Below are 72,089 nucleotides of genomic sequence, written 5' to 3' on the forward strand. Positions count from 1 at the left end.
AAAGCCAGACTACGGTTTGCAACTGCACATGGGGACAAAGATTGTACTTTTTGGAGAAATGTCCTCTGGACTGATGAAATAAAAATATAACTGTTTGGCCATAATGACTATCGTTATGTTTGGAGGAAAAAGGAGGAGGCTTGCAAGCCGAAGAACGCCATCCCAACCGTGAAGCACAGGGGTGGCAGCATCATGTTGTGGGTGTACTTTGCTGCAGGAGGGACTGGTGCACTTCAAAAAATAGATGGCATCATGAGGAAGTCAAATTATGTGGATATATTGAAGAAACATTTCAAGACATCAGTCAGGAAGTTAAAGCTTGGTTGCAAATGGGTCTTCCAAATGGACAATGACCCCAAGCATACTTCCAAAGTTATGGCAAAATGGCGTAAGGACAACAAAGTCAAGGTATTGGAGTGGCCATCACAAAGCCCTGACCTCAACCCTATAGAAAACTTGTAGGCAGAACTGAAAAAGCATGTGTGACCATGGAGGCCTACAAACCTGACTCCGTTACACCAGCTCTGTCAGGAGGAATGGGCCAAAATTCACCCAACTTATTGTGGGAAGCTTGTGGAAGGCTACCCAAAACGTTTGACCCAAGTTAAACAAGTTAAAGGCAATGCTACCAAATACTAATTGAGTGTATGTAAACTTCTGACCCACTGGGAATGTGATGAAAGAAATAACAGCTGAAATAAATAATTCTATTTACTATTATGCTGATATTTCACATTCTTAAAATAAAGTGGTGACCCTAACTGACCTAAGACAGGGAATTTTTACTAGGATTAAATGTAAGGAATTGTGAAACTGAGTTTAAATGTATTTGGCTAAGGTGTATGTAAACTTCCGACTTCAACTGTATGTTTTTATACCTACAGGGGTCATAAAATTCAAAAACAGATAGCTAAATGATCCATGGTATGACCATCTTAAAACAATGCCATATATTAGCTTAGTAAAAAAACTCCCCCAGGCTTAGACTTTCAGAGGTGAAATACTAAAATGAAACAAAAATCTAAGCAAACCATTTGAAAAGTGAAGTAAGTTTGTAGTCTGAACTGAAGTATGAGTTGCTCGTTGTAGAAAACGGCTTGATTGTAATTTCTACAACCTTCCATTGGAGGTCGCTAATCATGAGAGACCTGGCGATAGTTCAATTGCTATGCCCATGATAGCTCAGTCTCGCGATTTTTGGAAGACTCCACGTTGCTGGGTTTACACTAGATAGCAAAGCCACATCGTCAAAATTGTCTACATCTTAATTTAAGGTTAGGATTAGCCATAAGGTTAACAGTGTGGTTAAGGTTAGGTTTAAAATCAAAATTTAAGAAGATACATTTTAGTTATAGGCGGGGTTTATGACTTTGTGGCTTTGGTAACTAGTGACGAACATGTTTCTGTTTCCTGTACAGAAACCCCATAAGCAAAGATAGTTCACTCATGCCGTTTACCATTGGAAAAAATAAATCAGTTCCGGTCTACTTAACTGGGTGTGTCTCCCACAGACACCAATACAATAGCAGCTGGGTCCATTAAACCAGAAGAAAAAAACTGCGAGTGGGGTGTCTCGCTTCCTTTTCAGTCTCTGCCGAAACCCTTCTCCGCAACCAAGCTTCACACCCGGCTGCATAGGGAAGGTCCACCGCTGCACCCCACCAAACCTTCGAAGGCCAACCATCCTCGGTCAGTGACCAGTCCTGTCAACCACCGCCGCTGTCCTTTCCGTGAGACCTGAGTGGCGAGGGCCGCTCCGATTTGAGGAACGCAGCACACGATTTTCGTAGGGGAGCTGGTTCTAGTTATCGCCTAGCAGCTAGCTTGCTAGCTAGGCTAGAATCGAAAGGAACAGTAACGTTAATGTGTTGTGTAAGAAATACTGCTAGTGTAACGTTACTGTTATAGCTAGTTTGTTTGTGAAATATTCTGTACTCGTTAACTAGCTAGTTAAGTTAGCTGTCTAAATAACGTTAGTCAAATGCACCTGACCTGATGGTGACGTGCATTAGGGATTGTCCTTAAACAGTTATCTGCCATGATCGCAAAGTAACGTTACTTAACTAACGTTAAGTCACAGACCACCAGCAACATTTACCCCTGTTGCTGTTTTAGAACAACTTTGAAATATCAGTTAATTCTTATACTGATTTGCTTTGGAAAGTCGTCCAGTGCACTGTCAAATATTTCGAAATGGCTCCGAAGAGAAGACCCGTTCCCCTAAATATCACGCCCATTGGAGAGGGGCAGTCCATCTCCACGACCATCGATGCTGCGTCCGAGTGAGTGTTCAAGGAGGGCTAAGGGCATGTACTGTACTGATATTAGGCAAATGTTGATTCCGGAAACTGTAGTTGCACAATTTAGTTCCAGGCCAAAACGAACCTACCTAACACTAGCCTAACGCACCTAATTCAAACCAATCATGGGCTCAGTGATCAGTCGTATCTGGTACTGCTCGGCTAGAACACAAATGTGTCCCCAGGAAAATGGTGAAGAATATGGTTATTTAATATTGATCTGTGCCATGCTCACTCCATGCATATCTCCTTCTTAGAGCCAATCTGGAGGCCTTACAGAAGAAGCTAGGTGAGCTAGATTTGGATGAACAGCAGAGGAAACGCCTGGAGGCTTTCCTCACCCAGAAAGCCCAAGTGGGCGAGCTGAAAGATGATGATTTCCACCCCATATGTGAGCTGGGCGCTGGCAACGGTGGAGTGGTCAACAAGGTCCGCCACAAACCCTCCAGACTGGTCATGGCCCGGAAGGTGAGTCTAACCTTGTATGTACTTTTGACATTTTTCTCCAAACCCAGAGTTTTAGCTCTACACTTCACTACACTACTGAGACATACAGCTGTTGAAAGAAACCAGGGCCACACAGAAGTCTAAGTTGGTTTATGACAGTGAAACTGATAGTTATTCTAGATGAGCAGTAGATTATTCGGATGTTTATCTGATCTCTCTTCTCCTCCACAGCTCATCCACCTGGAGATTAAGCCTGCCATCAGGAACCAGATCATCAGAGAGCTGCAGGTGCTCCATGAGTGTAACTCTCCCTACATCGTGGGCTTCTACGGGGCCTTCTACAGCGATGGAGAGATCAGTATCTGTATGGAGCACATGGTAAGAGTGAGCGAGACCGAGGTTTGAGTTGAGGGGGAGCGTCTGATTTACCTTAGTCATTGAACTAACATTATGCTGGAATGATGCAACTTGTTGGAAGACAATGGGGGGTCCATGGCAAAAAGGAAGATATGTGAATTCTCATTTTTGCTGAGAGTATGAACATTTGTGTGTGGTTTTGAGACGGCAATGGTGCTTATAGTTGGACCTGTGGTATAACACTAACAAACCAGTTGTAACTTTGTTTTAACAAATTGATGTGTTGCAGTGGTTGTTACGATATACCTTGTCATGCACCTGGAGCTATTGTGTATTACTGTATGACAAAACAATACAAAATGCAGACCGTGTACAGTAGCAGTGTGTGTCAGTAATTAAGCCGTGGCCTGTTGGGTACAGGATGGAGGCTCTCTGGATCAGGTACTGAAGGAAGCCAGGAGAATCCCTGAGGAGATCCTGGGCAAAGTCAGCATAGCAGTGAGTATTACACTACATAATAAAGATTTATTTGTGTATTATTTGTGCTTCATTCAGTGGTACTTGCGTTTATTTTGTAGATGTCTAGATTTATCTCCTTTTTAAAGCAAGTTTCCTGCAATTCTATATATTTTGCCATGGGGTGGAGAATTTTCGTTCTCAGTTTTATACCACATTTCCTGCAATTCTACACATATTGCCATAGGGTGGAGACAAATGTTTGCAGTTTTTAATATGATGACCGGAGTGACTAACAAAAGCAATGAGAGCCCCACGGTCGGTAATACAACCATGATTCCTACAAGTTTAGATGGCTGGCCATAACACAAATTACCAAACTAAAAAGGTTTAGCTGACACAGGCCAATTGAGTAGCTGACATAACAAGATATAAACTACTAATGCACAACCACATTTCGAAATTGCAACTTGTGGGGGAATTGATCCGCGGGCCAGTTGCCCATCTGTGCTCTAAACACAACAACTTCACAGTATGTCACAACTGTGATCAAATGCACTCTGCTCCCTTCCCATGTGGTTAAAGGCCCGATGCAATTATCAAATAATTTCTGGTTAACAATTACTACATTACTGTAATACATTTCCATAAAAATAGCTTTTTAGCAAGCAAACATTTAGCCTTTTATGCTGGCTTCGAAGCAAGCAACACTGAAGCATGCATGAGAGCACCAGCTGTTCCGGACGACTGTGTGATCATGCTCTCCGTAGCCGATGTGAGCAAGACTTTTAAAGAGGTCAACATTCACAAAGCCACAGGGCCAGACGGATTACCTGGACATGTACTCAAAGCATGCACGTACCAACTGGCAAGTGTCTTCACTGACATTTTCAACTTCTCCCTGACTGAGTCTGTAATACCTACATGTTTCAAACAGACCACCATAGTCCCTGTGCCCAAGAAAGCGAAGGTAACCTGCCTAAAGGATTTCCGTCCCGTAGCACTCACATCTGTAGCCATGAAGTGCTTTGAACGGCTGGTCATGGCTCACATCAACAACACCAACACCATGCCGGAAACCCTAGACCCACTCCAATTCGCATACCGCCCCAACAGATCCACAGATGGCGAAATCTCAATCGCACCCCACACTGCCCTTTCCCACCTGGACAAAAGGAACACTTACGTGAGAATGCTGTTCATTGACTACAGTTCAGCGTTCAACACCATAGTGCACACAAAGCTCATCACTAAGCTAAGGACCCTGGGACTAAACACCTCCCTCTGCAACTGGATCCTGGACTTCCTGACGGGCCACCCCCAGGTGCTAAGGGAGGCAACAACACATTTGCTACGCTGATCCTCAACACCTGGGACCCTCAGGGGTGTGTGCTTAGTCCCCTCCAAGCACAACTCCAACATCATCATTAAGTTTGCTGACGACACAACAGTGGTAGGCCTGATCACCGAAAATTATGAGACGGCCTATAGGGAGGAGGTCAGAAACCTGGAAGTGTGGTGCCAGGACACCATCCTCTCCCTCAATGTGAGCAAGACAACGGAGCTGATCGTGGATTATAGGAAAAGGAAGGCCGAACTGGCCCCCATTAACATCGACAGGGCTGAAGTGAAGCGGGTCGAGAGTTTCAAGTTTATTGATGTCCACATCACCAACAAACTATCATGGTCCGAACACATCAAGGCAGTTGTGAAGAGGGCACGACAACACCTTTTCCCCCTTATGAGACTGGAAAGATTTGGCATGGGTCCCCAGATCCTCAAAGTTATACAGCTTTACTGTCGAAAGCATCCTGACCGGTTGCATCACCGCCTGGTATGGCAACTGCTCGGCATCTGACCATAAGGCGCTGCAGAGAGTAGTGCGTATGGCCCAGTACATCACTGGGGCCAAGCTTCCTGACATCTAGGACCTATATACCAGGCGGTGTCAGAGGAAGGCCCTAAAAATGGTAAAAGTCTCCAGTCATCCAAGTCATAGACTGTTTTCTCTGCTACTGCATGGCAAGCGGTACCGGAGCTCCAAGTCTAGGACCAAAAGGCTCCTTAACAGCTTCTACCCCTAAGCCATAAGACTGCTGAACAATTAATCAAATGCCCCCCCCCCCCCTTTGGTTTTACATTGCTGCTACTCACTGTTTATTATATATGCATAGTCACTTTACAAATGACCTCGAATAAACTTTATCCCCGCACATTGACTCGGTACCGATACCCCCTGCATATAGCCTCTTTATTGTTATGTAATCTTCTTGTGTTACTTTTATGTTGGGATTTTTTTTTTCTCACTTTAGTTTATTTAGTAAATATTTTCTTAACTCTTTCTTGAACTGCATTGTTGGTTAAGGGCTTGTAAGTAAGCATTTCATGCTAAGGTCTACACCTGTTGTATTTGGCACATGTGACAAATAACATTTGATTTGATTTTGCTGGGAATGTCTGAGTGGCCTAAGTGAGGGGCCTAATGGGAGGGACATAACCTGAAAACTAGCTGTTATTGGCAGAGAGGTTTGGAACTCTCTTTGTGGTCTATGGTATTCTATTAATTTATAACACCAGGCAAACCAAAACTCCACCTTAACCCTGCTGATTAGGTCCTGTGTAAATTGTATTTTCAACCAGCAACTATCAGGAAATAGTACAATATGATAGGAAAAAACTGAATTTGGATTGCACTGGGCCTTTTGGAAGGAGTTTCTTATTGTTTCTCAATGGACTGCTTTTTCTCCTTTTATTATGATAATCAGGAGTCACAGGAAGCTCGACATGCAAGACCTCACTGTTCTCACCGTTCACACTGTGTGCGTGTGTTTTTGATGTGATATCCTGTATGGATGTATCTATGGACTCAGCTGGTCTTTGTATGATTTCAGGTCCAGGAAGTGTGGGTTATTATATGTTGTGTTAAATAAAATGTTTGCATCTCACTTTTAAAGGTACTCAGAGGACTTGCCTATCTGCGGGAAAAGCACCAGATCATGCACAGAGGTAAGCGACAGCTCTATATATAGAATGTGTGTGTTTTTGTGCATATTAACGATATGGTTTGAGACCCTGGATAGTGTTTGATTTGGATGGAATGAATTAATGTGATGTCTATAGTGTGTTTGGGTGCATCTGAAGCTGAGGAGTTCTGGTGTCTATTGTTCTGAAGTCGAGGACGGTGGTGAAGTGTTTTGAGCTGAGCGTTGTGGTGTACAGTTTAAAAAAAAAAAAATAAATTTAAGTTGAGGGCACTGGTGTATGGTGATGTATCGGGAGCTGATGGGGTGGGTTCTGGTGTATGGTGATGTATGTGGAGCCGATGGGGTGGGTTCTGGTGTATGGTGATGTATGTGGAGCTGATGGGGTGGGTTCTGGTGTATGGTGATGTATGTGGAGCTGATGGGGTGGGTTCTGGTGTATGGTGATGTATTTGGAGCCGATGGGGTGGGTTCTGGTGTATGGTGATGTATGTGGAGCTGATGGGGTGGGTTCTGGTGTATGGTGATGTATGTGGAGCCGATGGGGTGGGTTCTGGTGTGTTGGGGGTGTAGTTGGAGGCGGAGCTGAGCTCCATGGTGTATTGGGGTGTGGTGGTGTTAGGCAGCAGGGCTGAGACAGAGCTGTCTAGGAGCCCAGTCGGTAATTACACGCTCTCCGATGTGATTACATGGCAGCCACACCCTGCAGCCCCCTCCCTCTGTCTCTGTCACGCCACCTCTCATACTTGCCCCTCTGTCTCCTCTGAAGTGGGAGGGGTCACCACAGAGGATGGATAGCAGGTCTACTACACCCCATTATTGAGAGAATATTTCCAGACTAGCGGGATTGAGGAGGATTTGGCTTGTTTGTATGGTCTCAAATGTAAATGTTGCGGTCCATGCTAGCTAGCAGAATCAGTGGCTTTGTGAAATGTCAGTGGTGAGGTGTCTGGCATGGTAGAGGGAGAGGGACAAAGAGAAGTGGGGAAGGGGCTGCTGGGTCTGGGCCTCTGGCCCTCTCGCTCTCTGACAACTCCCCTCGCTCTCTGACAACTCAACTGTCCACCCTCCCTGCTCTGCCACGCAGACGTCAAGCCCTCCAACATCCTGGTGAACTCGCGCGGGGAGATCAAGCTGTGTGACTTTGGCGTGAGTGGCCAGCTCATCGACTCCATGGCCAACTCCTTCGTGGGAACGCGCTCCTACATGTCGGTGAGTCAGCTCTCCCTCCCCTGCCCAAGCCGCCTTGCCAAGAGCTGAGGCCGTACCCAGTAGAGGGCTGTGTCGCACGGAGGCAGCCGCTGCCAGCCCTGTCCCCTTCCCCCAGACACCTGGAGGGAGCGATGCACAGAGCTGCCCGCCCACTTGGCCCACTCTGGGTGTGACGTGCATGTGTTCCTCAACAGCCGGAGAGACTGCAGGGCACACACTACTCTGTGCAGTCAGACGTGTGGAGCATGGGCCTGTCCCTGGTGGAGCTGGCCATCGGCCGCTACCCCATCCCCCCGCCTGACGCCAAGGAGCTGGAAGCCATCTTTGGCCGGCCAGTACAGGATGGAGCTGAGGGGGAACCACAGGCCCCCTCCAACCGCCTCCCCAGACCACCAGGAGGACGACCAGTCAGCGGTTAGAACACACCTGCAGCCCTTTCTTCTCACACAATATTACAACACAGATTATATAACTGCTTTTCAAACACATTCATTTTTGCTTTTCAATAAAAGGTATTCTGGAAGCAAAAAAATAATAGTTACAAAAAAATGGTATGTTTTATTTACGATGTCTAAATACCTCTCCATATTGTCCTCTTCCTCAGGACATGGGATGGACAGTCGACCTGCCATGGCGATATTTGAGCTACTGGACTACATTGTCAATGAGGTCAGATGAACTGCTGACTCCACATTTATATTCTCCTTATTACATGTTCTCCTTGTCCGTGTGCTTGTCCGTGTGGTTATTTTAAATGACTTTTGTCTTGCGCACCTTCTCCTCATTCCCAGCCTCCTCCCAGGCTTCCACTCGGTGTCTTCACCAACGATTTCCAGGAGTTTGTAACAAAATGGTGAGCCCAAGCATTCATCATATAATAATACTGCCCATTATTACCTCAGGACCTTTTATTGTCAGCATTCAGACAGAATCCCCAGTTGGTTTACTATGATTGTTTGGTGGCTGTGTGTGGACTCTCCACATCTTGTGAATTATTGTATACACGAGGCATGGCCTAGAGCAATATGGAACAAACTTAGATTCAAAGGTCATTTTCTCACCTCTAGAGAATCACTTTATATTAGGTAAAGTCAGCAAAATGCTTATTGTGATTCCCTGTGCAACTAACCTACTCCAAGAACTTCTGGAGGGTTTAGAGAAAAACATATTTCATAGTGGAGAAAGCTTTTCTTTTATTTCTCTTTGCTGAGTTTTCTAATGATTTCTCGGGAGTCATAGAGATTATCAACTGTTTGTGTTAATAGTCTGATCAAGAATCCAGCGGAGAGAGCTGACCTGAAGATGCTGATGGTAAGTAGTTTTCAAATTGGCTCAGGGGTCCTATTAGCTTTCAGAAATCTGCATTTTGTTATATGCAGACATTCAAAAAAATATGCGTTATAAACCGCTTCACCTGCGTTTCATATTGAAAGTCAAGTCTTTTTTTCCCCCATTTTTTTTCTCAATAAAGTGATCAGGGGCTTGCAACTACAATCAGGGTTGGAGGGTAACGGATTACATGTAAGGGATAACAAAAACGGTAACTGTAAACCGTTACGTTACAAGCAAAAATATTGTAATCAGATTACAGATACTTTGGAGAAACTAGATCATTTCTTCGAGGATTACTTTTAAAATCAGAAAGATTTTTCTTTGCAAACCTTTCACACTTCTGTTTTCTCAATGACATTCAAATCAGCATTGAAAAAAGGCGCAAATTTAAGTTTATTCCACCTGAGTGTGTCTGACCACAAGTCAGAAAGTCAGAGAACACTGATGTCACACCAAATTGGTTTGATGGATTGCGGGAAAAGAGCAGGAATAGGCTTTTGTAGGCTACATTCCAAGCTATGTCTTCCAATGGTGTGACTGCTGTCGGCATCCAAAGATTATCCAACTTGAATAAACGCTTGGAGGTAAGGATGACAGCAGTGGTGTAGTCTACGGCGATACAGATATCACTTATTGTTATCTACATTTGAATCACACTGCTGCTCTCTCATTTAGCTATTTGCGCCTTACGGATTGTGGATGGCTGTTCACAAATCTAAATATGTATTTGAACCCAATAATGGTTGAATTCAAGAAGTTTAAGCTGCTTATCAATCATTGTTTTTTAAACCAGTGGACATTCTGTGAAAAATGCGCTCTTGCCACAGCTGCACAGTGCGGATCCCAGCCTATGGAATAAAAGTGGGGCTTTCATTGCTCAATCTAATTCATGCTGATAAAAAAATTTAATCCATTGGCCTAATGGACACATGTTCAAACTCACACACTTTTGATAGACTTAAAGGGGCAATCTGTAGTTGCTGCATCCATTTTTGGACTTGTAAATTATATATATATCCATCCATAGATTGATTCTTGAAGAATATAACTTATAAATGACAGTCCTTGCATCCTTAGCTCTGTCTATTAATTTGAGAGTGGTTACATTTCTCCAGGCCCATCCCTCAGCTTTTTAGCAAAACACCAACAAAAAGTTAAATAGGCCTATAGCAAATGCAGCATTCATTTTTCACATGTAAATACCACTTTTCAGTAATGTTCAAAGCATGCCATTCCATGAGCGCAGCATTTATTTTTCAACTCAAATCAATGAGCCCAATCAGTCCTCCATGACAACAAAATCATAAACAACAGAGTAGGGCTGGCTAATAAGTCTTTAGTTTTGGGTTTATGCTCAGGTAAAACTATTTGGCTAATCTATAATTCCATATTTCAAAGTCCTATTCTTGAAGATCAAGGGGTATAACATTTTTTGGAATGACTGGAATTCTGATGGATGGGTTTTTAATGTAAAGATATAATTTAATCGTATTATTATATGTAGTAGAAAGCGATAGGTTAGAAGAATCCTACATAACCAACCCATAAAGTAAAATTTAACATATGGCCAGCCTTGTAAACTTGAACATTGATTTATCCTGCAATAGATGTGTTTCAATTGGTAACATACATTTTTGTCTTCTAATTACTCTCTTAAGGGGAAAGTAATCTAAAAGTAATGGAATGTAATAAGATTATGTTACTGAGTTTGGGTAATCTAAAAGTTACGTTACTGATTACAATTGTGGATAGGTAACTGTAATGGATTACATTTAGAAAGTAACCTACAAAATACGCTAGTGCAACAGATTCGGCAGAAAATTGCTTCATTTTCATTAGATGACAACAGAAGTGCAATGCTATTTTGGCTAGGAGCCACACAAGAAAATTAGTTTACAATGAGTTTTTTAAATTTATTTTTAATTTAAAAAATGATACATGGCCAGCATATCTAATGTTTGTCATAGGACATTTAGCTGGCTACATTCTTTCTAATGTTTTGCTTTAAATTAATCTATAATTTTACCAGAGAAAAATACAAAGAGAAAAGTATTGGATAAAAGTAGCTTCACATCATTCAAAGCACTGTTAGCTGATGGAATGCCTGTGAGAGAATGCAGGGATTTGATTGGTCTGATGATGAGCGCAAAGATTTCTCATCCGGTGGAGAAGTGCAACTGAATCACAAAATGAATCTGAAGCCGAGCAGAAATTACAATAAGAAGCATTTCAGATCTACTTTGACAAAAGGCAGCAATATCTTTCTTATGCGTTTTATCTAAAATAATTGTGTGTGGGAAAAACGCCCAAATTCTGCATTAAAGCGACCACTGTGGCTATGTTACCTCTCTACTGTACATGCCCTTTCGATATTAGCCATCAACTAATTCTGATGTATTAACTAACTTGCGTTTGCTGTTTTGTTATTGTTTAGAACCACACGTTTATCAAGCGTGCTGAGGTGGAGGAGGTGGACTTTGCTGGCTGGATGTGTAAAACCATGGGCCTCAACCAACCCAGCACCCCAACCCGCATCACAGAATGAACAGCCCAACGCCAAACTGCTTCCCACATTAGGATCCATGGTGTCTCACTGTCACACACACACACTTTGGCACCCTTTTCGTCTTGCTCTTAAAAAAGGTTTCAGCACTCTCTCTAAAGTACACATATCATCAACAGGGCCAATTGACTCAATGTATGACCACAGATTCCCATACCAGTGGCAGGGTAGATCTACACACTAGTCATGATATTTTTCTCCAATCATCATATTAAAAAGAAGGTACAAGGCATGAAAGGGCTGCCAGGTTATAATTTAATGAATTGTCATTGATATCATCTTACCACATTTGTATTGATAAATTCTGTATTAATATTGGCAAGAGAGTTGTTAATGGTTTGTGCAACTGCATATTAGTGAAGGCTGTAGAGGGGCCATCTTTGACAAAGAAAAAGTGTCCATGACAGAAATCACTGGAGTCAAGTGCTTTGTATTCACAGGAGGACAGCAAACCAAAGAAGGTACTCATCGTGACTACTAATGTTTTGCATTTAATGCCTTATCAAAGTACTTCGTTTTGTACATTCATGACCAGTACAGTTTTGAGAAAGGAGTACTTTGAATGTTGACATTTTTATTTGACTATAATAGTAATTACGTAGTTATCAAATGTGCTCATTTTACAAAATGACATCATTTGCTATCTTATATATTTTCCAGACACTCGAGATCATGTTTTTTTTATTTTTTTTAAAACTTGTATCTGTATCAACTGCCTGAAACGCACATCTGTGTCAAGTCAGAATATGTCCAACACCTTGACTACAGACGCTCTGAAATGTTCAGATTTTTGCCAGTCGACTCTTTATTCCCCCAGTGTTTTTGGTTCTGCTCGCACTGTTCTGCTTTGCGTGAGTAAGTGTAACCTACACGCCAAGCTTTCTTTTGGTGAAGCCGTGGTTACTGGCTCTGGTGGGGGTTGGGGTAGCATGTATTCATTAGCCTGTCGTCTGTAAGAGCCCCTGTATATATAATCTGCTTCTGGCTGACCTTTACAATTTCCAATAGACTTGCATTTGTTGCTAACAAAGTTACGGCATTGTCGCCTGTATGTGTATAAAGCTATATAAACTTTACGCAAGTGCTATTTTGCAGTCTTAAGAAAAATATTTTGACTCGTTTAGACAGAAATTTAAGAAATTTCGTTTTATCTAAAGAAAATGTGTTGGATATTGTTATAATGTAAAAAATAAAACGTATTTGTGAATGTATATGGCAATTTTGTTTTCATGTGGGGAGAGTTTTGTGGTTAGTTATGGAACAAATGTTAAATAGTGCTTTCTATTGGGCGAACTGAATGGCTTTGCCCTCTTCCAGGAGCGTTCCTTTAGAAACAGGACACTACCAGATACTTACGGAGGAAAGACAGGAGGTAAGTGCCAAATGATGCTCTTGACCCAGGTTATGACATGCTACACATATCCAAGGAGTCTTCAACTCTCGAGTCATGTACTGTAGCTATAACACAGCTTCCCGTTAAACTATGCTTTGGATACTTATTTTAAAACCAAAACACTTTAGGAGATACATTCCGTATTGCTTTTAAGTGTTTGATTAATGTTTCGTCTTTGGCCTGAATTAAGTCAACCATGACTCAGCCACAAATGACAAAAGCAGATTCGCTGGTGGGTGTTTGTGGTGGGTGAGGCTCGTTTATATTGGACTGTATTGTAATAAAAATGGCTGACATCATCTGACCTGCCAACCAGAAGGGAAAATTAACCAGTCTGATGGTTCGCTAATTATTTAAGACTTGAAAACTGTATAGTTCAATCGTTCAGATGTACAATGTATTGGATGTTAAACTGCAGTACTGTCAGCATGGATTCATTTATTGATTTCTAGCTGTTTCTAGTGTAAATTGTTTACATTAATTGTCCCTATAGCAGGGGTATTCAAAAACCTAATGTTTTTCTGTTCTACCTGATAGTTGCACCCACCTGGTGTCCCAGGTCTAAATCTGTCCCTGATTTTAAAGGGGAACAAATCCAGTGGAACAGCTTCCGGGTCCAGAGTTGAGTTTGAGGGATGTATATATTTTATATATTCTGTGTTTTGTCTGATTGTGAACTACCTCTGCTACCTGCTGTAGTGCTGACACTGTCCTCTAGGCTGGGTGTGTTACTGCCTCCCCCATGCTGTCAGAGCATGCCTAGCCTAGTTCTTCTCACAGTGCCAAGCCATGCCACACAGTGTGGGGTGCAACAGATTCCAGTCAGACTGAGGAGACACCAGTCATGGCTAGCTGTTACATCACATTACATAAGGTAAGCCATTTCACTTCATACGTGATAACGTGTTCATACGCCGTGTGATGCTTGTTTAGAGTATGGAAGATCTCCATCCCACTCTGACTGACTGTCCAGGTGTGCAGTGTAGAACATTTTAAAGAGTGCGTAGGCATGTTAGAAATCAGTCAAAATGCATTGTCCTTATAAGAGATATAAAGCCGAACGATTTGATTTTGACTGGTGTCTTACACGCCACCTAAGAAGCGTTGGTAAAAGTGGGATTAGTATGACAAGAGGTGAGGCATGTTCTGTAGTCTTACCTGTAAAAGGTACAGGTATTCTAGTAGAACGTGGGGAGGGAGAGATTGAGAGTCTAGGGGGTTACTGGCAGCCCCTGTGTCCTGGAATGTACCAAGGCTCGTTTTTGGGGTGGGACACTATGACCTCAGGCTATGGGATGGGTGGGTGCGATTCGGTAGAAGAGAAAAGACTAAGGTAAGAACTACAATCAGTTCATGCCCAATTAATATGGACTCTGTTGTCAACTGTACCGACAGCAAGAGGATGAAGTCAAGTGCTCATTTTCAATTATGTCATTGATATGACAAATGTCCATTCTTGATCGCAGACCAATCGCTTTTATTTTTCTCCCCAGAGAGGAGAGCAAGAGAAACATCTAGTGGAATGCTGTTTCTTTAAGAGAGAGAGAGGGTGAGAGAGAGCGAGAAAGGGAGGGACCTCTTTGCCCTCCAGAAACCAGGAAGGGAATTGAGTTGATCTGCTGGCGCTTGGTTAGCGCATACGGGGCTTTGAGCAGCACGGCAGTTAGAGAGAGAGAGGGAGAGAGAGGAGGAGAGGAGGGCTGACCCATAACAAGCACCACCACGGCCATCGCAGGTGAGCTAAAAGCACCCCCGCTTACACCCCGCTGTCCGCCCAGGGCCTGTCGACCGGAGGGAGCAGGCACAGAAGGAGAGGAGAAAGGAATGAGGGAGGGGGACAGAGAGAGAGGAGAGAGCGAGAGGGAAGGGGAGGGGAGGGAGGGGGGGGGGTTGTCTCAGGCAGTAGTTATGGATATGTTTTTATTCCTTGTAAAATACTTATCTTATTCCTGCTTTTACCTTTTGGGGGATGATTCAGTTTTATTTGGTGTGTTTGAGGCATTAACTTTTCAGGCAGGTGGAAGCACTTAGAGGATGAGGTGGATGGGGTGTTCGGGGAGGGGGGGTCTGAACAAGAGGAAGGAGGAACCAAAAATAATTATGTTGAACAAGGTACGATGACAAGCAAATGACAACTTTTCAGAATTTGTCATTCACTAAGAAATCATGCTTGGAGGGAAAAGTTACGAGCAATGTGTTTACATATATTTTTGCTGGGTTGGTCCTTCTTTCCTCCTGGTTTGGAATTGATCAGAATAGAAATTTGTCTTTAATTTAGTCAGGCCTCTTGAAGTGTGTTTAAAACGTAGACAGAGTAGTCTCACTGAATACAGTGTTTGGCTGTGACGGTTCTGGCCGAGAGCCTTCTGTTAGTATGCAGCACGGCCCTGTTTGATGGCTGATCTGTACTTTTAATACCTGGCATCCTGCTAGCAACATACTGTAGTGTATAATTCTGCCCAGAGTGCTTACGTTGGAACAGGCTTGGAGCAGTGGGGGTGGCGAGGGACAGAAAGCTGGGACTCGTAGTTCACAGCAAGGGCTGTGTAGCAGGTCAAATAGCATTTAAGGACTCTACATCCCAGAGTGCCTTGCCCTTGGCCATACAGAAAAGGGAACAGCTGCCAGCCTATCCCAGCAAGGAGGTGTGGTGAGTGAGCGGCTGTCAAGCCAATCACAGATGAGGAAGATATGCAAGAGCAGTGGGCTGAAAATAGAGGGTGGGAGTAGGTGTCTGCTTGTGTGGAATCAGGCAAGGGCTTGCCTGTATGACTAGGGCCACTCGGAAGTTTCCTGTCTGCAAAAGCTCCAGTACTGAGGCAGCAGGCAGGGCCCTACCCAGACACGGAGACAGGAGAGCCGGACAGGGCCTGGGGAAGGGACACGTGCTTCTGCCCAGCTGGTAAGAGCTCAAACTGCACTCTCTCTCCCCTGACACCGAGGAAAGAGAAAGGAGGAGAGCTGAGGAAATAAATACCAGGTTCTCTCTCTTTCTCTCTCTCTCTCTCTGTCTCTGTCTCTGTGTGAGGGAGGGAGGGAGGGAGGGGGCTTCAGAGCTCCTGACCCACTTGCAGATAAAAAAAAAATATGGCAAATAGGGCACTGTTCAGAGCAGGTAGAGCACATCATGTTTAGAGAGACTGTTGTCTTAAAGATTTGGGAATACACACTGTGACATTTTAACACTGTACTTACTGGGTTGATTTAAAATGAGGATTTTTAATTTGATCATCTAAAATAGTGTGATTGTGCGTAATGTTAATGGTGTAATGTTAATGGTTATTAATGGTGTTATTAATGTAATAAGTGAGTCAGCTACAGATGATATCTCCCTCCTTACCCTCAGGCACAACTGTGACATGATGGAAGAAAATGTGACACCTCTTGTGGACAATTTCTCCTCATTAGTGAAGTGTAGAGAACGAACCGCCACTGGAAACTTTGCCCACTGCCCTTGGGAACTCCTGTATTCGTTTATTAACTTTCAGTTGTTCTTCTCCCCGGCTGCCCACACCCTCCTTCAGTTGTTCTTCTCCCCGGCTGCCCACACCCTCCTTCAGTTGTTCTTCTCCCCGGCTGCCCACACCCTCCTTCAGTTGTTCTTCTCCCCGGCTGCCCACACCCTCCTTCAGTTGTTCTTCTCCCCGGCTGCCCACACTCTAGTTCACCCTCCTTCAGTTGTTCTTCTCCCGGCTGCCCACACCCTCCTTCAGTTGTTCCTCCTTCAGTTGTTCTTCTCCCCGGCTGCCCACACCCTCCTTCAGTTGTTCTTCTCCCCGGCTGCCCACACCCTCCTTTTTGTCACTCTCTTCATCCCTCTCGCCTCAAGTAGCCCTCTTGGCATTGTGTGATTTCTGTCACAATGTATTTTAGCCTACAATGTCTCTCTGTCTGTCTGTCAGTTGGTGGTTTGTCAAAAGACGTTGCAGGAACCATAACATATTCTAATTCACAGATGCATATTTCTGGCAACCCATACTTGTTGGACTTGTTTTGAAGTGTGTGGGTAAGAGAGAGAGGAAGGGGCATATTGTATTGTAATAAAGACACCCACAACTGAGAGGTGTTTAGATGTATTCATCTCTCAAATGTCAAAGTGTTCTGATGTTACATTTGCTACCCCTGACTACCAATTGCAAAAGGCTGCACTTACTTTCAGCCTGAATAAATTCCACTAAGAGGTTAAATCGGGACGCTCCATGTTACCCACAATAGCATCCAGGGGAATTGCAGGGGACTTCAGTGGCTGTGGGTAGGCCCTAGACACCACCCATCAATTTGGCGGTGAGCATGTTGAATACAGTTTGATATTCTTGTATGTTGTGCACCATAATGCCCCAAACTAGCAGGTCCACAGCGACAGGAGGAGACAGGTTGCATGCATGCTTACTGACAGTCTTTGGAAGGCCTCATTTTGGGGTAATGTTGCTTTTGGGTGGTGCACTGAACTATAAGCTGCCCCATTATTAAGGGGGAACTCCCCTTGTCAGCAGCTAAATGTCCCACTGTTCCTGTCCCAAGTAGACAGACACACAGACATGGCTCTGTTTGTTGTGTTGTTGTTGTGGAGTCTGGGGGGAGTGATAGGGGCTGTCCTGGGCCTGCTGGGTTATGAAGCAGCTCACACAACCTGATCAAATTAGAGGCTCAGATGCAGCCCAGGGTAAGAGTAGCCCGTTGTGTTGTGAGTGGGACTTCACTTTTTACACTTTCCTTTATTCGCGGTGGGTTGTCTCCAAGATGTCACACATTTTTCTCTGAGTAATCTATTGTCTGAGAAATCCCATGTTGACCTTGGTACTACGTATGGAGAGAGGAGTGTTCGCTTAAGTCTCCTGTGATCAGAGGGTACCATATGACAATCTCATGGCTGGTGAGTTCCTGCCTCATTTCCAGACGTTGTTCTAGCCTTCTCAGCAGGCTGAAGGGGATGTGGGCGATGTGGTTGGCCAGCAGGGGCACAGCGCAGTGCAGTGTCTAGAAGAGAGAGAGAGAGAGAGAGAGAGGGATGGTCATCTGATAACAGAGCGGGTTCTGTTACACGCCTGTCACAGACACACAGGAAGTCCTCTGCACACAATGCACAGCCGCCTGCACAGAATGGCGCAGGGCGGAGGGGAGAAGGGCTACTGCTGCGGGGCCTGGCTCTACTATGGGTGTAGCTAACTGCCTACTAGGGGTGCAGCTGATTTTAGTGCTACTGTGAGTTTGGATCCACTACTTCCTGACTGACAGCATGGCAGCGTTAGGGAAGTATAGTTCCAGCAGTAAAAGAGGTTTTGTCTCTGTTTGAAACGGTGCTGCCAGATGTGCAAGTCTGTTTCTGGACCAGCTAGTTCAGGCTGGAGGAGGGAGGCATGGAAAGCCAAGTCGAGCCTTCACTTTGGTTTACTTTACTTTGCTAGGAGAAGGGGGATGGTACTGTAAACCCATACAGTAGTCAGTTATTGATTCTCAACAGTGGCTCTCCAGCTATCTCTTGATCTCTGGGGTAATGGTACCCTTAAAGAACTTAGACCTTTGATATGAAATCATAAAAATCTCCCACTTCCTCTTGCACTTAACCTTTATTGACAAATGGGATATAAGGACTTTATATAATAGTGTCTAAGCCCTCCTGCAGTGTGAAGGGTTAGTTTCTTACAGGGGCTAAGAAAAGGTTTGTCGAGTCTCTCAGACACTTTCCAAGCACATTACATTTACAGTATTCCTTGGGCTGTTGTCAAGGTTGTGAGTTTGTTTAAGATGGCCTCGCCCACTACCTTTCAGTCAGGGGCATTGTGTCTGATTCTTGGCAGCCGTCTGCCGTGTTTCAAGTTGAGCAGCACAGCCCCACCTCCAGTTTTATCAGTGGTTCGCCCTCTTCCTGCTCAGGACCTATCAGGTTTGTTATCCCGGGAATCCTGGCAGTAATGATTCACACAGCCACACTAGGCCAGGCTCAGCCTCAGTCAGAATCCTGTTCTTCTTGGAACTGGCCAGCCCCTGCCCCCCTCCTCCCCATAGTATTTCTGATTATCCTGTAATATCCTCTGTGACGTGACCTTGAACCCTGGTGACCCCGGTCCAGTGATTCCCTTTCTCTGGGCTCAATCAACAGGGGGCTGGTCTTAGCCTGTGACAGTCAGCCAGGGAAAGACAACCTGTTTGCACTCTGCTGTCTATATCACCCAGCCTATGCTTCTATGAGTTTTACTCTAGTCTACTGTAACTGTTCCAGTGTGGTTGGAGTTAAATTATTCACAGATATACCACTGATCCCCCACACACTCGCACTGCTTGTTCTGCTAAGGATGCTTGTTTTCTGGTCTCTGTTTTGCTCCCTTCAGCAGGGAAACAAAGAAGTGTGGGGTTGACTGCTCTTCAAAAGCATCATAGCAAAACACTCAGTTTCAGCGACTTTCATTTTGGTGATGTAAGGAACACCGGAGCTTGTCATGGGTAAGGTTGATAGTCATTTTACTCCAGGAATGAACGGTATGTGTCAGACAAAGACTGTAGCTTCTTTGATCCTGGTCCCAGTTGACCTGAGATTATATTTCCAGTATAAAGCACCACCCAGTGTATTACAGGTTTTATAACTACCAGTATAACCACAAGGTGTCACTGTATTGGTCATTAAATAACAAGGGTTCTATCTAGGACAGAAGCCCATTTATCACAGTCAGGTGTTAAAAGCCAAATAGACAAAGTTCAATAGAACTGAAACAAAGTCGATGTTCAGCTCAGAGTGTCTTGCATGGGATCGTCCCCGAAATCGAATCTTGATAGCTGTTCTCCACATTTGCTGGGGGGGGGGTTTGAGTGAGTGGGGGCAGGTAGGGGAGGGGTGGGGTGGTGGGATCTGCAGCAGTAAGTAGTGGTTTGACTTGCAAAGCAGCACCCTGTGCGTGCAGAGTAGGATCTAGTGAACTAGGCAGGCAACGCTGGGTCGGTGGTGGCCCTGGGAACTGAGACGCTGAGACGTTGGGGACACGGTGTGGCGCTGTGGCCGCTGTCACCCACAGCCATGAATAAGTGATAAGGAATGTTTCAAGCCAAGAGTAGGTGTCAGGATCAGGTTTGTTTGCACTGTTGTTTCCTCCTCTTTCTTTCTGTGGGGCTCTCTGTGGGTTCATCCTGGCCCCGGCCTCTTCTCCTCTCCCCAAAGCTCCTGTGTACAAGACAGGACACCTGCATGCCTCAATGGTGACTGGTCTGTATGAGGTAGCCTATGAGACTGTTTTTAACTCCTCTCAGCCTCCACAGATCTGCGTGTGACCCAGGGGCGGGCGTGTATGTCCTGAGGATAATGTGTAAGCAGGTTTGCACTAGGGGCCAGCCCAGCAGCTTGGTGCAGTAAGCAGCAGCATCAGTGAGAGCAGGTTGACTTGGCTGAGGTCTCTGTGGGCTCACCCAGGATCTATTTCCACACTGTGAAGGACATAACCGTTAACCCTGCGCTTGCCTTCTCCGACTCTCTCTCTCTCTCTCTCTCGCTCTCGCTCTTGCTCTCTCTCTGAGTCTCTGTCCTCGCTCCCCTCCCTCAGCATATTCAAATGAGAGGTGGAGGATAATCAAATGTTCCCACGTCAGACAGGGCAGTTTTATCAGAAAGACAATGGGAGAGGTTGTAGTGGCTGTGTGGTCAGGTGCATATAAAATAGTAGGGGGTTAAAGGAGGAAGAAAGTGCTCTAACTTGGCTTGAGCCGAAATGAAAGGACATTGTGTCATGAATAAAAGACACAAACTACTCCACATGGAACCAAGTGGGACAGTATTATTTCCATTTGAAAGCTTGTTTGTTTTAAGATTACCACAAGACAGATGTACCGGTTTACCATAGTAAAGTATTTAAATGTCAGACATTGAGGTGGCATGATTGACAGGTCTTGTTAAGGATTTTTCCTCTTTGTTGAAGGAGTGGAGTTAACATCAGAGAAAGTGCAATTAGGTTCCTAGCACTACCCAGAGTTGACTTTTCAGAAAGCGTTACCGGAGTATGACCTGTGGTTAGTGTTGCTGCGGTGCCAGATCTCTAGGTGTGGAGAGAGGCGTTGCTTTGTGAGGAGGTGTGGGAGAGAGCCGAGCAGGGGAGAGGAGAGGCAGCCAGGTTGAGCACGGCTAGTGTACATACCAAGAGCCTTAATCTGAAGGAATGTCATTTGAATGCGTTGCTCTTATAGAGAATAATCCCACTTGCCTCACCCCCTGCTGGGTCTCCCTGGCAGATGGAGAAGGGTGGGGGGGCTTTATTTAATGTGTGTGTTTGTCTGTGCTTGTAAGTGTGTTTGTAAATGGACAAATCAGGAAGGACTTGCGTTGCCGAGCCCCCCTCCCCCGGGCATTGCAAGCTGCAGTCGATCATTTTAATCTTCCCCCCCACACACACACACACGTGAGCGAGGGGACAGCCTTCCTGAAACTTGGCACACAGTAAAGGGTGGGGTAACCGGCTCAGACCGGATTGACAACCTCCCTTTTTAATACCGTTCCCTCGCAGCTTGTGCGTGTCCTCCTCCTCCAGTGAGGTTTTTCCACGGGGTCTGTAACCCCCTCCCCCCTCCTCCCCCTTTCCTAACTGACACAGAGCGACGCACAGGCTGCTGTACAGTCCCAGCCCTGCTCCTCCTCCCAGCATGCACTCTGATCCTCCCTGCTCTCCCTCAAACTGCCCTTCACTCTCTCTCATGGTAATAGGTTCAGCAGTGGGCCAATACATCCAGCATTACAGATACAGCATGGATGACAGATATTTCAACACTGACTATGTATGGGAAATGTTGGCCAAAAAGGATGTATGCCATAGCTATACTGTAGTTTCTATTAGATTGGTCTGTAAAGCCAGTATGTCGGCCAGTAGCTGTTTGTCAGTGAAATCAATGGTATCTGTAGTGTTTGTATGGTGGTGATGTTACAACATGGCTCACCTCCAGGCTCTTTAATGAACTCTGGGGCCTGGTGTTGTAGAGGACTGTAGTTTTGAAAATGTTCAGTTCTTTAGCTAAACTGGCCAATAGGAACTCTGACATGATTTAATAGTGATTGATCTACAGTATCAACTTTTATTCCACGTTGGTTCTAGGGCTGTGAAGATACCAGTATCGTAATGTTTTTTCTATGGCAAAAATGAAAACACGAAGAAGTTCACTCTTTGGTCCTTTTAAAAACCTTTTGTATGTAAAATATTGTGGGCTATAGCTTGGAAAATAATTCATCTGACTCTGGATGACAACCATAATGATGTTTGTTTCCAACATTAGGGACTTTTTCCTAAAAAAGTCCTTGCCATTACACTTACGAGTATCGCAATACTGGTATCGTCCCGGACCTAGTTAGTTCAACGTAATTGAATTGAAAGTACGTGGAAGAACCACTAATTCAACCTGTGTGTGCCCAGTGGATATTAATGGCACGCCACATTATTGTGGCATTAGTGAGCAAAATTTCAATCCAATATTATTTTCATGTATTTTCTCAGGTGCTGAAGCCTGTCGGAGCATTTTAAATTACTTTCTTACACAATTTCTAAATAACCAGCAGCCTTTACCCTCAGGCACTTCTTATATATCTGGGTGGATGGAAAATGACAGAGGAAATTCCACCTAGCCTACCACATGGTCAGGGCCGTGACCAGGGTTTTAGTGAGGTCGGGGAGTTTTTATAAAAAAACACATATTTTACCTTTATTTAACTAGGCAAGTCAGTTAAGAACACATTCTTGCTTTCAATGACGGCCTAGGAACAGTGGGTTAACTGCCTTGTTCAGGGGCAGAACGACAGATTTTTACCTTGTCAGCTCGGGGATTCGATCTAACAACCTTTCAGTTACTGGCCCAACACTCTAACCACTAGGCTACCTGCCGACCCAAAGTTGAAGATCATTTACTGCATTTCTATATAAGCAGAAAAAAAAGTTAAAATGCTGTTTAGAGAACAGCAAAAACAAGCTAGTGTAGGTTCATTCACGGCAGTCCATCTAGAAACATTTACATTTAAGTCATTTAGCAGACGCTCTTATCCACAGCCTATTAGCAGGGCAGGCATGGTGGGAGGAGCTATAGGAGGATGGACTCATTGTAAAGACTGGAATGGCATAGATGGAACGGTATCAAACATGGAAACCACATTTTAGACTCCGTTCCAATAATTACATTCCAGCCATCACAATGAGCCCGTCCCCTTATAGCTCCTCCCACCATAAATTAGCTATACAATTGTAATGTTATACCCCTGAAAGGGGGGAAATATGAGAACTGAATCACACTGACACCTAGCATCAGCAACTGTTCAGTCATTGCTTAAAATCATCAACTCTTTACATAGATATCTATTTTCTCAAATTACATAGCGTTCACATTTGTATTCCGAGCCATTACTAATCAAGCTTCGCCCAGACAGACATCAATGGAGCACATAGATGATTGTATTATCAATTATTAGAATATTATTTACGGGGCCTCCCAAGTGGCGGAGTGGTCTAAGGCTAGAGGCGTCGCTACAGACCCGGGTTCGATCCCAGACTGTGTCCCAGCCGGCATTGCCCGGGAGACTCATGAGGCGGCGCACAATTGTTAGGGGAGGGTTAAGCCGGCCGGGAGGTCCTTGTCCCATCGCAGTCTAGCGACTCCCTGTGGCGGGCCGGGTGCATGCACGCTGACTTCAGTTGCACAGTGTTTCCTCTGACACATTGGTGCGGCTGGCTTCTGGGTTAAGCGAACAGTGTGTCAAGAAGCAGTGCGGCTTGGCAGGGTCGTGTTTCAAAGGACGCATGGCTTTCGACCTTGGCCTCTCCCGAATCCATACGGGAGTTGCAGCGATTGGACAAGACTGTACCAATTGGATATCATGAAAAAGGGGTCAACAAATAGAATATTATTTACGATTCTGTATTAATAGCAGCAATGTGGTGGTAAAAAAAGGTGGGTAATGGGTAAACTATAAATTCCATGTGCTGCTAAAATGGCAAATCCGGGGGCGCAGGCGAACATAACAAGCAAACCACTGTTCATGATTCCATTCTTTCGCAAACAGGCAGGCGCGATTAGGACTCAGTCCGATGAAGAATATAAGCGTTCTGAGCTTTGAGCAATATTTAGATTGATTTCATTTATTGTGTACAAAATATATCCTTTTATTATTTGACTTTTTTTCAAATTAGAAAAAAATACAGTGGTCCGGACCTCGGTGTCCTCATATGTATGTAGTTATGGCCATGCACGTGGTGCTATTACCATATTGCTACTGTAATACCTACCAAATCCCTAGGACTTTGGGCTAGGAATTGAATTGGGCATCTGTGTATTGTGTTTTAAAGACTGAGAACTGATTCTCTCCTCCTCCTTTTCTCCCCCTCTTCTTCCTCCCTCAGACAGGCAGACGGATAGACGGCAGGACGGACACGCGGGCGGCGGCTGTGATTGGCGGCTCTGCGGCAGGCTGGTGGAAGATGTCGTTGGGAGCCGGCGGGAGGGGCGGGCGGCGGCTCAGGGGCACTGGGGGTGGAGGAGGAGGGAGAGGGGAGGCGGCGGAGGAGGGCCTGGTGGGCATCCCCTTCCCCGAGCACAGCGCAGACATCCTGGGCAGCCTGAACAAGCAGCGCGTCAGCGGCCTGCTGTGTGACGTGCTCCTGGTCAACCAGGAGAGGGAGTTCCCCGCCCACCGCTCGGTCCTGGCCTCCTGCAGCCCCTACTTCTACAAGCTATTCACCTCTGGTCCAACTGCCGACCAGCAGCACGTCTACTCCATCGACTTTGTGGCAGCCGAGGCCCTAGCCGCCCTGCTGGACTTTGCCTACACAGCCACGCTGACCGTCAGCCACAGCTCCGTGGGAGACATCCTGGCCGCTGCCCACCTGCTGGAGATCTCGCCCGTCCAGGAAGTCTGCACTCACCTGCTGGACACCAAAGTGCTCTCCCCGCCGGTAGGCTGGTCATCATGACAACGCTAACTTACCAATACTCCGTCAACAGTCTCTGTCTTACCATTACATCACAGGCCTCGCATCAAAATATGGTCACTTGACAAACGTTTTTATCCAAAGTTTCTGAAAGTAAAAATACATGTATTCAGTATGGCCTCTGTGGAAACCAGTCAAACCACTCTTGTTTTGAGTTGTTAAAACTATTGTGTTGCAAGTGCCATTCTGGAGCTCCATCCAAATGTGCCACCACAGACCACGTACCACACAACCTCATCGCGTCACGCTAACAAACTAGCACTCAGTCATCAGTGGTTGTCTGGCCATCACATCATGCTCTTTATTAGTGTCTCTCTCACACACTGCCAAACACACATCCACACCCTGGGGTCACAATAACACTGACCTCGAAACATTTACCCATGCTAAGCCAACACCAGTCTCTGAGTCTCAGGACAGGGTGCTCTTTCACAAGCTGCATTCTACAGACAAAACCTATCGCAGTTAAGCTACAACATTCACATGGCGGGGAGCGTGTAGAATAGCAGTAGCATGGCCACGTTCATAGTCGTGTATGTTTCTGTTGTGTGAATATGATATGCATGTGTCCACTCACATTCTATGAGACATTGTATGAGAGTAATGGAATCCTGTTTATTTTTTCGTAGGCGGGCAGTGAGCGAGGAGAAGAAGAGGAGGATGATGATGAGGAGGAGGAGGAGGGGAAAGGTGGAGGAGGAGAGGTGGAGCAGGGGAATCGACTGCGGGCCCAGGAGTATCTACAGTACTTCCAGAGAGGGGCCCACTGGAGCAGCAGCTGCAGCACACCAGAGCTCAGGGACATGCCCACACACCTGCACTTTAATCATGGCAATGGGGCCCAAAGCAACGGAGCCCCCGGGGGCCCCGAGAGTACTACTCTCCCCTGGACCTCGCCCTGACCCAGGCCCCCACACAGGACCCTGAAGATGAAGAGGAAGAGGATGAGGAGGACGAAGGGGAGGTGGAGCACTCTGAAAGTGGTGGGGACATGCTGGCCTGGGCCAGGGGTAACGGAGGGGAGCCAGGGGCCTCTTTCTATGCCCCAGCCCAGAACGGCCACTTTTACCTCCCAACGAAGCCCAAACTGGAGACGGAGGAAGAGGGGGAGGAAGAGGGGGGGCGGGATGGAGAGAGGGGCTCGGCCAGCGCCCTCCTGCAGAAGATGATGGACTCCATCGAGAGGCAGAAGGAGCGGGCCGCGGCCGGGGAGGAGCTGGGGGGAGGGAGAGGACCCGGACGTGGAGTTTTACTTGAATTACTTTAATAGCACGCAGCACGAGGATGCCGCTGCCGCCGTCTCACAGGGACTGCTGCCCCTCTGGACGGCACGGGGCGGTTCTAGCCGAGAGAGAGAGAGGGGGGGAGGAGAGAGGGGAGGAAAGGGAGGAGAAGAGAGAGGGGGCGGAGGGGAGAGGAAGATGCGCTCCAAGGCCTTCCAGAAGTGCCCCATCTGCTCCAAGGTCATCCAGGGAGCAGGCAAGCTACCCCGCCACATCCGCACGCACACGGGAGAGAAGCCCTATGAGTGCGCCATCTGCAAAGTGCGCTTCACCAGGTAATCCCCAATTAATGCACTGACCACCCCATGTCACATCTACTCATGGTGAGGAGGCGTGATGGAGCAAAAACAAGACCACTGTTGTCCCACAGCCAAGGACACTCTTACTTAGCATTAGCTATGTTAGCTCTCTGTCAATTAATTGATTTACTAATGTACTAATTAATGTACTATCCTGAAATTAAAGTGAGAAACATAGTAAACAAATATATTTTAATTTTATTTAACTAGGCAAGTCAGTTAAGAACAAATTCTTATTTTCAATGACAGCCTAGGAACAGTGGGTTAACCTCCTTGTTCAGGGGCAGAACGACAGATTTTTACCTTGTCAGCTCGGGGATTCGATCTTGCAACCTTTCGGTTACTAGTCCAATGCTCTAACCACTAGGCTGCCTGCCGCTCTAGATGTCCTCTACCTATGTGGTAATGTGAATCATTTTGCCAAGACCTTTCTGGAAAATGTTATTCAGAGATGAACATGTTTGATATTTCATCTAGTGGATGGAATCAGGGTGTCATAAAGACGTGTTTTATAAAGACATGGCTCATGGCAAAGTCCTGGAATGTTAACAGGTGGTATAAAAGAGGGTTGTGACACGTTATCTAGGAGGAAGCTGCTGTAAAGTGTTCTGTTCTGATACTGACGGGGATTACAAGCAGAGCAGTTCCCTATCTGTGCCAATGCCGGAATTTGAACTTGTGATCGCCGGTTTTGTTGATTATTGCCCACGACAAAACCGACTGGACCTCTCTCTCCCCTCCCAACCTACCAGCCCTCTCTCTCCCCTCCCAACCTACCAGCCCTCTCCCTCTCTCTCCCCTCCCAACCTACCAGCCCTCTCTCTCCCCTCCCAACCTACCAGCCCTCTCTCTCCCCTCCCGACCTACCAGCCCTCTCTCTCCCCTCCCGACCTACCAGCCCTCTCCCTCTCTCTCCCCTCCCGACCTACCAGCCCTCTCTCTCCCCTCCCGACCTACCAGCCCTCTCTCTCCCCTCCCAACCTACCAGCCCTCTCTCTCCCCTCCCAACCTACCAGCCCTCTCCCTCTCTCTCCCCTCCCAACCTACCAGCCCTCTCCCTCTCTCTCCCCTCCCAACCTACCAGCCCTCTCCCTCTCTCTCTCCTCCCAACCTACCAGCCCTCTCTCTCCCCTCCCAACCTACCAGCCCTCTCTCTCCCCTCCCAACCTACCAGCCCTCTCTCTCCCCTCCCAACCTACCAGCCCTCTCTCTCCCCTCCCGACCTACCAGCCCTCTCTCTCCCCTCCCGACCTACCAGCCCCTCTCTCTCCCCTCCCGACCTACCAGCCCTCTCTCCCCTCCCGACCTACCAGCCCTCTCTCCCCTCCCGACCTACCAGCCTTCTCTCTCCCCTCCCGACCTACCAGCCTTCTCTCTCCCCTCCCAACCTACCAGCCTTCTCTCTCCCCTCCCAACCTACCAGCCCTCTCCCTCTCTCTCCCCTCCCAACCTACCAGCCCTCTCCCTCTCTCTCCCCTCGCAACCTACCAGCCCTCTCCCTCTCTCTCCCCTCCCAACCTACCAGCCCTCTCCCTCTCTCTCCCCTCCCAACCTACCAGCCCTCTCCCTCTCTCTCCCCTCCCAACCTACCAGCCCTCTCTCTCCCCTCCCAACCTACCAGCCCCTCTCTCTCCCCTCCCAACCTACCAGCTCTCTCCCTCTCTCTCCCCTCCCAACCTACCAGCCCTCTCTCTCCTCTCCCAACCAACCAGCCTTCTCCCTCTCTCTCCCTCTCCCAGTCCTTAGCCAGCTAATGAAATCTGTCTGCTCACAGTCAGGCTGCCCAGCTAGTTACAGGCCAGGGTGGACTGCTAGACTAGCGCGCTGTGTCGCTGGTCTCCCTGTATTTTAAGAGCACTACCTCTTCCTTGAATCTATCCCCTTAATGAATGAATCAATGGACTTGCATTGGAAATAGATGCACACTGGAAATACCCAGGACTAGGGTTGCAAAGGGAGGGTATATTACTGGAAACGTTTGAAGTTTACCAGAAAGCTACCAGAATGTTGGTAACTTTCAAAAAATATATTGAATTTTATCAGATGACGTCAGTGGGCTTTTGGGGTACTTCAGATTATCTCTGGCCCTCTTGTGTGGCCTTATCACATGTAAAATATATTTAAAAAATAAATACAGAAGAATGACAAAGCTGTAATACATTATTCTGAATATAAACCATCACCTTAGTGAATTCCATTAGCATTTAATATGAGGGTTTCCACATGAAATATCCTTTATTTTATTTATATATATATATATATATATATACCCTTTGCGCAGGCGGGCGAGCCTGATCTAAATGTGCTTGCTTCTAAATGCAGCCTATCGGCAGTGAAGTGGGAAGCGGGTGTTGTAATCTTAATCCTATTTGATCAGGGTTACGAGTGTGCTGCTTTCGCACTATAATAAACCACTCCTGTCCTTTAAATATTTCACCCTGTGTCACTGTATGTGTGTAACCATGGTAGCAGTAGTGCCCCTATGTGGCTTGTGTGGGTGCTAAGTAGTTTTCTTAACTCCGGAGGTTTGTTTAGGTGCACTCTGGGTGCTAAAGGGCTGGATGGCAGAGAGACAGATATTATGACTGGGTGGGTGGGTAGGTGAGGGAAGCTGAAGGACTGATTAAAATCAAATGTTTAATTGTCACATGCGCTGAATACAACCGGTTTAGACTTTACTGTGAAATGCTTACAATGTTGTTCAAGAAATAGAGTTTAGAAACTAAAGTAAAAAATAAAACAAAAAGTAACACAAAATAACAATAACATGGCTATACGTATACAGGGTAACCGGTATCGCGTCAGTGTGTGGGGTATAGGTTAGTCGAGGTCATTTGTACATGTAGGTAGGGGTAAAGGGACTATGCATAGATAATAAACAGTGAGTAGCAACAGTGTGAAAACAAAGGGGGGGTCAATGTAAATAGTCTGTGTGGCCATTTGATTAATTGTTCAGTAGTCTTATGGCTTGGGGGTAAAAGCTGTTAAGGAGCCTTTTGGATCTAGACTTGGCACTCTGGTACCACTTGCCCTGCGGTAGCAAAGAGAACAGTCTATGACTTGGGTGACTGGAGTCTTTGACAATTTTTTGGGCCTTCCTCTGACACCGCCTAATATATAGGTCCTGGATGTCAGGAAGCTTGGCCCCAGTGATGTACTGGGCCGTTCGCACTACCCTCTGTAGCGCCTTACGGTCGGATGCTGAGCAGTTGCCATACCAGGCGGTGATGCAACCAGTCAGGATGCTCTCGATGGTACAGCTGTCAAACTTTTTGAGGATCTGGGGACCCATGCCAAATCTTTTCAGTCTCCTGTGGGGGAAGCCTCAGTTAATAAGGTAGAGGGGCCTGAACTAGTAAGGTGTTCAGCTAGCTATCCTACTTTTACAAGATAGCACCTCTACAGACTGTAATCCTAAAGTGTATGTTTTGTCTTCTAGTTTTATTACACTGAAAACTTGCTGCTGATGTTTTAAGAGGAGCTATTGACCCATTGATTAGTCTCTGAAGATTCTGGGTTTGTCCAAAAAAGTGACCCTTAATTCGCAACCCTTAATCTAAAATAAAGGTTCAATAAAAAAAATATACAGTTTCGTTCACAAGCATTTTTGTTTAATTGAGTTTATTTCCACTTTCCAGTGTTATATGTGATATTCTTTGAAGGTAGGTGCACCAGAAATAGATTTCCCCTGAACCTAGCCACACTTTCTGTGAACGTTGAGCTCCGGGCCAGGTCTCTACATGTACTTTAAGAAATGGTGTAGATAAAGATGTAATGGTGTAGATAAATGTAAGTGAAAGGAAGGAAAAAAAGAAAGGAAAAAATAGTTCTACAACCAAAGAATCCTCAATTCCAGAATGGCTGGAACTTTACGAGGCCTTTCTTCCAAAATATCCACACTTAAGACCGTGTGACCACTACTATTCTTTTCCAAACTTATGTATTTATTCATGGCCTGTCCTCAGATGACCTTGCTACCGTGGCAGAGTAAACAACCTGGAAGAGGTCCATTAGGTGTTATAGTGAAGGCGATAGACACAGGGAGACAAACAGCCTCCATAAGCACGTTCACCCTGGACAAACACCCTACTTTAAGATCACACAACATAACAATATGTACTGTAGCCTATGTTGCAAAGCAGTGGAACATTTTCTATTTTGTTTCAATGTCAACACAGACATGTTTTAAATTGTCATTTTTCAAGATTGTGATTCTTAGCCTATTGTTTGGTTAATGGTTGTAGTTTGCTTCTTATTTTAACTACCCTTGTTGCTATCAGAGTTCCTACTGTACTAATCAATTCTGTTGTTTTTCTGTACTGAGCCTCTGTGTTCTTCCTCCGCAGGCAGGACAAGCTCAAGGTTCACATGCGTAAGCATACGGGAGAGAAGCCTTACTTGTGCACGCAGTGCGGTGCTGCGTTCGCCCACAACTACGACCTGAAGAACCACATGCGCGTGCACACAGGCCTGCGGCCCTACCAGTGCTCCAGCTGCTTTAAGACTTTTGTGCGTTCAGACCACCTGCACCGCCACCTCAAGAAGGACGGCTGCAACGGCATCCCCTCCCGCCGCGGCCGCAAGCCTCGTGTGCGGGACCCCGGGCTCCTGGAGGTCCCTGTGGGGCTGGCGGGCCCCGGCCCTCGGAGTGGCAAGGGGAGACGGCGCATGGAGGCGGCTTCAGCTGCGGCGGTGGAGGGGGCCTCCAGGGCCCATGCACACAGTCCTCAGCCCCAGGAGATGGCAGGGGAGCCGGGGGACTGAGACAGGGAGGGACGCTGGACGCCATATTCATACTGGGACCCTGAGGGGCCGCCACCGAAACCAAGGGAGAAAAGAACACGCTATGAACAAGGGCAAACAAAATAAACACAACAACTAACTATTCCTCTATATACCAAATCAGGGTGTCACCAATCTAATATTTTCAGTTTATTTTATCCCTTTGCTTTAGGAAACAGAGTAAACACACAAACACCAGTCAGTGGTCTGTTAAAGAGCAAAGAATGCTTCAAATCACACCTCCATGACGTCTCCTTTCTGGGTCATTTCTGTCTCATCTGGGTTTCTGTACATTTGGCAAAAGTGCTTAAGCTTATGTATAACCAAACAACAGAAAAACCTGAGCAACTATGCAGTTAAAATAGATTCTATTGGTTTGGACTTCATAGCCTTCAAACTTTGAGGTGTCCCACATCTATTGGCTGCTGCATTGGTGAACGGAGTGTGATCTCTCATATTCAGATGGAAAGCAACCAATCTTTTTCTATTCTTTTGCATTTCTAAAATGTACAGTTACTATAGTAGTAGTATTGTCAGAATATGACAATATATGCAAGATTAACTCAACCACACCTCTGATGCAGAAATAATCATTTTTTTCAAATGCTCCAGAAAGAATCAGACAAGGATTTGATTTAAGTGTTACTTACTCTTTAAAATATATTTTTTAATCTATGGTTCATCTTTTTAAAATGTTAAATGTCGAGTTGAATCCACGTTTGGGGGGGCTCTTCCATTGCAGGGGTAAGGACCACGAGAGGAGGGGGTGTGTTTCTAAAGCACTACCATGGTCATGTTGCCAGGCGACCACGTCGTTGACTACCAATCACAACCCTGAAATTTCAGCCTTTCTATTTTCTTTTTGATTTGTCTTAATTTTTTTCCGTTATTTGTTTCTTGTTTGAGTTGACTGCTTTGGGTACTTGACACTTTACATTTGTATACATGTAGATACATTAGTCGGTGATTATATTGGTCCTTTTTAATGCTGAGATATATTAGCCTACCAATCGGGGTTTCCTTCGGCTTGATGTCAGATTTCTCACAGAGTGAAGCTTGTGGGTAAAAGAGAAAAGAAACTGTATGAATGTTAGAGTATATTGAATTGAGAAACCCATTGGTCCTAAACTTAACACTTGATTGAGATGTATAGAGTTACTGCCCGAAGGAAGAAGAGTTACTAGCTATGTGCTTAACTTTGTGCAGTTCTGACAGAATCTTCCCTGGCGTGAGAAGGAGAGAGGGCAGTGTCTAACCAACAGCAGGTTGAAAAAGACGAAAACCAGGGATAGACAGAGATGAGTAGAGGAGAGACGAGCACCTTTTTTATACGTTTGCACAGCTTTACTAAAGATATCCAACAGAGAGATGTATATTTAAAGGAGGTCGTCAGGAAAAGGAGGTGTGTAATTGTGCGTATTCCAATCTTTTTTGTCCTGGGGACCACGAAGCCACGAGGCAACCTGTGTGATGAAGAGAGCAATAAATACCTGTCCAAGTTGGGAGGCCAAATAAGTGCGCAGCTGGGTGTTGGGGGATGGGTGGCGAGGGGAGGGGGATTTCACAATGTCTGTTGCATTCCAAAATATAATCTCCTCGGCACAGCCATGTTTCCAGGCAGAACGGGTTCAAATCAGGCCTTCTCTCTCCCACTTTAGTCCTCCAATGCCCCAAAACCAGCCTGTGGAGTGCAGGGTATTATAGAGCCCTGGGTAGAGAAGGTCTACTCAGTGGCTGACTGGACTGCTGCTGGGTGTTTGTGTGTGTGGCAGCCAGGGTCTTTTCTCTGGCCACATCAGCGCAGTGTGACTCACTCACAGACGGGCTGGGAGTGTCAGCAGCTCCTCCAGTTGTGGGCACGTTCAAACACGCTCCCCAAACTGCTGGCGCACTAAAAGCCAAGCAGACACTAAAGTGGGCGAAAAACACGAGGTCAGCCACTAGGTGCTGCTCTACAGACTTATGACGTGTGTTCAGTATGGGCCACTGGCTCACATACATCTGGACATGTTTGTCTTGGTCAGTACACTCTTAACCACACAGAGGAGAGGGTGCCGTGCCAGTGACTTAGATCGAATTCCCCTGCCATTGCTGCAATGCGGTGTCCTGAGTATCAGTCCTTTGCACCTTAATGGGAAAGAAGCAGGTTATGAATGCACTTTGTTACTGAGAAGGGCACTTTTGTCAAAGAAACGGGTACTTTGAAACAAAGTAAGGCGAATGAGCTTAATATCCCCATCGCAAGTGCTGCCGTTAAGCTTGTTTTCTGGTTTTGTTCAGTTTTTGACGACAAGCTGCCAAAAAAGAAAAATGTATGTGCGTTTTGGATCTCTTAAGAGAAGTCAGGCACGTTCAGAAATGAACATGTTGGGTTTTGTGACCATACAAACTTTTAAAAATACAAAATAACCCCATGTAACTGATTGCACTTGAAATTAAGTTTTGGTAAAAAAAAATATATATATATAGTCTATATTCATGTCTTAATGCAGAGCAGGGGAGGAGTGGAGGGGGTGGGGCTGGAGTGTGTGTGAGTGTGTGTGCATGGCTGGAGGGTCTCAGGGCAAGCCTGGATAAACAAACTATCTCCACCCATCTGTTCACCAGCTCCCCTCTCATAGCTCCACATATTATCACAGGGAAGAAAACACAGTCAGACACGGCAGTTCCATCATACACATACTATTTTCCAAGTAGTGGCTAACTAAGGGGGGTGTGTGTGTGTGTGTGTGTGTGTGTGTGTGTGTGTGTGTGTGTGTGTGTGTGTGTGTGTGTGTGTGTGTGTGTGTGTGTGTGTGTGTGTGTGTGTGTGTGAGAATACTTGAAACATCCACACACTCTAAACCATCTCTTCCATAGCTTTTCAGCGCTTTGTATTCTGTTGCAATCTTTATTTCCCTGGGATTTGTTATTGAACAGTTTGACTCCTTTTAGATGAATGTATTCAATAGTCTGTCAGTGTGGACATCTACAATGATCAAGTCAAATACTAGGAGGTAGTAGATAAGGGGTGGTTAATATGTATAGCCTGAATGCCAGGAGCTCGGTGTAGGGTCATGTATATGCATAGGTCTGATGAAAGCCATAGTTCGGTGAGGTGTTAGGCTTCTAAGTCACCCCTCCCAAGCATATGTAACCATTAAAACGGGTGACATTCTTGGGCCTTAGTATTGTGATTTCAAGTTGTATTCCTATTTTATTTCTTTATTTTTTGGCTAAGCCAAAATTGACCCAGATTGCACATAGGACACTCTTATAGAGATATGCCCTAGTTGCTCTTCATGTCTGGTGTATAATATGAAGGTATGAAAGTAATCCCAGACATTATATCTAGAATGAGACTCTGACCAAGCCACACACCAACACCAACAAAGCCCACCCCCTCGATATGTATGCAGCAAATTGTGTGGAATCATACACAACATTTACTTGAGTTCACATTTCTCCCTTTATTTCTGTGGACTTTACAATGGTGTAGATGGAATAGCTTGTCCTTTATGTCTTTATGTAAAAAAAAAAATGTCTTAAAAGGTTCCGCTACAGCATTACTCTGTTTTTGTGTGGGTGGGGGTCAGGGTATGGGATGTGGTTTAGGGAGGGTGGGGGTCAGGGTATGGGATGTGGTTTAGGGAGGGTGGGGTATTTTATGAGGTCGGGCAGAGGGGTGTTTTGGGTGGGGTTGGGGATATAAAGCCTGATAGCACTGGAAATAGTGCTATAGCTGAGACAACAAGAGTTTGCACTAAAGTCATGTCCTTGTCCTGCTAAGGGTAGGAGGGCATGAGACCTCAGCAAGGCCCTTGAGTTTCCATGAGCACAGGGTGTTACACACTCAACGGTCCAACACAGAGAGTCCATCCATTCCCCTAACCAGCAGACTTGATCATGTAAAGGTTCTTCTGAGAAGTATACCAACATTAATTAACCAAACCAAAGCAGAAAAACACTTTGATAAGTCATTGCACATTTAAGCTGTCTTATCATGTTGAATGTATACAGCAAAGCCTGAAGGTGCTTTGAAAGTTGTAGAATAGTTCACTAAAGTCATGTAACTACAGCAAATCTGAAACTCTCCCTCCATGTTTGAAATGTTGTAAACATTCAGACCCTATATATAACTTCTATAGCTGCCTCTGGAAGGTAGTATGACAACCCTCTGAGCAGTGTGTTCCGCAGCAGTGTCTAGATAAATTCAGGTGTCCTTTAGGTAGAGTGAGTGTTCTCTGGGACTCTGTGGCCTTGTCTGAGGACTAAGCTTTGTTTAATGGGTCCAGTAGCAGTCTGGGGCTGGGGCTCTGTCTGTCTGTCTCACCAGGGGGACATGGGTGAGAACGTGACTTAAAACGGAAGGAATGGAAGAACCCCTCCCTCGTTCTAATTGTAGAACACCTTAATCTAACTTCCTAATGGTTAGTTAAAACATGTGGATGTTGAGGAGTGTGGCTGAAAATCTCTGGTGAGCCACTCTCAATCAAACTCCCACTGTATTGTTTGACCAAACTACTATGACTTACTTATAAATGTAAGAAAAGGTGGACCTATGAACTAATTGTTCTACTGGTTGATGTTGTGGTGTAGTTCTCTGCTACTTCGTTGCCCTATGTTCCCATGGTCCCACCCCTGGTGAGACCTCCCAGGCTCAGCCCCTGACCCCTGTTACTCTGACACACGCTACACTGAGAAGGTGTCTCACAACTCCTTCAAGAAAATACTTATTGTTTGTGTTTATCCAAATCGTCCTTATGTTTTGTTCCTAATTTATTAAGAAAAAGAAAAGAACATGTCTGAAAGCATTAAAAACTACGCAAAACATTTGATAACAATTATAACTAATAATCATAGAACAGGAGTGGGTAATGGTGGTGGAGGATATGTTTTGTTAGTGGTGCTGCACACCTGAATGTCCAGGCTGGTAAAGCACAGCAAGCTGAGGATGACATATGTAGTATGGCACAATGCACAGCGTGGCTCTGGCACTGGCACAGCCATCCCTGGGGCCTATCAGAGGCTATTGGCTGGTTGGTCGGCCAGTTTACTGTAGGAGTCGCTATCTACTTCAGTGGGGTACAATGGTTTGTAAAAAGTGGGAGAGACCAGATCAGGGAAGTTGTGCTGTGCAATGGTTCAGGTTGCCCCATCTTGTTGTGTTTCACTGGGAATTATATGATGTAGCAAAATGGTGGACGGTGTAGGGGAGTCACAGAACTGGTGATGGGGAAATTACAGGGGAATGTTGATTATCTACTTTTCTGTTAGTGCTTCTCAGGTGGAAAGCAACACTGCAATGCATTGCGTTTCAATTTCTGTTTCTGTTCAGTTTGTGGTTTGACCCCAGTAACATCCATTTGTACAATTGCCAAATTGTACCAATGTTTAACGAAATGGTTCCCAGAACGCAGAGCGCGGAAACAGTTGGTTCCCCATTGCCATGTGACTGTGACCCCTATTGCTTTACCTAATGTTCATTCAATGGCTTGTCTGTGGGAGGGAGAGTGCTCAGAAGTCTGTGTTAATCAGGTTAAAACATGTATAAAAGTATCTGGGTATGAAGCACAGAGGGAGGGGAGAAGGGTGGGTTCTCTCTCCAGACCCTGGTTTCCATATCTCTAAAGACAGGCCTTTGATTAGAGATCACAGGCCCTCAGCAGGAGAAGCTGAGAGAGGGAGGGAGGGAGAGAGGGAGAGAAAGAGAGACTCACTTGTGGTTTAAAGCCACCAACCAATAGAGGATACATTCCATAACTTCATACTGTAATTCCCGCTTCTGAGTCTTGGCGTGGGGAGACGGAGGGGATAGAGGGAGAGGAACAGTCAGCGTTTTACAGCCGAGTGTTTCAATCTGTCCATTCCACCTCCTACCACCCCCAGTCTGACAGACAGACAGACAGGCAGGCAGTGAGCTTGGCCTCTCCAGGCTTGGCCGTCCAACTGCCTGAATGTCTCAGCTTCTGCGATTGTAACAAAGCACTTTGCGAAAGGCCATCCAGAATATTGTTTGCTGTTTTTTGGGGGTTATTACTATTGTTATTATTGTTTATTCTTGTTGATATTTTTATTTCATTATGGATTATTATTTAAATGCAAAGCTACATGAAAATGAGAACTTGAATATTTGATATTTGGGTTGAAGTCCATTCGAGCTACCGCCCCACTAGGCCATATATACACCTCTGGCACACACACAGTCTCAGCTAATAGATGCAGCTCAGTGGGGATACACTCGGAGTGAAAGGGTTTTAAGGCAAGGTCTCCTTCATCTCCACATACAATCTCTTTGGAAAACAAGTCATATAATCTCATTGGGAGAGTTGCGCTGCACAGAAACTTCCATAACAGTTGAGAAGCTTTCTGAGAAGGCTAACTGGGTTGTTCTACTTAATGTCAAACATGCAGTACTTTGTAGGTTTAAAGCTGATTTATTTTTATCTCTCACGTCACTTACACATACTGGTTCATTAATGTATGTGGTGTCTCATTGCTGTACAATAGTGCCCCTTGTGTAGCTAGAGTAAATTGCTGGATCTGGTATCCTCAAATCATTCTGAGACATGAAAATAGGAACGACCAAATTATTGTGCAGTTTTTGTTTGGAGTTAAGGTTTTGGCCTTCACATAGATTTTTCAGTCAAATCAAAATTTGTTTTAGCAAAATAGAGTAGTATGCAGAAGTTTGAGGGAGAAGAAAGTGACTATCCATTGTAGATTGATTTCTAACTGTAAAAATCACTAACCATCCATTCTAGTTTAAAACGCTGGGGCATTGGGGGCAGCAGAGTATTCCCTGTCTGTCAGGCTTGGATGCTAAAAATCCTGTCCTCTTCAGAAAAGTAATTTTCATTAACATTGTCAGTGTATTTTGGAAGCTATGCAGGGCTATGCAGGGGATAGGTGGTTCTGGAGAATTTGCACTTTTGGCTACAAAAATAAATTGTATTGTATATGAGACCACTAAATCCACACCGTCTAAACCATATAATTCCATTTGTTTTGTTCTGTTTTTCTCTTTGTAATATATCCCAAAATGTCTGGCGTCCTTGGTTGAACGAAACAACAATCTTTCTATTAAAAAAAAACAATGGTTGTGACTTTTTTGTCTGCATGCACATGTTTGTTTATAACTAGGAATGGACACTAGCAAATGCATTCAAGAGCAAGCCTCTGGCGATTGTCATTTCGAATGTCAGGCTAATGGTTTCTGTCTCTCTTCTTTTGCCCACACACTAAAACCACATCAAATAGCCTTCCCAAGTATACGTTTCTCATCAAATATTATCTAAAAACAGTTAATAGTACTGCAATAGTTTGCATAGTTAATGAATATGTATTTGTACATTCACGATGTTTTGCATTTCAATATTTAGTCTAACTCTGCTTCACTTTAAAATCATCCCACGAAAAATACAGCAATCCAACCTGTGTTAATTTTTTATTATTAAGAATATTATAAATTACACATGTACCTTAATCTATCAATGTAATATCTGAGAATTTATTGCTATCTTTTACAGTATTTTTCAATCGCTTTGGTGCTATTTTCACACGTATGTTATGAATTTTCAAAACTCTTAGTACAAAACTCCAAACTGGTAACACTTGTAATGCAGCAAGTCTCATATTCAAAACTTTTTCACTATTGATCCAAAATATATATTTACTGTGGAATACCATGAGCACAAAACTATGATCTCAAAACATTTTCTTCTTTTAACAAGTTTGTTTTTTTCAATCGCTTTTGTGCAATTTTCACAAGTACAGTGCCTTGCGAAAGTATTCGGCCCCCTTGAACTTTTCGACCTTTTGCCACATTTCAGGCTTCAAACATAAAGATATAAAACTGTAATTTTTTGTGAAGAATCAACAACAAGTGGGACACAATTATGAAGTGGAACGAAATTTATTGTATATTTCAAACTTTAACAAATAAAAAACTGAAAAATTGGGCGTACAAAATTATTCAGCCCCTTTACTTTCAGTGCAGCAAACTCTCTCCAGAAGTTCAGTGAGGATCTCTGAATGATCCAATGTTGACCTAAATGACTAATGATGATAAATAGAATCCACCTGTGTGTAATCAAGTCTCCGTATAAATGCACCTGCTCTGTGATAGTCTCAGAGGTCCGTTTAAAGCGCAGAGAGCATCATGAAGAACAAGGAACACACCAGGCAGGTCCGAGATACTGTTGTGGAGAAGTTTAAAGCCGGATTTGGATACAAAAAGATTTCCAAAGCTTTAAACATCCCAAGGAGCACTGTCCAAGCGATAATATTTTAATGGAAGGAGTATCAGACCACTGCAAATCTACGAAGACCCGGCCGTCCCTCTAAACTTTCAGCTCATACAAGGAGAAGACTGATCAGAGATGCAGCCAAGAGGCCATGATCACTCTGGATGAACTGCAGAGATCTACAGCTGAGGTGGGAGACTCTGTCCATAGGACAACAATCAGTCGTATACTGCACAAATCTGGCCTTTATGGAAGAGTGGCAAGAAGAAAGCCATTTCTTAAAGATATCCATAAAAAGTGTCGTTTAAAGTTTGCCACTAGCCACCTGGGAGACACACCAAACATGTGGAAGAAGGTGCTCTGGTCAGATGAAACCAAAATCAAACTTTTTGGCAACAATGCAAAACGTTATGTTTGGCGTAAAAGCAACACAGCTCATCACCCTGAACACACCATCCCCACTGTCAAACATGGTGGTGGCAGCATCATGGTTTGGGCCTGCTTTTCTTCAGCAGGGGCAGGGAAGATGGTTAAAATTGATGGGAAGATGGATGGAGCCAAATACAGGACCATTCTGGAAGAAAACCTGATGGAGTCTGCAAAAGACCTGAGACTGGGACGGAGATTTGTCTTCCAACAAGACAATGATCCAAAACATAAAGCAAAATCTACAATGGAATGGTTCACAAATACACATATCCAGGTGTTAGAATGGCCAAGTCAAAGTCCAGACCTAAATCCAATTCAGAATCTGTGGAAAGAACTGAAAACTGCTGTTCACAAACGCTCTCATTCCAACCTCACTGAGCTCGAGCTGTTTTGCAAGGAGGAATGGGCAAAAATGTCAGTCTCTCGATGTGCAAAACTGATAGAGACATACCCCAAGCGACTTACAGCTGTAATCGCAGCAAAAGGTGGCGCTACAAAGTATTAACTTAAGGGGGCTGAATAATTTTGCACGCCCAATTTTTCAGTTTTTTATTTGTTAAAAAAGTTTGAAATATCCAATAAATTTCGTTCCACTTCATGATTGTGTCCCACTTGTTGTTGATTCTTCACAAAAAATTACAGTTTTATATCTTTATGTTTGAAGCCTGAAATGTGGCAAAAGGTCGAAAAGTTCAAGGGGGCCAAATACTTTCGCAAGGCACTGTATGTGGTTAATTTTCACAACTCTTAGTACAAAATTCATCTAGAAATACAGTTTTCACATTGCAATGCATGTTCAAAGAAAGTCATTGCCTTTTACAATGCAATGCTCACATTACTTTTGTTATGATTCTTTTCTCATTTGTTAAAATACATATTATTACTTAATCTGTAAGCTCTTAATTGATAATCACTAAATTGAACACAGTGGCCTCCATCATTCTTAAATGGAAGAAGTTTGGAACCACCAAAACTCTTCCTAGAGCTGGCCGCCCAGCCAAACTGAGCAATCTGGAGAGAAGGTCATTGGTCAGGGAGGTGACCAAGGACCCGATGGTCACTCTGACAGAGCTCTAGAGTTCCTCTGTGGAGATGGGAGAACCTTCCAGAAGGACAACAATCTCTGCAGCATTCCACCAATCAGGCCTTTTTGGTAGAGTGGCCAGACGTAAGCCACTCCTCAGTAAAAGGCACATGACAGCTCGCTTGGAATTAGCCAAAAGGCACCTAAAGACTCTCAGACCATGAGAAACAAGATTCTCTGATCTGATAAAACCAAGATTAAACTCTTTGGCCTGAATGCCAAGCTTCACGTCTGGAGGAAACCTGGCACCATCCCTACGGTGAAACATGGTGGTGGCAGCATCGTGCTGTTGGGATGTTTTCCAGCTGCAGGGACTGGGAGACTAGTCAGGATCAAGGCAAAAATGAATGGAGCAAAGTACAGAGAGATCCTTAATGAAAACCTGCTCCAGAGCGATCAGGACCTCAGACTGGGGAGAAGGTTCACCTTCCAACAGGACAATGACCATAAGCACACAGCCAAGACAACGCAGGAGTGGCTTCGGGACAAGTCTCTGAATGCCCAGCCAGAGCCCAGACTTGAACCCAATCGAACATCTCTTGTGAGACCTGAAAATAGCTGTGCAGCAACGCTCCCCATCCAACCTGACAGAGCTTGAGAGGATCTGCAGTGAAGAATGGGAGAAACTCCCCAAATACAGGTGTGCCAAGCTTGTAGTGTAATACTCAATAAGATTCAAGGCTGTAATCGCTGCCAAAGGTGTTTCAACAAAGTACTGAGTAAAGGGTCTGAATACTTATGTAAATGTGATATTTTAGTTGTTTTTTTATAAATCAGCAAAAATTGCAAAAAAACTGTTTTTGCTTTGTCATTATGGGGTCTTGTGTGTAGATTGACGAGGGGAAAAAAACTATTTAATCAATTTTTGAATGAGGCTGTAACCTAACAAAATGTGGAAAAACTCAAGGGGTCTGAATACTTTCTGAAGTCACTGTATATACAGTGCCTAAAGACAGATTAACCAGCATGGCTTGACCAGCTTAACCAGATAAGCTACCACAGCATTCTACAGCGATACACCACCCCATCTGGTTTGTGCTTAGTGGGACTATCATTTGTTTTTCAACAGGACAATGACCCAACACACCTCCAGGCTGTGTAAGGGCTATTTGACCAAGAAGGAGAGTGATGGAGTGCTGCATCAGCTGACCTGGTCTCCACAATCACCTGACCTCAACCAAATTGAGATGGTTTGGGATGAGTTGGACCGCAGAATGAAGGAAAAGCAACCAAGTGCTCAGCATATGTGGGAACTCCAAGACTGTTGAAAAGCATTCCAGGTGAAGCTGGTTGAGAGAATGCCAAGAGTGTGCAAAGCTGTCATCAAGGCAAAGGGTGGCTACTTTGAAGAATCTAAAATATATTTTGATTTGTTTAACACTTTTTTGGTAACTAAGTGATTCCATATGTGTTACTTCATAGTTTTGATGTCTTTGCTGTTATTCTACAATGTAGAAAATATAGTAAAAAATTAAGAAAAACCCTTGAATGAGTAGGTGTGTCCAAACTTGACTGGTACTGTGTGTATATAGTAATGTACTATTATTTTAATTCACAGTAAGTTTTTTTATTTTTTTAAACTGATATTGACAAGATCAGATATGCACTTCTGTAGCGGGGTGCGTAATTGGCGGCAGAGAAGTCAGGCGCAGGAGAGCAGAACTGGGTAATAACCGGAGATTTATTAAGCAAAACCAACGGCATCCAGAACAACAAGGTAAATGGGCACACAAATAACCCGTCGTGCGCTCACGGGGACTGTGCACAAGCACTACAATAAACAATCCCACACAAAGACATGGGGGGAACAGAGGGTTAAATACACAACAAGTAATTCAGGGAATTGTAACCAGGTTTGAGGAAAAACAAGACAAAACACATGGAAAATGAAAACTGGATCGATGATGGCTAGAAGACCGGCAACGCCGACCACCGAGCGCCGCCGGAAAAGGAGAGGACCCGACTTCGGCGGAAGTCGTGACAACTTCATGTAACAATGCATCCCTTATACAGTAAACATGTATCTAAAATGAAGTTGCTGGGGTGGGATTCACACTAAAAGCGTCTGCTATGTAAATAGCATATATTACGGCATTGCAGTACTGTATTGGCCAATGCAATTTTATAGTAAAGCAGTGTGAATCCCACCCCAGGAACTTCATTTTGGATACATATTTACTGTATTGGGGATGCATTGTTACATACAGTACATCTCTGACCTTGTCAATATCAGATTTATTTTAATTTACTGTGAAGTAAAATTATAATAATCATCATAATAGAACATTACAGTATATATATCACACTTTATATGGTTCTACTTTACAGACCTACATTTTCATTATGTAGTTCTCAAAATCTTTAGTAGACAAACCGGTTTAAAATAGGGTCACCATGCAGTTAAGTAATAGTAACATTTATTTTAACAAATGAGAAGAGAATAATATCAAAAGTAAAATGAGCATTGCATTGTAAAAGGTCATCATTTTATATGAAAATGTATTGCAATGTGAAACATGTATTTCAAGACGAAACACTGATTAATTAAGGATTGGACTTTTTTTTTTCTTCAATTTTCACCTAAAATCACATACCCAAATCTAACTGCCTGTTGCTCAGGAACTGAAGCAAAGATATGCATATTCTTGATACCATTTGAAAGGAAACACTTTGAAATTTGTGGAAATGTGAATTAATTTAGGAGAATATAACACATTAGATCTGGTAAAAGATAATGCAAGAGAAAGGCCATAATATACTATTCCAGGTTAGGCACCATTTAGATTTTGGCCACTAGATGGCAGTAGTGTATGTGCAACATTTTAGACTGATTCAATGAACCATTGCATTTCTGTTCAAAATGTTGTATCAAGACTGCCCAAATGTGCCTAATTGGTTTATGACTACATGTTCAAGTTCATAACTGTGCACTCTCCTCAAACAATAGCATTGTATTCTTTCACTGTCATAGCTACTGTAAATTGGACAGTGCAGTTAGATTAACAAGAATTTTAACTTTCTGCCCATATCAGATATGTCTATGTCATGGGAAATGTTTTTGTTACTTATAACCTCATGCTAGTCACATTAGCCTATGTTAGCTCAACCGGACACTGATCCCGTAGAGGTTAAGTTAGGTGAAAAAGTGGTTGTATGATTTTGTTTGTACTTAGTCAATTGAAAATATGCTTAGAGTTTTTAAACAACTGCCTTTTTTTTATTTTATTTTTTATTTCACCTTTATTTAACCAGGTAGGCTAGTTGAGAACAAGTTCTCATTTGCAACTGCGACCTGGCCAAGATAAAGCAAAGCAGTTCGACACATACAACAACACAGAGTTACACATGGAATAAACAAACATACAATCAATAATACAGTAGAAAAATCTATATACAGCATGTGCAAATGAGGTAGGATAAGAGAGGTAAGGCAATAAATAGGCCATGGTGGTAAAGTAATTACAATATAGCAATTAAACACTGGAATGGTAGGGTGTGAAGAAGATGAATGTGCAAGTAGAGATACTGGGGTGCAAAGGAGAAAGATAAATAAATAAATAAATACAGTATGGGGATGAGGTAGATTGGATGGGCTATTTACAGATGAGCCATGTACAGGTGCAGGGATCTGTGAGCTGCTCTGACAGCTGGTGCTTAAAGCAAGTGAGGGAGGTAAGAGTCTCCGGCTTCAGAGATTTTTGCAGTTCGTTCCAGTCATTGGCTCTGCAAGGAGAGGCGGCCAAAGGAAGAATTGGCTTTGGGGGTGACCAGTGAGATATACCTGCTGGAGCGCGTGCTATAGGTGGGTGCTGCTATGGTGACCAGTGAGCTGAGATAAGGCAGGGCTTTACCTAGCAGAGACTTGTAGATGACCTGGAGCCAGTGGGTTTAGCGACGAGTATGAAGCGAGGGCCAGCCAACGAGAGCATACAGGATCTGTTTTGGGTTTTGTACTTGGAGTTGTGAAAATGTACAGCATACTTTTGAAAAATGCACCAAAGCAATTGAAAAATGAATAGGATATTCTGTTATTAAGAGCTCCCACCTCAACTATATATTTTCCACATGTAGTACTCAGGACATCAGTTCCGCCTCAAGATGGCAGTATCCTTTCTAGAATGACCTGAATACTGAAGCTACATCCCAGTAGTAACTTGCTACTGCACACACAAACTTGCTGCTATTCATTCTGCTGAATCCACCACAGCGGAAGCCGGCCCAGCCATCAAATCAAATAAATGTTTATTGGTCCAATACACATGGTTAGCTATAGACGCTAAGCAGACCATGCTGAACATTCAAGTACAGTACTATATTTTTTACCCACTTAATCAAATACATGAACACACCACCATTATGTTTCTTGATGCTTTCTTACGTATTCTGAAATGTGTGCACTTTGACTCTTAACTTTAATTCCTCCATTTTTGCTAAGGTCTTGTACTCTGCCTGTCCACTTACACAGTCGTGTGTGTGTGTGTGTGTGTGTGTGTGTGTGTGTGTGTGTGTGTGTGTGTGTGTGTGTGTGTGTGTGTGTGTGTGTGTGTGTGTGTGTGTGTGTGTGTGTGCGCACGTCTGATTCCCTCAGGGTGTCCTGTGGGGTGAACGGAGTCACGTGACGGCTCCCTCCACTCCCCTCACTCCAGGCCCTGCTAGGCCTGCCCCCTCCCCCCCCCCACACACACATCTAATGCTCCACTAATGACAGTTAAGCAGACTAAGAGTCCACTGTGTGAGTTACATATTCTCACAAATGGTGTGTGTGCGGGTGCTCTCTCGTGTGTTATCCATGTGGTTATAAATGTTTCCTAGCCTCAACCTGTGATGAGAAGGCATACTGTCGGGAAAGAGTCCAAATCTCCACTTATTATTCATCTTCACTGAGATAACGTCTATTTGTGCATGTTTGAGTATAATGAATCTAGTATTTTTGGGGAATACTTGAAGCTAACATAATCTATTTTCAAACAACAAAACATCATGAATGGAGAACACCTACATTATACATGACTCCAGTGAAGTGCAGAATGTCTTTAGGCATGACACAATGAATAAATGTGTTCGGTATCTCCGACACAGTAGGATGTGGTGTTATTTTCCAGGTTTAGGCCCATGTGTTGTAGTCTAAACATATTGGATAAGACGCACAGTAACACTGGGGGGTAAGAGATGCCTGGGAGCTGTTGTCTACCGTCTCTGGTGACACCACTTTGTGTGCGTGTGTGTGTGTGTGTGTGTGTGTGTGTGTGTGTGTGTGTGTGTGTGTGTGTGTGTGTGTGTGTGTGTGTGTGTGTGTGTGTGTGTGTGTGTGTGTGTGTGTGTGGGTGGGTGGGTGTGTGTCGTCTTCGTTATAACCTGAGGTAGTTGGGCACCCTGCTGTTTTCACAATGAGCACACACAGAAGACATGTGTTCTTTCTTATGTTGATCAGGGACAGTGACCCTTGACCCCTGAGCCCTGCCACCCTCCTCTGCATCTACCCCCACTCTGGCCAACTCCCACCAGGAAGTATTTTGGGGGACGGGGGAGGCTTGGAGCCTCGCCGCTGGCCATTCCCCTCCCTAGAGGAGAGGACTGAGGTGCATTTAAACCACTGCGGCAAAAACCCCACCAAAACTCTGCAGTCATTAATATGCAAAAATGCAAATGAGGAGGTAATTAAGAGCCTGAGCTCTCTGGAGGCTCTTTGATTGCTAATTAATTCTAATCTGCAAAGAAAGGGGGAGGGGATGCAAAAAAAGGATGGAAGAATATAGAGATATAATGAAAGAGGGTCCAATACCTGAATTTCTTACATTCCTAACTTTAGAAATCAAAGTTATTACCTGGGGTCATACGCTTAAAAATGATCCTAGTCATTTCATCCAATAACAAAATGGTAGATATAAGTCACACACATTTTGGGAGAATAGCAATATGTACTTGATTCTTTTCAAAATAAAGAAATATAGGCATTATTGTTATATTTTGCTGATGTCATTTTTACCTAAAGAGAGATCATGTTTTGAACAGAAAGGGTTGTGTTAAACAATAGAGCATCAGTGTAACGGGAGAACGTTAGACATACTGAAGCAGATTCGAACACACTGATAAACACACTTATGACCTGATGTGTGTCAGGGAGAAAACAGAAAAAGGTCAGGTATCTTAGCAGAATGTGTTCTACTGCTGCAGCAGCTGTGTTGTGGAGTAGAGGAGATGTCATTTCATCACGTTTGCAAGCAATAACACCCCCCTCTTCTATGCTCTTGCTCAGACACATGCACACACAAACACACACACACGCAGGCACTCACTCACACAGACACGCACACACACACTGCTGTTATTGTTGTTCCAGTGCTCCCAAGACACCAACAATCTCTGTCTCCCTCCCCCACTCGCTCCCATCTATCTCCCTATCTTTCCTTCTTTTCCTCCTCCTGTCCTGGATCTGCCTGACATGCCTGCTCCAATTGATTTAGAGTCAATTCAAACCTTGATCTGATTGTAATCATATGACTTTGCCCTCCCACACTTCCTACTCAGTATGTGACTATTACATTATATTTACAAAATGTCAAGCGACCAAAGATTGGTAAGTGTTGATATTGCCAGGGACCTCTCTCTCTCTCTCTCTCTCTCTCTCTCTCTCTCTCTCTCTCTGTCTCTGTCTCTGTCTCTGTCTCTGTCTCTGTCTCTGTCTCCGTCTCTCTTTCTCTGTCTTTTGTTGCACTACCACATTTTTGCTCTCCTTCTCGCTTATGGGACCGCAAGTCTGTTCCGTGGTGGGGGTTCTAATGTGCTTGCCTGACAGTGTTCTGTTCACCGTACCTGAAGCGTGGGTTGCAGAACAGAGGCTACCCATGGAATTACTGCGCAATAATGGGATTTCAAGATGGCAGGAGGGGTGTCAAAAATCACAAGAGAAAGGTAGTGGTCAGGAAACCACCTCGTGTTAAAATGGGACAGTAGGGTTTGTTGGGCTTTGTAAATACACAGTTGATTTGTTTTTGTCTGTGACATACAGCATTATGTTCATTTTAGCTTTGGGATGGTTGTGAGATTAATTTTAAAGTCAATCCAAAAAGCTCTGCGGGAATTATAGTTTCAGTCAAATGCAATATACTTTATTGGAAGTATAATACAGAACACATTTGGGTTCACATTTAACTTATTCTTTGTGTACCATGAGGATACTTTGTGTACCATGAGGTTATCTACAAACTATTTGAATTTGAGGTGTCTTCACATCACATACAGTCTTAAACTTGTCTTTCCTCATAGCTAGCTGACCTTGTAGCTTGTAGCACTCTTCCCTGTGCACCTTGCTGATATTACACAGGTGGGCATCTGAGCTTGGATAGTTTCTGCTCTGTGGGGGTCAGTTTACCATGAGTACAGAGAGCACAACAGATAGGTCCTCCTCCCCTCCCCCTTTCCTTCTGCAGAGATAGACTCAAAATACAGGTATCCAGCCAACGCTATCAATCTATCCCCTGCTACCTTCAGCCCCTTTCATTGGAGCAATGCTTTCAAGGGGTACGGAAATATGAATCATTGCCCAAATACATAAGGTTTATTCTCTAAACACACGTGTTGTGGACCAAATGCTTTTTTTTATGTCTGGTTAATGACATTCTCTCAAGGGATTGTCTTGATCCTGTAACAAGTTGCAGTGATGGGAGGGGCTAGGGTTTGAAGTGTTGTCGGTCTTGGCCTAGTTTCTTGTGTGATCAGAACCCTATGCACCTCTGCCCTTCCCCCACAACCAATCCAAAGCCTCTACCATTACGCAGTCATTGACTGTTAGGGGCTCAGTGTAGTGAGCAGCTTGTCTCACTGCTGTGTGATATAACCTGGTGATGTGGTTTGCCTGAGTGGCTTTCTATAGACTGAACAGAGAGGATGCTGGGGAAGAGGGCTGGATTTGAAAAAAGATGTAAGAGACTGTTGAGACAGGTAGCACCAAACCACAAAACATAAAGAGGAAAGGTACATGCTGCCATTTGTTCAGTGTAAAATGGAACAAAGAGAATATTGGCTCACAATGCTTTCTTCCTTGTTCTCCCAGGAGTGGTGAATCCCCCTTTGTTTATTTATTTCTGTTCTTTACATAATTAATTTGATAAATACATCTAATATTGCATAATTTGTACACTTAGTACATAATTATTACTTACATGAATTGGTCTATATTCAAAGATTTGTATACATTTGAATATTTTATACATGTGCCCAAATATATGACCGATTAGCACCAATGTGCAAAATATATGCTAATTTTTCTACGTGCATTTGGGGTTAATTACAGAGAGGATGAATGGAATGGCTTGAAGGAAGTAAAGAGGGCAAATATGTCAGTTTCTCGCTCCAAATACGTTCTATCTTGTCTATTGTACTATTAATGCATTTGAAGATTGTATATTAAATATACAGTATTTTGGTATCCATTTGTTCTTCCAGTGACAATGATATATGATGATCATGATCTGGGGCTGCCAGGCTACCATTCTGCAACCTGTTAATCATAAACAACCATTGCAATATGACGGATGGTTAAATGATGTGATTTTAAATCATTCTTGTCTTTTTCCCTGGCACACACATTATTGATACAACATTTACAGGTACACTTAAATCAATACTCAATTTTATGTTTCAAATTCTATACAATGCCCCTTCCACTCCACCTTTATTTCTTGGAGTTCACTATCCACTCCAATATTCTATGAATTCATGTCTTTGATCCTTTAGTTAAAGGTTTTCAGACATTTTTTTTATTCCACCCCCTCCCTCTTCACTCTGGCTGCCCTTGTACATGCTCTCCATGTCAGGCCCAGCTGTTAATACAAACTACTTGGAGGGCTTACAAGCCTCATTGCTAACACTGACAACAGCACTATTCTTACCCAGGGCCCAATAGTGTAAAAATAATTTTTTTCTTCTGCCAATTCATTTTCAAACAGATGTTTCCATCTGTTCAAATTTTTATTTTTGATGAATAGATACCTTAATTCTGGATTTTTCAAGTGGCTGTCAGATAAGTGAATCAGATGTCCTTTTTTGACAGCAGGGATAATTTTCTGTGTTTTTTCTCCCTGCCTTCCGTCAATGTGTTCAATGTGTTAGTAAAGGTATTTATGGCCCATATGTGCATTTGTAGGCAATAACCCCATTACATTCCACAGATGGTCCCTGGGACTAATTAATGCATTGTGCTGCCGAGGCTCTCCTACCCATGGGACACCGTGATTATTTACCTATATATTCTATTGGCAGCCAATCCCTCTCTCTCTCCTGGCTATCCTAAGTGAATGGACAGTTAGATATTTAGTTGATGCTTTTATTAATTTCCATACAAAATCTTTGCTTTCCAACTGTAAACTTTGGCCACAACTTGGACCACAAACACAAATGGTTGTCATCATCCTCATCATAAACATCATCATCACATGTCTATCTACCCATTAGCCAGTCTGAATTTGATGTTGGTCAAAGCATTCCTTATCGCATCCTTGCCTCATGGTTGATCTTAAGGGTTTGTAGTTTCTACACGCAATGCTCTCCAACCCTGTTCCTGGAGAGCTACCCTACTGTTTCGCTCCAACCCCAGTTGTAACTGACCTGATTCAGCTTATCAACAGGCTAAATATTAGAATCAGGTGCGCTAGATTAGGGTTGGAGCAAAAACCTACAGAATGGTAGCTTTCCAGGAGCAGGGTTGGAGAGCCCTGTATGACAAGGTTTAAGGCGGAGCCTCTGACATTAGTTATAAAGCAGCCATTAGAATAACATAAGACCAGCTGTCTATTAGACATGCTATAAGAAACATATAAGCTGATTAAAACATATATTTCCAATAGTGTGTGATGCGCTTAGTTTACATATATATTGCCCTTCAGTGTAATAACATTTTGTTTTGTTTTATTAGGGGAAGTGAGGTTGATTTAAAGTAATTCACATTCCAAAGCTGTGTATCTTTTGTGGTAATTTATAGAAAGATATAATCTAACTACCTAGCTATTAAGTCATATATTTTTTTATTTTTCTTAACGTCTGAATCACCAAACGTAGACTTCAATATATGCCTCTCCGTCTCTCAACACATGCTCTCTCTCTCTCTCTCTCTCTTGCGCTCTCTGTCTCTCTCGCGCTCTCTCTGCAGCCAGACCTCCTCCCCTCCCCCCACATTCATGCTCTGTTAAAATCCTGTACTCTGTGATCCCATACTCTTTTCTTTCCCTCCTCTCTCAGTGGAGAAGACCAAGGAAGTTTAGTTTTATGGTTAAGGTTCAGCTTTTGTCAATAAATATTGTGTCCACAGTGAAAATAGCACGCAATCAATCAACATTATTTAGGGTCTAGAGTTTTTCCTGTTCATATCACCAGGTCAAGAAAAACTCAGGCCCAATAATAACATAGTTATCTATTATCTATTATATTTTTTATTATTATTCATTGCTTGGCAAACATTTAGTCAAAACGGGATAGATAGGCTTATCAATGGTGTGAGCAGTTTTAAGGTGAGAATTGAGAGGGAAATAATTGATTAGGTAAGAAAATTGTAAAAAGAAAAATGGTTAAAGTCTAACATTGTAATACTGTTAGACATGTGCTGTCTATCTGACTTTAAAAAAGAAAGACAAAAATTGTAATAATGTGAAACAGCCTATTACTCTGAGAAAGCATTGCAATACACCCGCAATAATATCTGCTAAATGTGTGTGACCAATACAATTTAATTTGATTAAAGGCTAGATCATATAGTCTGACATAACAATTTGGTGATGTCCACTCTGTTGATGCTACGGTGCACATAGCCTATAAACCAATACAACTAGTATAGTGTGTGGTTGACATAGGCAATGAATGTTATTTATTTGACAATTTCACCCATCCGCTTAGAGTAGGCTAGGGCTACGCTTTCAAAATGTAGAGCGAGAAAAAAACGATAACCACAGCATTAAAATGATGTCAGAGTTTACACTGTAGCCCCCCTCACAGCCTTCATTATCACACAGCAAAAGCAAGCGTCAAGAAGAGGGAGGGTCCAAGATGGATTTCCGGTCGGCTATTGGCTTCCTTGTCTGCTTGTCACTCCTACCTGCTTTTCTATTGGCTATGCTCTTACGGATTTATCAACCCATCTCGGGAAGCTGCTGTGTAATCACAGTGAACTTTCCTACAATAACCTTCCGCTGAAAGGCGTAGTCCTTTAGATCTCTTTTATTTTGAAGAGAACACCATGAACTGTTGACCAACGAACTAACATATGCGGCTGTTACATCTATGTAGGTCGTTATATCTTATATTTTTTATTGTCCTATGAGCAAATAGGTTGTCTTTCTATAGGCGTTTGAAATCGGACACCGCTGGCGTTGGGGCCCTCATTTCATGCGTAGGGATACGTTGTTGCTTCTGACAATGTGGACGGAGGTGGTTAAGATGTCTACTAGAAGAATGAAATCATCTTAATTGTAACAACAAAAAGGAAGACGTGAGATTAATAACTATAAATTGTTTGGGTTCGGACTGGTTACATTGTACTAATGATGTGGGTAGTGTAACAGAGCAAGGTTCAAGAGGAATAAGGAAGACATCTACAGCGATCCAATGTGTTTCACGCGCTGAGGTTGAAATTCTCTTGAAGTTTTATGTTTTTTTCCCCTGCGATACTCAGCCTTTCTTTTTACTGTTGGATGCCAGACATTTGAAGATTAAAGGTAAAAATGTTTCTGTTTCACACTCGCATATAGTTGTTAAAATGCACTAATTCATTGTACCTAATGTAGGCCAATTGTAGGACGTATGACTTCTACAATTATCAAAAGTTTTGGGAATGTGTGGTTGGAGCAGGGGGTGTAAGTTTTTGTCTGGTTTCTGGTAAGGTGGAGAGTTCAGCCATCAAGTGTGTGATGGTCTCCACACCAACCGTGTAGTGAGGGAAATTAGTCCTTTGTTCACCATAAATATATTGTAAGGTTATTCTGAATATGACTCATTTTGATGTATTTGCCAGTCTCAATTTTCCAATAAAGAAGCCTGTTTGATCAGTGGTTATGACGACAAAACTAATTGACTGTAGCCAAAATAATGTTGAGGGGCATTATAAACTTGTGCTTTCATTTGTTCACCCTGCCATTTTAAAGGTTCATAACAAATGTAAAGCAAGTAACGAACATTTCTATAACCACTAATACACAAAACAACCACCCCTTAATGAAAGTGGTTAAGCGGCTGTTCACAGGCTAGACTTTAATTTATTTTATTGCACATTTGGCAGGAAATTCCTTATGCCCCCATCATCTCTCTGAACGAACTGAAATGCAAACTAACCTTGAGTTGTAAATTATATTTCAAAAGAAGCAACATATTTATTGCATTATTTCAAGGTCTTTCGCAGTTATTCAGAGGCCACATTTTTTCCAGTATCTTTCAGAAGCCCTTTTCATGAAGGTAATTCATTATTTTAAACTTTGTGTAGTTAGATATTCCACTATATAGAGCATTTGGAACCTGAATATCCTCCGGCTGAAAAGCGTCCCTTTTCAGTATAGCTATATAGGACCTAGATGTGGCCTGTTATCGTTGGAAACGGGTAGCTCACGGTGTAGAATAGTTTATAATCTGGAATAAATATTTACATTGTTTCAGTCTTGGAAACTACGCGAAACGATGTGGGGAAAAATGTATTGTAACGAACTATCGTTGGACTGAGCAGATTTGTTGTTATACATTTGATCATGGTGTTCACACTGCTTGCTTCGTTTTCTGTCGATGTTACATTCTGGTTGGCTACATTGACATTTATATTCTGTTCCTAAGAAGCAACAGTTCAATTAAATTTATTTAAACTCAAACATAAGCAATTCGTTATGATAAAAACACAACTATCCAAAACTCACATTATACTTACTAGTTGTTGATTTGGCTTCAATTTGCTCGAATATTTTGCGAAGTACATTATCCCAATGGATATTATATTGCTGTTAGATCTCAAATATTTGAGGACTATTAGGCCCGTTTTTATCAAATATATATATTAATCATTTTTAGAAAAATGTGTTCTCTATAGGAATACATTCTATAGGCCTAGTTTTGCACTTGGAGGACTTCTTTCCTTGTCTGTCTCGCATGTGTACAAGGCAACCATAGACTTAATCTGTTGCATCCGAATATTGTTCCTACTGTCAGTAGCAAAATATGCAATTCTGCATTACAAAATGTGTGTATCCACAAAGTGCCAGCATTCCTTTTAACTATCAAGACATACCCACAACATTTTGGAACAGTCAATGTTTTTGTGGTTTATGTTTGGCAAGGCTTGTGTATCCTTGGCCTACCACCTTATCCGAAAGTCTGGCAAAACAACATTAGGCTTATTTACACTTGGGCCTAGTGTTATATTAGGGCATTAAATGTGTTTTATTAAAGGTTAGGTTATGTCAACCTGCCTTCACTTTCAATACAAAAGCCTATTCCTGATGGATCCTTTGCATGGTATATAGCCATTTTTATGGTAAAATTCGATCTCCGTTTGAATCTGGGTTTTTTTACACAGGTATTCTGAGCCTTCAAAGAATATTTAAGTTTCAAGATGCTGAAGCATCAGTTGCTGAAACTCCAAACACATAAGTTCCTTGATCCCACAGTGTGGTCTTGGCTCTAAGGAACTAGGCCCTATGTGTGACAAATAAGAAGAAAGTAAGAATAGCTTTCATTTTGAAATGGATGTATTGTTACAAATCTGGTCTTTTACTTCTGAGAAGTTGTGTTTTATTTTCTGGTTTAAGCCCCCAAATTGTTGATTACAGCAAATTGCACTAGTAATGGATTACAAAGAATGCGGTAAAAGTACACCACCTGTTGGTGCCCTAGTGCTTATTTCCAGTTGCACTGGCAGTGTTTTTGTGTGGCATGTACTGCTGCTGCTGAGCATCCAAGCTCTACCCTTTGTGCCTCAGGCGCATGTTGGAATGCAAAACACAGGGTAAATCCAGTATTCATGCTTATTATTTTTTCATTTGACAAGGTTCCTCTGCGCTGACATATGGTAATTTGGTAATGACATGTTTGCATACATCCATTAGCTCTGCCTTTTACCCCTATTACCCAGTGCAAACAATGGTCCCAATTATGTCTAATTGTAAACCTAATGTACTTTACTTTCATATAGAATTGGATGATTGACGTGCGTGTGATTTGTTGTGGAAGCATCAGAAAGGAAGGCATGGTCTCAGAAGTGTGATTACTCTTGCTAAGGTTGGATAAGGGATACAAAAACTAAACAGGCCTATATGTTTCACATAGAATGTCACAATCTCTTCTTTGCAGCCTGTGTAGTGAGCCTCACTATTAGTAGCTTATTTGGTCATGCCCAAAGGAGTTGATGACATTCTCTGGTTGTTCTTTAGGTTGTACTTGTTCATATGGGATTCTTACCAATAAATGAATGCACTGGCCTAACTTTTAACTCTGTTACAACAAAATAGTGTTTCCCATTTTTCCGGTCTATTGTTTGAACATCAGTGTCCCATATGCCAAAATAGCCTTGACTCCTCACCCACGTCTGACGACAATTATTACCATGAAAAGTCAGAGGCGATCAGGCGGCAGTGTTAAGGTTGTAGGGCTTCTGGGAAATCATTTAGTAAGAGGGGAAGGATCTTTAACTATTAGTCTGGGTACTCAACTTCCGCCAACTCTTTACTTATCTGTGTCCATAGATAGTGGTAGGTAAGGGTCAATGACAAGGCCGAAAAAGCAGTATGTTACCATCTGTATGTTCACTCATTTTCACAAGTGATAGAACTCATGAGTTCTTTATTAATATCAGCCAGTAATATCTAGCGTGAATTTTTTTCTTTCTCAGTCACATTCAATGTGTTTGTACTCTCTAGTCTGGTTCCATTAAAAGTCAGTCTATCCTATTTGCGAATCTCTCTCGTAGGGTTGTTAGAGACTGAGGGGCATGAACGAGCAGCCGCAGCAGAGAATGGCTGCAGTGGGAACACAAGACAAGGAACTCAACGACCTCCTGGATTTCAGTGCGGTAAGAGAGAGTGGCCTAGGGGTCTGGGGCCAGGTCATAAGGGCTGCTGGGCTGGGTAGGGTGGACGAGAGAGAAGATGAATGGGGAGGGACGGGCCCGTTACATTTCCAATATAATGACAGCTAAACTCCTTGTTCCCGATTCATTAACAAGTTATACTTTTTCCACATCGCTCACCCCATGCTTTTTTTTATCCTTTAACTCCTGCATGGCAGAAGTAGCTTAATTTCCCCCAAGAAGTCGTTTGGGGGGGAAAATCTGTTTTACCCCATCCCACATCAAAGCAAGGTCACCTGAATACAACACAGGTCCAAGGTGTTTATTCATTGGGTTTTAAATCAGTCTTTGAACATGAGAGAACATAATCTCCAGTAAGGTTGATTTATGCTTTGGGCTGACCTGAATGCTGAAGATTTATTTAGACTAGATGCATTTGATTCCTATGTTTGCAGTTATGTTTATATTTTGCTCCAAGTTTGGTTTATCTTATTTTGTGCACAACCTTGCAGTAGTTTGATTGCTGATAAGTTCCAGGACTTTTAAAGGGATGCTCCATACTCTTGAGTGGTTCTGGCACTCTCAAAGTTTACACAGCTGAAAAACCTCACATCATATTCAACTCAATACATGCTGTGTGAAATGGGGTAGCCCTGATATTTATGTCTCTTGAATAGCAGGTCTTTATAAATGGTCAGATTAATGGGATTTTGGGTATGATTTTTTATCCACTTGCTGGCATCGGCCTGTTTTTTTATTTATTTTTAATTTTTTTCATTCATTTGTACCATATGATTTCTGTCTTGGGCTTTTGAGTTGACATTCATGTCAGTGTTTCTCTCTGAATAAAAGTAATATCCTGAGTAAATTCATTGTTATGGAAAATTACCTTATACGGGGGACATCCATGGATTCAAGACCAGGAATTCTAATTGAGTAAACGCTTGTCATCAGACTTGATGTCCCACATTAATTGATATCTCTACACTAAGCACGGCTTACTAATGAGATCTGCCTATGTATTTGATTTCCTCTCCATTATTTTAGCCTTATGATGTGTAAAATTGGGAAATTCCATTGGTTCTGTTCCCTCTGTCAGTTAATGGGCCACTAGTGTGTGGAGCATCAACTATCATGCCCTCAATCAAGACCTTGGTTTGCTATGCACATCATTTGTGTAGCCACCACTCAAATCATAAATGCGTCCATGGTTCTATAACTAGTAGCTATGTATGGAATCTAAACCCACTAGAGACAAAGGTGTGTGTGTGTGTGTGTGTGTGTGCCGTGCTATGCCAGGATTGGCTGAAAATGCTGCAGTATGGCTGTCGCTGGCCCAGATGCCAAAGAGGCAGAAACACACAGCGGCTCATGAGATGGCATGTTAAACAAGGCCCTGTAACCAGGGATTAGGATACATCACTCCTATCAGTGTCCAGCCCACATTTCATATCACAGATTATCAAGTTTTACTGTATGTTCAATTAAGGTGTATTTATGAATTTATTTCCCATCTCTTCTAGATGTTTGCACCACCTGTGGCTAATGGGAAGAACAGACAGACGACACTCGCTAGCAGTCAGTTTGGTGGATCAGGTAAGATTCTATTCAGAATGCAAGATACTGTTATCCTGAGTCTTGCATGTCCTGCAGGGCCATACTTAAACTGTATTGTATGAAGCTTTTTTTTTTTTTTTGATAAGGTCAGTAAGTAATGGAGAATGGTTATGTAGCAACAAAATATTTTGGTTGGAAGTACTAGGGCAGTGGTTAGTAGTGCTTTGGTTCTATTGCACTATGCCTTCACCCATTCACCTGGTTATATAATTAAAGATGCTGTATATGGGGCGGCAGGTAGCCTAGTGGTTAGAGCATTGGACTAGTAATCGAAAGGTTGCAAGATCAAATCCCCGAGCTGACAAGGTAAAAATCTGTCATTCTGTCCCCGAACAAGGCAGTTAACTAACTTGCCTAGTTAAATAAAGATAAAATAAATATATATATTTTGGATTGACCTCTTACATCCTCTGTGTGTGGACAGTATTTCTTCACCTTTTAGTGCTGGTAGTAAGTTGGCCAGACGTAGTTACTTTGATCCGAGTTCTCCTCTGGAAACGTGAGAGCCTGCTCTGTCCCTCCATGTGTTCACATTTCCCCTCTTTGATCTAACCAAGATTATTAATCTGTGTTGAAGCTTCAGGACACTGTTGGTGCCTTTGAGCGCTGTGTTGTTGGATGACACTTCTTAAGAAAAAAGCTTTCTGGAGTTCAGCAGAATGTCTTCATTTATGGTTGTTGAATGAGACCCATGTTTTTTGGTGGGGTGATGAACAAACTATCTTGGTAACTCTTTTAATTGATAACAATATCTCAATTTAGCAAATGAGATCTATATATTTTATTTTCATTGCATCCTTTTCTAGCACCAATATAAAAAAAACTTGCTTGTATTTTCCTACCTTGGAACACCTGAAACCCTTGTGTAAGCTAGTAGCTGTTGCTGAATGTTAGTAAGTCATGTTCCTTCCCACTGTCACCCTGCCAACCTGCAGTGTGAAATGGAGTCACACTGCGCGGCCCCCAGAGTGAAAACTCCGCCACAGAGGAACAAAGACAGAAAAGGGCTTATGGACTTGAAACGACTCCCCCACCCCGAAGTGTAAAACACTCCTCCCCCAACTCCGCACAGGACTTTTCCCCCCACTGGTTCACAGGAAATGGCTTGAGCCTGAGACAATGCCCCTCACCCCCAGCTCTGGGGCACTTAACTGGCCCAGCATGGAGCGCTGGCTAGAGTAGGAGCCCTCTGAATGGGGATCAGTGGCAGGACTCTGTGTTTGTTTCTATTACAGCAGGCAATTACTTAGCAGTGAGGAGTTAATTCCTGCCCCCGTCCTAAGTGTGCCCCTTGGTCATTGACACCATTCGAATGTGATACTTCATGCTGTCACATTTAACTTTCAGAGTACTCCAGGTATCTCGTAACAGCATTTGAGTGCCACAGCGCAAACCTCCATAGTTGCCAACCTCTAGAGAATCTATATGAGATTGAGACAAGCCTATCAATCCATGGAGCAAAATGAGGGTGTCCGCTAGTTAATGCTACCTAGTCCAAAAAGTCTATTTTTACAAATTGGAGTCAGTATCGCTATAATATCATCCAAAATAATATTGCGATATGTTAGTCGCTTTTTCCATCCCTCAATCCCCTTTTTATAAAGTCAGATATACAGTGCCTTCAGAAATTATTCATACACCTTGACTTATTCCATATTTGTTACAGCCTGAATTTCTCACCCATTTACACACAATACCCCACATTTATTGAAAATAAAATACAGAAATATCTCATTTACATACAGTACCAGTCAAAAGTTTGGACACGCATACAAGGGTTTTTCTTTTTACTGTTTTCTACATTGTAGAGTAATAGTGAGACATAAACTATGAAATATCACATATGGAATCATGTAGTAACAAAAAAAGTGTTAAACAAATCAAAAGATATTTAATATTCTTCAAAGAATCCACCCTTTGCCTTGATGACAGCTTTGCGAACTCTTGGCATTCTCTCAACCAGCTTCACCTGGAATGCTTTTCCTTCACTCTGCGGTCCAACTTATCCTAAACCATCTCAATTGGGTTGAGGTCAGGTGATTGTGGAGGCCAGGTCATCTGATGCATCACTCTCCTTGGTCAAATAGCCCTTATGCAGCCTGGAGGTGTGTTGGGTCATTGTCCTGTTGAAAACAAATGAATGGATGGCGTATCGCTGCAGAGTGCTGTGGTATCCATGCTTGTTAAGTGTGCCTTGATTTCTAAATAAATCAGTGTCACCAGTAAAGCACTCCCACAACATCATACCACCTCTTCCATGCTTGACGGTGGAAACCACACATGCAGAGATCATCCGTTCACTTACTCTGCGTCTCAAAGACACGGCGGTTGAAACCAAGAATCTCAAATTTGGACTCATTAGACCAAAGTAATGTCCATTGCTCGTGTTTCTTGGCTCAAGCAAGTCTCTTCTAATTGGTGTCCTTTAGTAGTGGTTTCTTTGCAGCAATTGGACCATGAAGGCCTGATTCACGCAGTCTCCTCTGAACAGTTGATGTTGAGATGTATCTGTTACTTGAACTCTGTAGCATTTATTTGGGCTGCATTTTCTGAGGCTGGTAACTCTAATGAACTTATCCTCTGCAGCAGAGGTAACGCTGGGTCTTCCTTTCCTGTGGCGGTCCTCATGAGAGCCAGTTTCATCATAGCGCTTGATGGTTTTTGCGACTGCACTTGAAAAAAAACGTTCAAAGTTCTTAATTTTCCACATTCATGTCTTAAAGGTTAAAGTAATGATGGACTGTTGTTTCTCTTTGCTTATTTGAGATGTTCTTGCCATAATATGGACTTGGTCTTTTACCAAATAGGGCTTTCTTCTTTATACCACCCCTACCTTGTCACAACACAACTGATTAGCTCAAATGTATTAAGAAGGAAAGAAATTCCACATTAACTTTTAACAAGGCAAACCTGTTAATTGAAATGCATTCCAGGTGACTATCTCATGAAGCTGATTGAGAGAATGCCAAGAGTGTGCAAAGCTGTCATCAAGGCAAAGGCTGGCTACTTTGAAGAATCTCAAATATATTTTGATTTGTTTAACACTTGTTTGTTTACTACGTTATTCCATATGTTGTTTTGATGTCTTCACTATTATTCTACAATGTAGTAAAAATAAACAAAAACCCTTGAATGAGAGTAGGTGTGTCCAAACTTTGGCTCATACTGTATATATTCCCACCCCTGAGTCAATACTTTGTAGAAGCACCATGGGCAGCGATTACAGCTGTGAGTCTTTCTGGGTGAGTCTAAGAGCTTTCCACGCCTGGATTGTGCAACATTTGTCAATTTTCAAAATTCTTCAAGCTCTGTCAAATTGTTTGTTGATCATTGCTAGACATCATTTTCAGATTTTTGTCATAGATTTTCAAGTAGATTGAAGTCCAAACTGTAACTCGGAAACTCGGGAACATTCATTGTCTTGGTAAGCAACTCCTGTGTAGATTTGGCCTTGTGTTTTAGGTTGTTGTCCTACTGAAAGGTGAATTAATCTCCCATAATCTGGTGGAAAGCAGACTCATCCAGGTTTTGCCTGTGCTTAGTGACTCCCCAGTCCTTAACAATTACAAGCATACCCATAACATGATGCAGCCACCACTATGCTTGAAAATATGGAGAGTGGTACTCGGTGATGTGTTGTGTTGGATTTGCCCAAAACATAACTCTGTATTCAGGACATAAAGCTAATTTCATTTTTTGCAGGATTACTTGCCATGTTGTAAACAGGATGCATGTTTTGGAATATTTTTATTCAGTACAGGCCCCTTTTCCCTCTGTCAGTTAGGTTAGTATTATACAGTAACTACAATGTCTCCTATCACAGCCATTAAACTCTGGAACATGTTTTAAAGTCACCTTTGGCCTCATGGTGAAATCCCTGAGCGGTTTCCTTCCTCTCCGGCAACTGAGTAAGGAAGGATGCCGCTGTCTTTGCGGTGACTGGGTGCAAAATGTAATTTATAACTTCACCATGTTCAGCGGGATATTCATGGTCAGCGTTTTTTAACCAATATACCAATATGTGCCCTTTGCGAGGCATTGGAAAACCTTGCTGGTATTTGCTGTTGAATCTGTTTGAAATTCAGTGCTTGACTGAGGGAACTGTGGGTTAGAGATGTCATAAAAAAAAAAAAATGTTAAACACTATTGCACACGAGTGAGTCCATGCAACTTATGTCTTAAGCACATTTTTACTCCTGAATACATTTAAGCTTGCCATAACAAAGGGGTTGAATACTTATTGACTCAAGACGTTTGTAAAAAAAAATATATATATATATAAAACATCTAAAAACATTATTCCACTTTGACATTATGCGTTATTGTGTGTAGGCCAGTGTTAAAACATTTAAATGTAATGCATTTTTTTTATTCTGTCTGTAACACAACAAAATGTGAAAGTCAAGGGGTGTGATACTTTCTGAAGGCACTATACAATCAAAGGGGAGTAGCCTCAATACAGGGATAAAATTACATACTTTAGCAGTTTTACCGCAGTTTTTCTCCTGAGAGTAGACTTCTATTGAAGTAGGCAATGTTTGATTCATGTAAACATTTTCCCCATGATATTTCCCCACCTCTTCCACTTTGTCCTGAAATGACAACTTGATTTGATTTATTAGGATATGTAGAGGTGGGTCTACACACAATACCTTAATGTCAAAGTGGAATGTTTTTAGAAATGTTTACAAATGTAATAAAAAAATGTAACCTGAAATGTCTTGAGGTATTCAACCCCTTTGTTATGGCAAGCCTAAATAAGTTCAGGAGTGAAAATTTGCTTAACAAGTCTCATAAGTTGCATGGAGTCACTTGTGTGCACTGTTTGTTTTTAAACATTTATATTTTTACTTCCGTCCTACATTATGATAGGATCACAGGGCCATAACAAAGAGCAGCCTGTTTTGTTCTTTATTGTTCTCCTGGTAACTTGCGTCAACTTCCTGTTTGCCTGGGCCAACTGTATCCCTTGACATCACGGCTTCAGTGTGCCACTACTAGTAGATGACCCAGCGCGGGAAAGGCAGAAGCAGAGCTATTCACCAACACAAAAGTACTTAGAGGGGTACTAATTGCGAAGGGAGCTCCATCAGGCATCCCCTCACTCACCTCTGCAGCTGCTGGCCCCCGTCACCCATCCACCCAGGACAGCCCCCCCCCCAACCACAACAAACAACCCCCGTTCACACGCACAGACAAATGCTTGTGCACACACTCCCACACAAATATTTTTTCAGATGATTGTCATGGAGTGTTTGTCACCTTATGATCTGAACAGCCAACTTCTATCTAATATGCCCTATACTGCTGGCACTAGAAAATGGCTGCTCTACTAGGTCTATATCTTGTTAAGACGTACGCAAGAAACGATCCAGGCTGCCTTTTGGAGGCATATTACATTTTGCCTTGTGAGAAGGTTTTGTGCCTCAAAATATGATTATTTCTTCAGCGGCTGGCTGCTCCTGTACAGTGTTAGTATTGCCCTCATGGCCTTCACTAGATTCTCATTACTGAATCCGGTTATAAAGTTGAGGCGCAACGTTTCAACAGGTAGAAAGTGAGAATAAAATGCAATCACACTTATAACAGCATTACACAAACAATTAAATGAATATATTCTTCAAAAGAATGAAGAGTGAACTTGGATCAATGAAGTCGGTCCTCTCTTGTCTCACACCCCTGTCCTTCTCTCCCCCCTGTGCCTTTTACTCCCTCTGTTCCTCCAATCGTTCACCCTTGTCCCTCTCTCCTCCACTTGTCTTGTCTGTTTCTCCTCCCCTCTTCCTGTCCCCCTCTCCTCCTTTCCTTCAGTCCTGTATCCCTGTCCTCCCCTCCTCCATTGTGGCAGTAGACTCAGTGTTTGGCTCCCACTTAACATGGCTGGCTGTGTCATTGTCACCTCAGCAGCTCCCCACCTTGTTTAATTGCCTTTGAGTTAATTACTCCACAAAGTGTGAACAATGTTGTCAGAGTTGTCCTCAGTAAGGCGATTCTATCTCAGACACTACCCACTCGCCAAGTGGAGGCCTTTTTAAGTGGCGTAGATCTAGGTGGGCAGCAAATACTATTATTGAGTGGCTGCTGGACCAAAGCCATTGTGGACACTGGATAATGGAAAAGCTTGTTTTATAGACCTGGGGTTCCTCTTATGTGGATTTGATCATGTCTCAGTGTTGAGTAAACGAACTCTGCCAGCAAGGCTGTTTTTAGATGAGGTGCTGTCCATGCAAAGCCTGTCTTACATATTTCGTTGTCCATCAGTCCTGTGTGCTGTTGTGACTGTATGTAGCTGTATTAGCAGTGTGGCCTTTCAGCCCACTGACAGTGACTGAGTAAGGCTGATCTTTGGAGGTCCTGCTCCCCTGCTTCTCCATGCCAGTGGCATCAGCTCCATAGATCATGGCTGTCATAGCGTGTGTAGGTGCTTGCACCACTCTGTTAGCATCATCAGTCATTTTCACTCGTCAGTCGCTCATCTCACCCAGACCCTCTCCCTCCCTCCCCTCACACTCTCCCTCTCACGCACACATTTTTTTAATTAGGCCAAAATCAAAGGAGAAGTATGAATATTCATAAGGCAACCACATTAATATGCACAATTATGCAAATTAGGATGCAATTAAGCCCTGTGTCTCCAGAGAGGCTTGGTAGCATTAACGGATAAGACTATGGGAGAAGGGGGTATTTGGAATTTCTGCTCCGCCAATCTTTAGAATCCTTGTTTTTCTTATGCCACAGCCGCCACTTGTGAAATAATTTAACATATTCATATACGTTTTGTGTACTGAATATGTATGTTATTGGTTGTTTTATGGCTTAGCGTATGATGGCATCTGCAAAACTGCTGTGGAACGAATTTCAATGAGAAGCTGGACAATGACACATTCTGTTATAGTTTGGTTTCTCAGCCAATCAGTGAAATGACCCCTCTATTAGACTGGTTATGGTGATTTTTCACTTTGTTTTCACATGGACATGTATGGAATGGTCCCTCCTTAAAGGGATAGTTCACCCAAATGTACAAATACATATTGGTTTCCTTACCCTACCTTAAATAGTCTCTGCCTAGATCTTTGGGATAGAGTTTTTCACAAACAATGTAAACAGTCTATGGACAAAGTATGACAGCAATCCATGCTTTGGTTTAGTTTCCCTGGCATTGTTTCCACATGCTAACATTTGAGTGTTTGTGGCACAAATCCCTTTCAAGTCATGGGACCAATATTAACATTTTTTTGTGTATCATTTTCAAAACCTCTAAGTGACTTTGAGCTTCACAATCAATTTTGAATACTTTCAGATGGTTTGGAAATGAGGTGCAAAAAATGCTAATATCGGTCCCCTGACCTGAATGGGATTTGTGCCACAAATGCTAAAACGTTTGTATGTGTAAACTGTGCCAGGGAAACTTAACCAAAGCATGGATTTCCATCATACCTTGTCTCTAGACTGCTTACAAGTTGAAGAAACCACTGTCATGTTGTAATTTGGGTGAACTATCCCTTTAATGCAACAATGGCAGATTCTCTTAAAGATGACCTGTTGTCCCAGTGGCTTTGCCTTTAAACCAGTTAACTCTTGTGAATGACATACATTGGCTCAGGGGCCCTGCACTGCTGACAAGTTCCCCTGAGTGATGGGTGCTAGCTTGTATTATGGCTACATGCCTACAGATAGGTTTGAGCTATAGGACCCTACCCCTAACTTCACTGTTGGTCGACGGTATTGCCCTGCGGCCACTCGATCCCACCGCGGACACCAAATGAACACTTGTGCTAGTACTAGGAAGGAGGAACATGCCCACAGTCATTGTAACTTGCTGGTTTTAGTATAATTTGTCCAGATCTAGTAGTTTATGATGGAAGTTGTCTCCTCCATTGTCCACCCAACCTAATGTGTTTTTAAAGCTGTCTGTGTATACCAGTCAGTGAGTAACCCCAACGTTTCTCTCATCCAGCTCTGGACGAGCGCAGTAGCTCTGGATCCTGGGGCCCTGGAGAACAGAACAGCCCCTCCTTCAACCAGGGACGGGTAAGCATTATCAGGGACTCCTCACAGGCTCTCAAACTCTCTCACTCACACACCATAACAGCTGGGTGTGTTGGCAAACTTTCGATTCAGACTGGTAGTTTTTACTTTGTACCTAATGTCTTGGATCAGTGTCAGGCATTGGCAGGCTCTGCGCTAAACTTTACATCTGTGGAAGCCCAACGGTAATTGCGGCTTCACAGCCTTGGTAACTGTCTTGGCTCGTTTTGGTGTAAATATAAGGAACTGGGTATAGGGGGTGAAGATTGGCTGCTGCAAACTGTGATTACGGATTACCACAACTAGATGATTAAGACATTTCTAGAGCCTGGATTCTGCACATTTCCTGAGCTCGCATGACAGTTTACAGACTGGGATGAACCAGTGCACTGGCCATGGCATGGAAGGACTTCAGTGAACTCTGCTGACTTGGACTCCAGTCCTCATCATGTGTTCTTCCTCTGTGTGTTTTCCCACAGGGCTACGGAGATGGCTCCCACTACAATGAGCATGAGGGCCTGTCATCTCCCTTCCTCAGTTCAGGAATCGGAGGTAGGCTACGCTCAGAGTCTGCTGGCTTGTCTCTTTGTGTCTATCACTGTTGTAATGCAGTGGTTCCCAACCTTTTTCAGTTACTGTACCACCAACTGAATTTTGCTCTGCCCGGATACCCCTGAAGTTACCCCCTTGTGCATTTTTACCAGTAGGCCTATGGTCTCATGAGTCTTTTCAAGTACCCCCTGTGGAATGGCTAAGTACCCCCAGGGGTCCTAGTACCCCTGGTTGGGAACCACTGTTGTAATGGGGATAGGTTGTAAATAAGTAGCGCAGGTTACTGTTGGTGTGTACATATTTTGTTATGACCATGAAATTGTTATCTGAGTGACAAAGTGCCAGAAACTGTGTGTGTGTGTGTAATGTGTATTTAGTGGGTGCTGGGGATGTTAAGAGCACTGAAGCAGAAATGCTCCCTTGGGGTTTGTCTGGCCAGCAGCTGAGCACTCTGAAAGGGGGAGGCCACTTTTATCACTACTTTCTGTATTTTAAATGGCTTCTAATAATTTTGAACTTTTTGTCATTTTGGAAAAATTACTCTGAATACCCAATGTGTAACTTCCATTCCATAAGGAACCCGCTAATTGTACATTTCGTCTTGCAGGTAAAAATGAGAGGGTACCATACTCTTCGTTTGGAGGCCAGGTAAGAGTACTGCTGACCCCTTTGCTTAGACCCTGTTATGATCATAGTTTAGGTTGCCCACATCACCAATTCTAACTTGATTTGAGCAAAATTCATAGTCAGGTTTCAGTATAAAGAAGACCCTGTTTTCTCACTTCTCCTTTCATCCGATACACATTGAATTAGAGCGTTCTGTATTTCCCAGAACTGTGCATTCATGTGTGTTTTCGTATGCATTCCTGCATGTGTTGTTTGTTAACCCCTTGCTCTTTGTGTTGTTCTGCCAGCCTGGCTTCCTACCCAGTGACATCGCCATGCCCAGTCCAGATGCCATGTCCCCCTCTGGGCTAAAGTCTGCCTCTCAGTTCTACCCCGGATCGTACCCCAACAACCCCAGGAGGAGGCCTCCCGATGGCCAGCTAGGTAAGAGAGATGGATTCGGAAAAGCTTTAGTTCTTTGTAGAAATGTTTTTCAGGCTCTTGCCTTTTCATGTCAGATTATAGAACAAGAAGTTGTCTCAGCCAAATATATGTGTAGCTTTAACCTTTTTAACTGGGTGAAAAACACTAACAATACACAATAATACCGTCAATATGGTCAAATAATATTTTATTTTCAAACAAGACACTAACGGCTCTAATTTAATAAACCTAACACAATGGTAAATCTTAGCGCTGGCGGTAGCGCTATAGGTGTGGGGTGTGCCAGAAATATTTGTGCTATTTTTCACAGCAGGAATTATGAGCGCATTAACTGGCGGTGCCGCGAAAGGACTGGGTTTTGATAAATAAATTAATTGTAGGTGTGACAAGGGCTTGGCCACTCACTGGCCAATCAACGTGTTTCATGGCTTAATACTGCATGCCATTGTCTCAAGTTCTGTAGGTTATTGATGGTCTTTGCGTTATCGTTCAATTCGGCTGGGGGCACGGAATATTCTCGTCCTAGTCCCTTGTGGATTGATACTACAGTTTATTAAATAGCATAGGCAACAGAAACTAGTAATAACTAAAAAAAATCATTCAGTGTTTGCTCAATGTGTTTGGAGTGTTGACAGAACATTGTTGTAATTGACTTCAACGAGTGTAGGCCTACATGTCTTTATGCCTCGCTCTTTCTTCTCAAACAAAAAATACTAGGCTTCTGTAAATTGTATTGTGTGAGGCATGTTGTCAATAAGCAAGATACATCCTAGGCCTACCGTTGATATGGCGTTATAGGACTGAATAATTTGAATATGTTTGGAAATGGGCTTCTTTGGTAACTGGACAAGAGGTGCTCTTTGGAAATGAGGATGGATACAACCTGACTGGAGAGTATGCACTGCAGGTAGGTCTATGTGAATAATGCAGAAGCATCACGAGTAGACCATTTAGTAACCTTTTATGGATAGGCTACTTGGCTAATGCATGGCCAGGAAAAACACCTGACGCATTGCTGTTGAAACAGCTGTAGTTCTAGTAGGGTATGGGTTTCCTACTTTGTGCTTGTTTTGTTATCAGATGGAATAGAAAACGAGCAATTGTTACAGGAAAATAACTTGAATGTTTCTAAATACGATGGTCACCGGCATCATCTCATCTCTCATTCCATTATGGACATGTAGCCTACATGGAGTTTTTTTTACACACATCTAAAATAATAACAGGCGCTGGCTAAAATTACGTACATGGATAAAAAGGGGATGTCCGCTCACTGTTTTGCTGCTCCAAAACGTGATCTTTTAATAAAGCTTTGGTGAAATTTATTTCAAAGTGGTGTCACGAGCTTAACCCTTTATCGATAGTCTAGACTACTTGGCGAATGCATTGGGATGGACAAAAAAACCTGCCTTAGTCAAATGAAACAAAGTGGGAATATATATATTCAAGGAAAATGTTTGTTTTTTGTTCCCGTAAACCTCGTATTGATATATAGATATATAGATAGATAGAGAGAGATTTTTTTTTCTTTTATGTTTCTCAATACGAGGTTTACGGGAACAAAAAAAACAACATATTTTCCTTGTGCCATGTGCATAGGTCACTGGGTGGCACGCCTGGACTGGCTGTGCTTCCGCGGTCAAAATCCATGCCATAACCAGCAGCGTTACCACTAAGGCCAGGTTTTGGTTGGTCTTAAATATTCCCACCAGCGCTGTCTGAAATTGGCACTTTGGCGCATGTTTTTAAGAACACGCCTCAGATATTGCCACCCCTCCAACCTCGGCGCAAGCGAGCTCATGTAAGACAGTTCAATTACCAATCCTGGCGCAAGGGCTGGAAAATAGCAGAGCGCCGGCTTTAACAGGCCAACATTTCCAACGAGCGTGCGTTTGACAATTGTGCTGTCTTAACACCAGCCGAAAATAGAGCCCTAACAGTCAACCTTTATGAAGCGTGCTATCTGATTTACCTTCTGTCTCCCTGTAGACACCCAACCGAAGAAGATCCGGAAACCCCCTGGCCTGCCTTCCTCGGTGAGTGTTCATTCTGCTCCCCTTCACAGACATACAGTCTCCCCACACTAACACTTACCACTCTGTCTGTCTGCTCCAGAAGCTCTCTGACAGACAGACAGGCGGGGCCAAAGGGCCTCTGCTCACTCAGACAAACAACTAGCAGCCCAGGCGAGTGAGAGCCTCCAAACAAACATTTAGTCTCTACAACACTGGGCTCAGACTACTGACAAAGTAGTTGCTGAGCAAGCCTCCAAATAACCAACAGTAGAGTTGTTTTTGTTGAACTAATGCTTGAGATTGCATGCCGTGTGGTATTTGCTTACCATGCCCTGTAAGATGGTTCAGGGTGCCTGATGCCTTTTTAGCTAATAGTGGAAGGCCCCCTGCAGGGATCATTAAAATGATATATTGCCATTACACAAACATTTTCTGTAACCCAAACCATGGGCACATTCACTCTGCTGCGCTCTCATATATATGCGTATATGACACCGCAGCGAAGACGGTCATAGTGAAACCTCTGTGGCCAGGGTTCGTGACTGCACCACATAGGCAATATTAAACACCGTCTGGGTTTGAGGCCCTTCTCTCAGCCGCTCCCACAGTTTGAGCAATGGCCGTGTGGTTTTAGTGTAAATTAATGTAAAACCCCTGGCTGCCCCCCTCAACCCGTCCGCTTACGCTTCGCCACATGATGGTCTGGGAGGCCTCCCTCTATGAGTGACCCAGTTGTGAGGCGTGCTGCTCGCAAGGCCTCTTAGCCCGTGTCTGAGCCCAGATTAATGACTGCTGATGATCCTGTGTCCCTCTCCCTGCTCTCTCCCTCTCCCCGCTCTCTCCCCCACCTGCTCCCCCTCTCCTTTTGCACCCTCAGCTCTATGTGGTAACCTAGTTCTAGCTCTCCAACCCAACTGCCAGACCCCTCAACTAAACTTGTAATACCTGTACATCAGGGCCTGGCCCTAACCGCTAACCTCCATGTCACACACAACACAGGCCATCCCTCAGGCGTATTGTTACCCCTTAATATTGCGCCATCTACACTACATGAAAAGTATGTGGACACCTGCTTGTCGAACATTTCATTACAAAATCATAGGCATTAATATGGAGTTGGTCCTGCTATAACAGCCTCCACTTTTCTGGGAAGGCTTTCTACTAGATGTTGGAACATTTCTGCGGGGACTTGCTTCCATTCAGCCACAAGCATTAGTGAGGTCGGGCACTGATGTTGGGCGATTAGGCCAATTCCCAAAGGTGTGAATTATATGGACCTCGCTTTGTTCACTGGGGCCTAACCCAAACTGTTGCCACAAAGTAGGAAGCACAGATTCGTAAAATGTTGTCATATGCTGTAGCGTTAATACCCTTCACTGGAAATAAGGACCCCGAACCATGAAAAACAGCCCCAGAACATTATTCCTCCTCCACCAAACTTTACAGTTGGCACTATGCATTGGGGCAGGTAGCGTTCTCCTGGCATCCGCCTGACCCAGATTTGTCTGTCGAACTGCCAGATGGTGAAGCGTGATTCATCACTCCAGAGAAGGTGTTTCCACTGCTCCAGAGTGCAATGGTGGCGAGCATTACACCACTCCAGTCGACGCTTGGCATTGCGCATGGTGATCTTAGGCTTGTGTGCGACTGCTCGGCCATGGAAATCCATTTCATGAAGCTCCGGGACGAACAGTTATTGTGCTGACGTTGCTACCAGAGGCAGTTAGGAACTCAGTAGTGAGTGTTGCAACCGAGGACAGATGATTTTTATGCACTAAGCGCTTCAGCACTTGGCGGTCCTGTTCTGGGAGTTTGTGGCCTACCACTTCGCGGCTGAGCCGTTGTTGCTCCTAGACGTTTCCACTTTCCAATAACAACAATTACAGTTGACCGGGGCAGCTCTAGCAGGGCAGAAATTTGACAAACTGAAAGGTGGCATCCTATGACGGTGCCACGTTGAAAGTCACTGAGCTCTTCAGTAAGGCCATTTTACTGCCAATGTTTATCTATTGAGATTGCATAGCTGTGCTCAATTTTTATACACCTGTCAGCAACGGGTGTGGCTGAAATAACCGGATCCATTAATTTCAAGGGTTGTCCACATACTTTTTTTTATATACATGCATACAGAACCAGTCAAGTTTGGACACACCTACTCATTCAAGGGTTTTTCTTTATTTTGACTGTTTTCTACATCGTAGAATTATAATGAAGACATCAAAACTATTAAATAAATCAGAGACGGTGTCACCAGCAAAGCACCATTACACCACCACCTCCATGCTTCACGGTGGGAACCACATGCGGAGATCATCCGTTCACCTACTCTGTGTCTTACAAAGGCAAGGTGGTTGGAACCAAGAATCTCAAATTTGGACTCATCAGACCTGAGGACAGATTTCTACCGGTCTAATGTCCATTGCTTGTGTTTCTTGGCCAAAGCAAGTCACTTCTTATTATTGGTGTCCTTTAGAAGTGGTTTCTTTGCAGCAATTCAACCATGAAGGCCTGATTCACGCAGTCTCCTCTGAACAGTTGATGTTGAGATGTGTCTGTTACTTGAACTCTCAAGCATTTATTTGGGCTGCAATTTCTGAGGCTGGCAACTCTATTGAACTCATCCTCTGCAGCAGAGGTAACTCTGGGTCTTCCTTTCCTGTAGTGGTCCGGATTGACTGACCTTCATGTCTTAAAGTAATGATGGACTATTGTTT

General features: G+C 43.5%; 2 protein-coding genes and 1 pseudogene across 4 annotated transcripts in view; all 3 read left to right on the top strand.

The window, feature by feature from the left end:
* Window positions 1-1,399: 1,399 nt before the first annotated feature.
* Window positions 1,400-12,859, top strand: mp2k2 (Dual specificity mitogen-activated protein kinase kinase 2). Of its 2 annotated transcripts, XM_014169272.2 has the most exons (12): window positions 1,400-1,689; window positions 2,165-2,282; window positions 2,558-2,768; window positions 2,979-3,125; window positions 3,525-3,602; window positions 6,515-6,566; window positions 7,629-7,753; window positions 7,948-8,167; window positions 8,358-8,422; window positions 8,545-8,606; window positions 9,019-9,064; window positions 11,520-12,859. In XM_014169272.2, exons 2-12 carry the CDS (start codon window positions 2,194-2,196, stop codon window positions 11,628-11,630), a joined length of 1,206 nt encoding a protein of 401 aa, XP_014024747.1. In that variant the 5' UTR covers window positions 1,400-1,689; window positions 2,165-2,193; the 3' UTR covers window positions 11,631-12,859.
* Window positions 12,860-13,477: 618 nt separating this feature from the next.
* LOC106584433 (zinc finger and BTB domain-containing protein 7A-like) lies at window positions 13,478-38,429 on the top strand (annotated as a pseudogene). The gene is made up of 4 exons (XR_006761581.1): window positions 13,478-13,915; window positions 24,393-24,833; window positions 25,610-26,538; window positions 30,909-38,429. The product of XR_006761581.1 is annotated as a zinc finger and BTB domain-containing protein 7A-like (transcript).
* A 14,049-nt stretch (window positions 38,430-52,478) lies between these two features.
* htf4 (Transcription factor 12) overlaps window positions 52,479-72,089 on the top strand; it is a gene marked incomplete in the record, with an annotated part of 20,227 nt that continues 616 nt past the window's right edge. The window contains 3 exon segments of the mRNA NM_001141222.1: window positions 52,479-52,787; window positions 56,015-56,116; window positions 57,637-57,708. Of these exon segments, the coding sequence (NP_001134694.1) occupies window positions 56,036-56,116; window positions 57,637-57,708 (153 nt within the window).

The sequence above is a fragment of the Salmo salar genome, chromosome ssa23 (genome assembly GCF_905237065.1).
Source record: "Salmo salar chromosome ssa23, Ssal_v3.1, whole genome shotgun sequence".
In the NCBI taxonomy this organism is placed as follows: Eukaryota; Metazoa; Chordata; class Actinopteri; order Salmoniformes; family Salmonidae; genus Salmo; species Salmo salar.

Bases quoted from the DNA above. Each gene is read 5' to 3' on its own strand.
- mp2k2 (XM_014169272.2), top strand. From the start codon at position 2,194: ATGGCTCCGAAGAGAAGACCCGTTCCCCTAAATATCACGCCCATTGGA. The intron at 2,769-2,978 runs GTGAGTCTAACC...TCTCCTCCACAG, and splicing joins GACTGGTCATGGCCCGGAAG to CTCATCCACCTGGAGATTAA. The intron at 7,754-7,947 runs GTGAGTCAGCTC...GTTCCTCAACAG, and splicing joins GAACGCGCTCCTACATGTCG to CCGGAGAGACTGCAGGGCAC.